At 37.9% G+C, this 71,387-nt stretch overlaps 5 protein-coding genes, 1 long non-coding RNA gene, 1 other non-coding gene and 1 pseudogene across 9 annotated transcripts; 4 read left to right on the top strand and 4 right to left on the bottom strand.

The window, feature by feature from the left end:
• Positions 1-8,708: 8,708 nt before the first annotated feature.
• LOC138883728 (uncharacterized) lies at positions 8,709-9,353 on the top strand. The gene is made up of 2 exons (XM_070164435.1): positions 8,709-8,934; positions 9,073-9,353. The coding sequence occupies exons 1-2, from the start codon at positions 8,709-8,711 to the stop codon at positions 9,351-9,353; spliced, it is 507 nt and encodes a 168-aa protein (XP_070020536.1).
• A 4,897-nt stretch (positions 9,354-14,250) lies between these two features.
• On the top strand, positions 14,251-14,357 carry LOC138884460 (small nucleolar RNA R71). The gene has a single exon (XR_011404653.1). It is a non-coding gene; the product is annotated as a small nucleolar RNA R71 (small nucleolar RNA).
• Positions 14,358-29,695: 15,338 nt separating this feature from the next.
• LOC104230865 (protein IQ-DOMAIN 3-like) lies at positions 29,696-34,485 on the top strand. 2 transcript variants are annotated; one of them, XM_009783761.2, is made up of 6 exons: positions 29,696-29,924; positions 30,727-30,804; positions 30,903-31,220; positions 31,597-31,818; positions 32,326-32,445; positions 33,368-34,485. In XM_009783761.2, exons 2-6 carry the CDS (start codon positions 30,730-30,732, stop codon positions 34,112-34,114), a joined length of 1,482 nt encoding a protein of 493 aa, XP_009782063.1. In that variant the 5' UTR covers positions 29,696-29,924; positions 30,727-30,729; the 3' UTR covers positions 34,115-34,485. The 2 variants fall into 2 exon arrangements, with proteins under 2 accessions (XP_009782063.1, XP_009782064.1); XM_009783762.2 differs by having other exon boundaries at positions 29,790-29,924; positions 30,730-30,804.
• Positions 34,486-34,684: 199 nt separating this feature from the next.
• Positions 34,685-36,412, bottom strand: LOC104230867 (uncharacterized). Its single transcript, XR_711961.1, has 2 exons — positions 35,138-36,412; positions 34,685-35,002 (listed from the first exon to the last, which is right to left on the bottom strand). It is a non-coding gene; the product is annotated as an uncharacterized lncRNA (long non-coding RNA).
• A 169-nt stretch (positions 36,413-36,581) lies between these two features.
• LOC104230868 (interactor of constitutive active ROPs 2, chloroplastic-like) lies at positions 36,582-45,037 on the top strand. 2 transcript variants are annotated; one of them, XM_009783764.2, is made up of 5 exons: positions 36,582-36,973; positions 38,210-38,294; positions 42,349-42,532; positions 43,011-44,666; positions 44,767-45,037. In XM_009783764.2, exons 2-4 carry the CDS (start codon positions 38,275-38,277, stop codon positions 44,649-44,651), a joined length of 1,845 nt encoding a protein of 614 aa, XP_009782066.1. In that variant the 5' UTR covers positions 36,582-36,973; positions 38,210-38,274; the 3' UTR covers positions 44,652-44,666; positions 44,767-45,037. The 2 variants fall into 2 exon arrangements, with proteins under 2 accessions (XP_009782066.1, XP_009782065.1); XM_009783763.2 differs by having other exon boundaries at positions 36,583-36,973; positions 43,008-44,666.
• A 1,736-nt stretch (positions 45,038-46,773) lies between these two features.
• Positions 46,774-47,894, bottom strand: LOC138883729 (uncharacterized mitochondrial protein AtMg00810-like). The gene is made up of 2 exons (XM_070164436.1): positions 47,652-47,894; positions 46,774-47,181 (listed from the first exon to the last, which is right to left on the bottom strand). Exons 1-2 carry the CDS (start codon positions 47,892-47,894, stop codon positions 46,774-46,776), a joined length of 651 nt encoding a protein of 216 aa, XP_070020537.1.
• Positions 47,895-60,434: 12,540 nt separating this feature from the next.
• LOC104230870 (subtilisin-like protease SBT3) lies at positions 60,435-63,058 on the bottom strand (annotated as a pseudogene).
• Positions 63,059-65,043: 1,985 nt separating this feature from the next.
• Positions 65,044-66,738, bottom strand: LOC104230869 (small ribosomal subunit protein uS12). Its single transcript, XM_009783766.2, has 4 exons — positions 66,635-66,738; positions 65,603-65,758; positions 65,380-65,506; positions 65,044-65,294 (listed from the first exon to the last, which is right to left on the bottom strand). The coding sequence occupies exons 1-4, from the start codon at positions 66,637-66,639 to the stop codon at positions 65,154-65,156; spliced, it is 429 nt and encodes a 142-aa protein (XP_009782068.1). The 5' UTR covers positions 66,640-66,738; the 3' UTR covers positions 65,044-65,153.
• Positions 66,739-71,387: the final 4,649 nt, after the last annotated feature.

The following is a 71,387-nucleotide window of genomic DNA, read 5'->3' on the forward strand; positions in this document are numbered from 1 at the left end:
AAGTAACAGGCGGAACATCACAAGCTCAGTTGTAGCGCGGTCCGAGTGCGGTCGCACTAGCAAAATAGAAAACTTGGCCATATGCGCGGTCACTAGCACGGCCTTAGCACGACCGTGCTCCTGGGCAAAAAACTGAGGCAGAATACTTGGCCATATGCACGGTCACTAGCGTGGCCTTAGCGCGACCGCTCCTGGGCAGAAAGCTGAGGCAGAATACTTGGCCATATGTGCGGTCTGAGCGGGGGCGCACTCCTGGGCCTCAAAAAATTTCAACTTTTTTACCTTTTCCTTCAGCATCTGATAGATTTATCACTCACCCAAGCTCACTTGCACTGGTTAGTACTTACTAAAATCAAAAATAACAATTTTAACTACTCTAAAGTCACTACTCATTAGGTTGCGTCCCAATCAGCACCTTAGTTAATGTCGTGGCACGATAGTTACAACAAGTCAATGGGTTGCCTCCCATGCAGCGCCTGATTTAACGTCGCGGCATGACGCAAATGAGCGCATTTAAGGCTCGCTCGACCTCTGAGGTTCAGTCAAATGGATCACTGACACTTCCTTGGTTTCATCCATGCCCACATATGGTTTCAATATTTTCCCATTGACTCTACATGTGTGGGAATCTTTCTCTTAGGCAATCTCTATGGCACCTGAAGGGAGTTCTTCGACCACCCGAAATGGTCCAGACCATCGTGACTTGAGTTTACCCGGAAATAGCCTTAATATTAAGTTATAAAGCAACACCATGTCTCCGGAATTGAAATTTCGTTCAACAATGTTCTTGTCGTGCAACCTCTTCATTCTCTCCTTGTATAACCTCGTGCTCTCGAAAGCAAGAAATCGAAACTCATCCAGCTCATGCAATTCTATGACTCTATTTGTTCCTGCAGCCTCAATGTCCAGATTTAGTTGTTTCATTGTCTACCAAGCTCTATGTTCTAGTTCCACGGGCAAGTGACAGGCCTTCTCGAACACCAACTTGTATGGTGACATACCAATTGGTGTTTTGAAAGCGGTTCTGTAAGCCTAGAGTGAATCATCTAGCTTTTTTACCCAATCAGTTCTTGTGGCGTTCACAGTCTTGGTCAGGACACTCTTTATTTCTCTATTCGACACTTGGACCTGTCCACTAGTTTAAGGATGATATGGGGTTGCCACCTTGTGGCACATATCGTACTTCGCTAGCAATTTCTTGAAGGCTCGATTGTAGAAGTGAGTGCCTCCGTCACTAATAATAGCTCTCGGGGTCCCGAAACGGGTGAATATATTCTTCTTCAAAAAACCCACCACCACCCTTACATCATTGGTAGGGAGTGTTGAAGCTTCCACCCATTTGGACACGTAATCTACAGCAACAAGTATGTACTTATTGCCAATGGAGCTGATGAAGGGGCCCATGAAGTCTATCCCCTACATATCGAACACTTCAACCTCTTGAATTGGGTTTATGGGCATCTCATGGCGATGGGAGATGTTCTCGATTCGCTAAACACGGTTGATGTGCATCCTTAAATACAATTGGCCAGTAGAACCTGGCTTCTAGAACTTTTGTTGTCGTCCTGACTCCTCCAAAATGTCCACTATATGCTGATACGTGAGATGCCTGCAAAATAGAAGATTGTTCTATCTCGGGGACACACCTACGGATCATATTGTCAACACAATTTCTAAATATAAAAGGTTCATCCCAGTAGTACATGCGGTAGTCACGGTAAAACCTTTTCTTTAGGAAAGGTCATAGGGAACTATACCACTTGCCAGGTAATTTGTAAAGTTTGCATACCATGGCACTTCCTCAAGGCATGTGGCGAGTAGCTACTCATCTGGAAAGGTTTCCAGAATATCCTCTGCCTCAACTGAGTTTTTAGCTCCTTCAAGTCGCGATAGATGATCAGCGACCTGGTTTTTCGTGCCCTTACGGTCACGAATCTCCAGGTCGAACTCTTGCAGTAGTAGCACCCAACGAATCAGGCACTGTTTGGACTCTTTCTTTTCAATCAAGTACCTGAGAGCAGCATAATTAGTATATACAATTACTTTAGAGCCAATTAGGTATGATCTGAACTTGTGAATGCGAACACCACAACCAGCATCTCCTTATCAGTTACAGTGTAGTTCAGTTGGGCTCCACTCAACGTTCTACTGGTATAGTAAATTGGGTGCATTATCTTGTCTTTCCGCTGTCCTAGCACTGCCCCCACTGCATAGTCACTCATGAGTTCGAATGGTTGCTCCCAGTCGGGGGCAACAATGACGGGTGTTGTGACTAGCCTCTTTTTCATCTCCTCGAATGCTACCCTACAATCATCAGAAAACATGAAAGGGTGATCTTTTTCTAACAACTTACAGAGAGGGTTGGCAATTTTTGAGAAGTCTTTGATGAATCTCCGGTAGAAACCAGCATGCCCGAGGAAGCTCCTGATTGCCTTAATTGATGTGGGGGGTGGTAGCTTTGCTATCACATCAACTTTCGCACAATCCACCTCGATTCCCTTGCTTGATACCAGGTGTCCCAAGACTATACCATCTTGTACCATGAAATGGCACTTTTCCCAATTAAGTACAAGGTTAGTCTCCATACACCTTTTCAACACTCGGGTAAGGTTTGTAAGGCATTCATCAAATGAAATTCCTACCACTGAGAAATTGTCCATGAACACCTCTATTATGTCTTCAACCATGTCGGTGAATATGACCATCATGCATCTTTGGAATGTGGCGGGTGCATTGCATTGGCCAAACATATTACATCTCGCATTTTCGTACGTTAAAATTTCATTTTCACTTAACCAACGTAGACTCGAAGAAGAGATCATCTTGACGTTAACGTACTTACACTAATTATAACAAGCGATAAATAAGTATTATGAAGGATAAAGAGGTACACGGATTAAAGAAAACGAGTTTCGCTAAAAGTGGATAATTTGGAATAAAATATGGGTCGAGCGATAATACCCGATAAATATGAACTAGTACCATGCAAGGTACCATATGACCATGGTAGTATAATATATAAGGTATATATGAAGTATTTTATAAATAAATATAATTTTAAGTAATTTGTGGTAATTTTTAAATTATGCGGGTAATTGGTTAATTACCGGGTAATGGGACATTACCCGGTTAACTAATAAGTGGATAAAAAAATAATAAAATAACTCACTCATACTCCCCATGTGGCAGTATACCACCATTCAACATATGACTATGAGTCATATGTATGTAACGTGTAAGGTTACTAAATGACTCATTAGAATGAGTCATTTTAGTAGAGAGACTTTGATTAACTTAAAGAATTGGATTCCTTTTTGGACAAAACAATGAGTCCTTTCTGATTCTTGGTAAAGATTTTAAAGACATTTAGTCTTTAAGGATAAAAACAATGTTAAAGAAAAGAGTTAGAGCCAAAAGTTTTTCACAATTTCAAAACCAAAAAAACGTTAAAGAGCGAAAATCATTTCGTTCAAATTCAATCCTTAGCCAACATTTCATTCAAAAAAAAAGTTAAAAGCAGAATAAGTTCGTCCGATATTTCAAGTCTGTTCAAGTGTGAATTTCGTCCATATTTCGCAGAAGCAGATTCGTTCAAATAATTCCAGGAACAGGTATGTTAAGGCTAAGCTCTTCTTTCATTTGTCATGATCTCGTCATTACACAAATTTGATAACAAGGCATAAAGAAAAATTCATATCCCAGAATTTACGTATATTTTGCTAGTCTCGCAAGTTGCGTATATTTTTCTAGTTTTGTAAGCTACAATATTCTCCTTACCGGACTTCATATTCAATTAAGTATTTTCTTATTCCATTCAAGAGAGCATAATATACATATATATATATACAGTATTAAATTATTTTTATTATCATCGAGCTATAATCGATGGGCAGGCCCCTATTGGGCAACCTCTGATTAGATGGTAAGTTATATACCGAGCCTGCTGTGGCCAAGCGCCTATGCGCGAGCCTAGTTGGTCAAGATACAGAGCCTAGTATGGTTGAGCGCTTATGAGCGAGCCTACTACGGTAGAGTAGATATATATGTATACCGAGCCTTATAGGGCCGGACAGCTATTTTACTTGCTATATTGAGAGAGTTGAGTCAATATCAGCAGGTAAGTATATTTCCATATTATCTTTGACTCTCAGTTACTTTCAATTATTATATTATCAGTTCAGTTTCAGATTTTAGTTATTTTATTGCCTTACATACTCTGTACATTTTTAGTACTAACGCCCTATTTCATGAGGCCTGTGTTTCATGCTCGCAAGTGCAGGTAGGCAAGCTGAAGGTCCCCCTTCTTAAGATCCCTGATCAGCGAGAGTTGGCGTGCTCCATTTGATCCGGAGCTGCTTTTGATGTTGGTACGATACGTTGTATATATATATGTATATGGGTATGATGTGGCTTAGTCCCGTCTTTGTTCAATTACGTTTCTATTAAAGGTTTGTAGACAGTATGTCTAGTTGGGTTATATGTGGCCTTGTCGGCTTTTAGTATTGGATGTATAGTTGTCTATAGCAGCCTTGCCGTATCGCCCACTGTATTCTGCATGTATACGTACATATGCCTTGATAGATGGTTTCCTTCACGTATGTCATTTTCGTAATACATCAGACGTTATTCAGGTTGATATCTTAGACGCATGCTTAGGGGTGCTTGACATGTAGGACTCAAGCACCCGTCGCGGCCCATCAGTTTGGGTCATGACAAAAGGGTATCAGAGCAGTTCTGTCCTAGGTTGTCTACAGACCGTGTCTAGTAAAGTATTGTTTATGGGTGTGTTGTGTACCACACTTATAGACATGAGGCTACAGGACATATAGGATGTTATCCTCTCTTCTTATCTTAAATCGTGCAATATGAGCATTCGTGTTCCTAAAAATGTGTTATATTTTTAGCGATGCCTCCGAAGACTACGACCGCTAGTACGGGTCAGAAGGCTATGAAGGTGTTAGAAAGAGAGATAAGTTATACTATGGATTCAAACCCATCGGAGATCATGGTTCTATTGAGGAGGATCCATCCGAGGATCCATATGAGTCATCCGTATGAGCTGTTTCGACCACTCCGGCAGTAGATGGGGTGAGAGGAGTTCCGACCTCGCCAAGGACCTTAGTTTCACAGCCCATTGATAAAGGTATAAGGGGAGTAGTGCATGGATTGGCACAGCCGGGATTCCCTTAGGCTCAAAACTATGTCAAGATATTTGAGGACGCCAGCTCTTCTGAGGTTTCGGATAGTCCACAGTCTTGGGAGTCCATCAATCAAGGTTCGTCGGTATATCTTATGGGATACGCATAGGAAGAAGATAGTAGTCAGGCCAAGAGGAGGAAGGTAACTGATAAGGACACAAAGATTCCGCTTTAAAGTGTGTCCGATCGAGGTTCTTATATAGGACGGGCAAGGACCCTCTTCTATAGACTTCCTCCAAGTATCAATTTTTGGTTGGTGAGTTCCACTTCATCTTGGAATATTACCAAGTCAGGGTTTTAAATGTGTTGGGTTGTTTTATGAGAATGTAGGGAGCCCCGTCCCGACTTGTAAATATTATGGTTATGCCTACTTAGAGATTTTGCAGACAATATCCTGTATATAGTTTTGGGTGTGATATGCTTAGGGCTTAGTCGACCCCTATGTATATAAACCTTTTTCTAAATTGGTTATGCAAGTTAAGTCTTAATATTGTTACTTATATATATATATATATATATATATATATATATATATATATATATATATATATATATATGGATGTCGCCATAATGGCCCGTGATAGACATGATAATAAACAATGATAAGGAACATGGTGTTCAGTTATGTAGGACTTGATGTTATAATAGGTATGGATTGGTTGGCCTTTTGTTATGATAACATCAAGTGTAGGTCAAGGATGGTTTAATTTCAGTCCCCAGGAGAGCCTGTTTTAGAATTAGAAGGTAATACGGCATCACTAAGAGGTAAATTTATCTCCTATCTCAAGGCAAGAAAGATAATCAGAAAGGACTATATTTATAACAGAGTTCAGGTTTGGGATATGGAAGTAGAGTTACCAACCATTCAGTCCATCCCTGTGGTGAATGACGATATTTCCCCTGATGAGCTTCCGGTCTCCCACCAAAGTGAGAAATTGAGTTTTATATTGACCTACTATCTGATACTCACCCAATATCTATTTCTCCCTATAGAATGTCCCCTGCAGAGCTAAAAGAGTTGAAAGAACAATTAAAGTACTTACTTGAAAAAGGCTTTATCAGACCTAGTACGTCATCGTGAGGAGCATCTGTTTTGTTTATGAAAAAAAAGAAAAATGGTTCCTTATGAATGTGTATTGATTATAGGTAGCTGAATAAGGTGACGATCAAAAATAAGTATCTGGTCCCAAGAATTGATGATTTATTTGATCAGATACAAGGTGCCAAGTGTTTTTCAAAGATAGGCTTGAGGTTCGGGTACCATCAGGTAAGGGTTAAGAATTAAGATATTCCAAAGACAGCATTCAGGACTAGATATGGGCGCTTTGAGTTTCGAGTTATGTCATTCGATTTGACCAATGCCCCAGCAATATTCATGGATTTGATAAACTGTATGTTCAGGTTTTTTTTAGATCTGTTCGTAATTGTATTTATCGACGATATATTGGTGTATTCTCGTTCAGAGAATGAGCATGCAGATCATCTGCGTACTGTGCTCAAAGTTCTACAATAAGGGAAGTTGTATGCAAAAGTTTCTAAATGTGAATTCTGGTTGAACTCTGTAACTTTCCTTGGGCATATAATTTTGGGTAAAGGCATCCGGGTGGATACACAAAAGATTGAGGCAGTAAAGACTTGGCCTAGACCCACAACACCGATGAAGGTTCGTAGCTTCTCAGTTTGGCAGGTTATTACATAAAACTTGTAACGAAATTTTCTTCTCTTCTAAGCATCTTTGACCAAAGTGGTATGTGGTGTCTTGCTTGATGTTCCAGAATAACATAAGGAAATCTATGGTGCAAGTAAGTTGAAGAAAGGTTGTGAATAAATATAAATAGATATATGTAGGTCGCAAGCTAAAGTATGATAGAGCGACAAGGTTCTAGGAAGACAGGAGGAAGGATAAGAAAATATGAGTAAAAAAAGGTAACAAGAATGGATGAGTCCTTGGGAATAAGTTCATAAGAGAGTTGATGGTTTCCCTAAGTTATAGAAGGCTCAGTATAGCCCGAATGAACTCAAAGGAGTCTAAGACTGGTAACATTTAGAATAGATGAAATGTTTCCCTAATAATGGCATAAGGACGCAATTGTGAGGGATAAAAGATAAAGTTTGGGCCTCCGAAGAGAGGAATTTCCTGAATTTTACAAGATTAGGATAACCATGTAAGTTAACTCAAAAGGGAACTAGGTTTCAATGGACTAACGCTTGTGAACGGAGTTTTCCAGGCCTTAGAAGACAGATTAACTTCAGCACCAATTCTAACACTTCTAGAAGAGGTCGATGGTTACGTTACCTACTGTGACGCTTCAGGCATTGGATTGGGTTGTGTGTTGATTCAGCATGGTAAGGTTGTAGCTTATAGACAACTAATAAAGCATGAGAAGAATTACCCAACCCACGATCTAGAGTTAGCCGCAGTGACTCAGCCTCCAGTATATCTTCAAGCAAAAGGAATTGAATCTTCATCAAAGGAGATAGTTGGAGCTACTTAAAGACTATGATATTGATATTTTATACCAACTGGGGAAGGGGAACATGGTAGTCGACGCCCCCGGATGTAGATTTATGGGTAGCCTATCGTATTTACAACCAGAAAAGAGGGGAATAGACCATGAGGTTCATCAACTAGCTAGTCTTGGAGTTCGGATACTGGACTCAGGTGACATTAGAATTACTTTTCAGAATACGGCAACATCCTCATTAGTAACTGAAGTAAAGGAACGCCAGTACGAGGATTCTGTGCTAGTTCAGTATAGGAATACCACCCTCCAGAAGGAGAAGACACCGTTTGGAATTACATAAGATGGGGTCCTCAGATATCAAAGACGATTGTGTGTGTCTAATGTTGCAGGGCTGCATGGCAGGTTATGGGAGAAACTCACTATTCTCATTATTCTATCTATCCAGGAGCAAGAAAGATGTATCATGATATCAGGGAAGTGTATTGGTGGGACGGAATGAAAAAGGATATAGCAGAATTTGTTGCCCAGTGTCCTAACTGTCAGCAGGTTAAAATTTAGCATCAAAACCCGGGGGATTATTGCAGGCTATGGAGATTCTGACTTGGAAATGGGAATTAATCAATATGGATTTCATCGTAGGCTTACCTCGTACCCAACGTAAGTTCAATTCGATATGGGTGATTGTTGATAGGCTTACAAAGTCAGCCCATTTTCTGCCTGTTATAACTACATATTCCTCAAAGGATTATATGAGACTTTATATTAAGGAGATAGCATGACTGCATGGCGTCCCTGTATCTATTATCTCGGATAGAGGAGCTCAATTTATAGCTAACTTCTGGAGGTCCTTCCAAAAAAAGGATTGGGGACTCAAGTAAGTCTTAGTACAATATTTCATCCCCAAACAGACGGACAGGCTGAGCATACTATTCAAACACTGGAGGATATGTTACGAGCTTGTGTGATAGACTTCAAAGGTATCTGGGATGATCATCTACCACTTATTGAGTTTGCATATAATAATAGTTACCATTCTAATATTCGGATGGCTCCATACGAAGCTCTTTATGGACGGAAGTGTAGGTCGCCTATAAGGTGTTTCGATATTGAGGAAACTATGTTAGTAGGACCAGAATTGGTACAGCAGGCAATCGAGAGAATTAAGCTTATACAGGAAAGGCTATTGGCATCTCAAAGCCGTCTGAAGGTTTATGAGGATAATCGACGACGAGGGTCGGAATTTCAGGTGGACGACTGGGTATTCCAAAAAGGTATCACCGATGAGAGTGATTCAGAAAGAAAGGAAAAATATAGCCCTCGGTACATGGGACCATAGAGGATCGTATGCAAAGTGAGCCAGGAAGTATATGAATTAGACTTGCCTTTGAACTTGGAGTCTGTACATCCAGTTTTTCATGTGGCTATGCTCCGTAAATATATCGGAGATCCTTCCAGAATTGTGTTAGTTGATGACATTCAGGTCACAAAGCAGCCATCATATGAAGAAACTCCCATTGTTATATTAGACGGACAGATTCAGAGATCGAAAACTAAAGACGTAGTTTCAGTGAAAGTACTTTGGAGGAACAACAATGTGAAAGAAATGACTTGGGAGGACAAGGAAAACATGAAGTCTAGATATCCCTACTTATTTCCTCCTCCAGAGAAGGGTCCGACTGAGACGTCATAACTTTAGGTATGTGTATGGATTCTGGTATCATTTATTGTCGTTGGTCGCATGAGGCCATTATTGTTATTGATGATTGTGATCCTATGTGGCATTGAATTATTAAGTTTCTACAGGATGAGTTGGTAGTAGCGTTGTTACAAAGGCGACCCTACCAAAGTTATATGAATCACGGGGAGTTGAACATTCGAGGACGAATGTTTCTAAGGGGGAAGGATGTTCCATCTCGCATTTTCGTACATTAAAATTTCATTTTCAGTTAACCAACGTAGACTCGGGGATGAGATCATCTTGAAGTTAATGTACTTATGCTATTTATAACAAGTGATAAATAAGTATTATGAAGGATAAAGGGGTACACAGATTAAAGAAAACGAGTTTCGTTGAAAGTGGATATTTTGGAATAAAATACGGGTCGAGCGATAATACCCGATAAATATCAACTAGTACCATGCAAGGTACCATATGACCACGGTAGTATAATATATAAAGTATATATGAAGTATTTTAAAAATAAATAGAATTTTAAGTAATTTGTGGTAATTTTTAAATTATGCGGGTAATTGGTTAATTACTGAGTAACGGAACATTACCCGGTTAACCAATAAGTGGATAAAAAATTAATAAAATAACTTATCCCTACTCCCCACGTGGCAGTATGCCACCATTCAACATATGACTCATAGTCATATGTATGTAACGTGTAAGGTTACTAAATGACTCAATAGAATGAGTCATCTTAGTAGAGAGACTTTGATTAACTTAAAGGATTGGATTCCTTTTTGGACAAAACAATGAGTCCTTTCTGATTCTTGGTAAAGATTTCAAAGACATTTAGTCTTTAAGGATAAAAACAACATTGAAGAAAAGAGTTAGAGCCAAAAGTCTTTCACCATTTCAAAACCAAAAAAACGTTAAAGAGCGGAAGTCATTTCGTTCAAATTCAATCCTTAGCCAACATTTCATTCAAAAAAAAAAAGTTAAAAGCAGAATAAGTTCGTCTTATATTTCAAATCCGTTCAAGTGTGAATTTCGTCCATATTTCGCAGAAGCAGATTCGTTCAAATAATTCCGAGAACAGGTATGTTAAGGCAAAGCTCTTCTTTCATTTGGCATGATCTCATCATTACACAAATTTGATAATAAGGCATAAAGAAAAATTCATATCCCAAAATTTACGTATATTTTGCTAGTCTCGCAAGTTGCGTATATTTTCCTAGTTTTGTAAGCTACAACATTCTCCTTACCGGGACTTCATATTCAATTAAGTATTTTCTTATTCCAGTCAAGGGAGCATATATATATATATATATATATATATATATATATATATATATATATATATATATATATATATATTTCATTACCATCGAGCTATAATCGATGGGCAAGCCCTTATTGGGCAACCTCTGATCAGATGGTAAGTTATATACCGAGCCTGTTGTGGCCGAGAGCCTATGAGCGAGCCTAGTTGGTCGAGATACAGAGCCTAGTATGGACGAGCGCTTATGCGCGAGCCTACTACGGCAGAGCAGATATATATGTATATCGAGCCTTATAGGGCCGGACAGCTATTTTACTTACGATATTGAGAGAGTTGAGTCAATATCAGCAGGTAAGTATATCTTTAGATTATCTTTGACTCTCAGTTACTTTCAATTATTATATTATCAGTTCAGTTTCAGCTTTTAGTTATTTTATTGCCTTACATACTCAGTACATTTTTAGTACTAACGCCCTATTTCACGGGGCCTGTGTTTCATGCCCGAAGGTGCAGGTAGGCAAGCTGAAGGTCCCCCTTCTTAGGATCCCTGATCAGCGAGAGTTGGCGTGCTCCATTTGATCCGGAGCTGCTTTTGATGTTGGTACGATACGTTGTATATATATATGTATATGGGTATGATGTGGCTTAGTATAAATATGTATATGGGTATGACGTGGCTCAGTCCTGTCTTTGTTCAATTATGTTTCTATTAAAGGTTTGTAGACAGTATGTCTAGTTGGGTTATATGTGGACTTGTCGGCTTTCAGTATTGGATGTATAGTTGTCTATAGCAGCCTTGTCGGCTCGCCCACTGTATTCTGCATGTATACGTACATATGCCTTGATGGCTGGTTTCCTTCACGTATGTCATTTTCGTAATACAGCAGATGTTATTCAGGTTCATATCTTAGACGCATGCTTAGGGGTGCTTGACAGGTAGGACTCAAGCACCCATCGCGGCCCATCAGTTTGGGTCGTGACAAAATGGCATCCTCCGGAAGGCATAAATCCCGTATGGACATGTGAATAAGGTCTTCTCTCTGTCCTCTGGTGCAATGGAGATTTGGTTGTACCTTGAGTACCCATCCAGAAAACAAAAGTGGGACCTCCCTGCCAATCTGTCAAGCATCTAATCAGTGAAGGGAAGTGGGAAGTAGTCTTTCCGGGTGGCCAGATTCAATTCCTGTAGTCCAAATATATTCTCCAACCCGTGATGGTTCTTGTAGAGATCAGCTCATTGTTATCATTTTTACCACCGTCATACCACCCTTCTTAGGAACACATTGCACCGGGCTAACCCAATTGTTGTCAAAGATGCGGAAAATAATTCCCGCATCTAACCACTTAATGATCTCCTTCTTCCTCACTTCCTTTATGTTGGGGTTCAGCCTTTTTTTATGTTCCCTGGAAAGTTTGCGCCCCTCTTCTAGTAGAATTTTATGCATACAATATGCCAGGTTGATCCCCTTAATATCTGCCATGGTCCACCCAATGGCAGTCTTGCACTCCGTGAGTACCTGCAAAAGCTGTTGTGCATGCACATCTAACAAACTAGATGAGATAATAATAGGTAATGTAGAGTTAGGTCCTAGGAACGCATACCTAAGATGGGCGGGCAGTGGCTTCAACTCCAGCTTTGGTGGTTCTTCTATGGATGGTTTGGCTGGAGTAGTTTCTTTTTTTTCTAAGTGCAGGGGCTCGAATTCAAGTGATCTCTCCCAAAAGCCTCTGCCCTCAAGAGCCAGCACCCATTCTGCGAATTCTTCCTCATTCACCTCATCTATATTCATAAGACATGCATCAAGATGATCCTCAATAGTCAATGTCTCATCATCCTCTTCCACGATTACATCCACGGCATCAATAAGAGAACAATTGGTTAATTCACTTGGTGGCCTCATAGATTTATACACGTTGAATGTTATCTCCTCATCGTTCAACCTCATCTTGAGCTACCCAGTTTCACAATCAATGAGGGCTCGCCCTGTGGCCAAGAATGGCCTTCCCAAAATTATGGGAATTTCTTCATTCACTCTACAATCCAGAATCACAAAATTTGCAGGGAACACAAATTTCCCTACCTGTATCAACACGTCATCCAAAATACCTGAGGGTCTTTTCACAGTTCTATCAGCCAGCTGCAACAACATAGACGTGGGTCTAGCTCTTCCAATCCCCAACCTCTTATAGATTGCTAGGGGCATAAGATTTATGCAAGCCCCCAAATCACAGAGTGCCTTGGCAAAGGCAAAGTTACCAATGGTGCAAGGAATTGTGAAACTCCCTAGATCAGACAACTTTTCAGCAACTGGTCTAGTCACTACAGCATTGCAGGTCTGAGTTAGAGTCACTGTGGCCAAGTCTTGGAAGTCGAATTTTCGGGACATCAAGTCCTTCATCATTTTTGCATAACCAGGCATCTCCTTCAAAGCATCAATCAATGGAATATTTACCTAAATTTGTTTCAACATCTCCAAGAATTTCTTGTATTGTTCCTCTTTCTGGTATTTGGCTAGACTCTGTCGGAATGGTGCTGGAGGTCCCTTCTTCCCAGTGATTTGGGTTTTCTCTTTGTCAGACACAACCTCAACTACGGGTTCCTAGGCTGTCTCACCTTCTTTCTCAGCCTCAACCTATGAGTTGCTTTCTTCTTGAGCAGGTTGTACTGTCACCTCTGTCATTTTTTCTGAATCATCTAACTCAATGGGCACTGGTATAAGTGTCTCAGCCTTTCTACTTTCTGAATCATCTAGCTCTTGCTCCAAGTGTAGGTCTCTACCATTACGTAAACTCACTGCCATCAACTGCTTTAGGCCTTGATCTTTTGGATTTACCTAAGTGTATGCATGCAATGTCCCATGAGGACGATTATTCAAAGACATCGAGATCTGGCCCATTTGCACTTTAATATTCTTTATGGCTAACTCATATGCATCTACTCTTTAACTTATTTTTGCATTTGACACAATAACCTACTGCATCATTACCTCGAGTCTGGGAAACCCATCTTCCTATCTCCCACCATGTTGCTGCTGAGGAGGATGATAACCCTACTGCTGATTTTGGTTGTTGTACCCCTGTGGTCTTTGGTAGGGCGCCACATTATTGTGAGGTCGCATGGCTCCCATATTTCCATTGTTGTGTTGTGGCTTGACTGGCATGTATGGCTGATTCTGTTGGCCCCAATTCTGACCACCCTGTCTCTGGCCCCCATAATTAGACACATAATTCATATTCTCAGGGTAATGATGATGATCACTTTCTGCATTCCACTGGCTACCAATTGTCTAACTAATGCAAGATGTGCATAAGCCCCCATTGATTGTATCTACAATGTGCACCTGCTGCTTCTGCCTTGACTCTTCCACCTTTTTGGTGAATATGCTCATTTATGTCATTAAGGTGGCCATATTTTCAGCAAGAGTGTTGGCCGGATCTAAGTCCACTGAGTGAACTACTAGAGTGATCGGTGCATTCTTGGTTATCCACCCCGAATTCTGTGCCATCTTGTCAAACAGGATCTGGATTTCTCTTCATGATTTGCTCAAGAATGCTCCACCAGATGAAGCATCAACATTAGCCTTCACGCTATCTGTTAGACCCATGTAAAACCGCTGCCCCAACATCTGGTCTGGAATACCGTGGTGCGGACATATAACCAATATCCCTTTAAATCATTTCCATGTTTCTTACAATGTTTCCATTGGTTTCTGTCTGAAGCTCAAAATTTCATCAATTTGATTAGCAGTCTTGTTGGGTAGATGAAACTTATTCACAAATTGCTTGACTAACTCCTCCCAAGTCACGATGGAATTAATAGGGAGTGAATTTAGCTAAGTCTGGGCAGCTCATGTCACTGAGAATGGAAACAACAACAACTTTATTGCTTCCTGAATTACATTGGGTTGCCTTGAATTTTGCAGATTGATAGGAAATTCTTCAAGTGTTGTTGAGGATCTTCAATGTATGACCCCAAAAATAGTCCCTTGTTTTGCAACAAGTGCAACATGTTGTTTGTGATTTGAAAAGATTCAACCTGTATCTGCGGGACTAATATCGTTGTGACCAAATTCTCTGTTGTGGGTTGCGCCCAGTCATATAGATGAGCCTCTAGAACTAGAGGTGCCACTACCTGCGCAGTTGGGTCTTCCATGTTATCCCCGTTGTTGTCTTTGATGTTTACCTGGTCTGCCATGTCTAGTTCAGGTTGTTCAGTTGATTGTTGTTGTTTGTTTTTCCAGTTGGCCTGATTCAAGGCCTTGAAAACTTTCTCGGAATATGATAATGCTTCAAACACTTCACCAGTTCTCGATGAGTTTCTAGGCATGCACATGTACAACCAAGTTAGCAAACATTAAAATTTCAATGTATGGATTGATAATAAAGAAAATTGACTACACTAAGAATTTTTGTATTTCTTTCAATTGTAATTGATAACATCATTAATTCCCTGGCAACTGTACCAAAATTTGATCACGCCCAACTATGCCTTATAAAAAGGACAAGCGGTCGTTGCAAATATAATCTGGGTATTAGCCTAGAGTCAAATCCCACGGGGAATTAACCTACCAATTACTTTTGTCAAACTCACTCAATTCTCCGTAATCAACTTCCAGATATTTTGAATAACAGCTGGTGATATTTCTACTAACTATAACTGAATAAAATTAAGTAAACTAAAAGCTAACTATGACTGAGTTGTAAACAAATAAGAGAAGGATCTAAGGTTGTGATTTCCCCTATTGATGGAATCCCTTCATGTTATGTTTCGTATAGATTTGCCTAATCGTCTCTATCGATCATGAGCACTCTTCCTACCGTAACTCTCTCCCGAGTAATTACGACAATTTACTAAACGCATTCTCCTGAGTTACGCTAGTTGGCTTTTATTACAGCTCACTTAGATCTCATCCAAGGTTTCGTTATCCCTAATCCCACCTTTAAACCATCGGTTATTGATTCCTTATATACTTTGGGAGTGGTGTTATTCATCAACTACCAAAATATGAACTCTCTCCCGAGTAATACATATTAAATAGGCACAACTAATTGAGGATCCTATCAATTAACTACAACAAGAATGTATATGAACAAATAGAGATTAAACTGGGCAAACTATATTAACACAACGAGAAGTTCATCCCTCAATAGGTTCCACCAAAACCCTAGACTAAATAATTAGCTACTTATAATCATGTTCATAATAACTATAGCAAAATTTATCATGAATGATAAAAACAAAAAGAAGAAAGGTAGAACTCGATGTTGAATTATCCTCCTTGTTTTTTGCCTCTTCTTGCCTTGAACAAAACCATAAAAACCTTGATATCCTCTTTTTGGGCGAGCTGGACCTCTTATAGGTTAAGTAGATTACCCCCAAACTTCCAAGATTACCCCTAAAATTTCTGCGCTCCAGAATGACTAGCGCGGCTGCGCTAGTGGACGCGCATATGGCATTCTATACTGTCTTGTTTCTTCTGCTCTAGCGTGGCTGCACTAAGGCCGCGCTCAGCCCACGCTAGAGTGGATCAACTATTTCTCTCTTCTTTTCTTTCTTCTTTCATATGTACTCAACTCTGAGGGGCTTTCCTTGCTTTAATTTAGCTCCGAACACTGTCCTGAGTCCTCATAAGCACGACTTGCTCCTGCAAAACATGAAATTTACAATTAGAGCCATTTTATCGTCATTTAACCTTCCTAGAATGGTGAAGCATAGTCAAGTTGGGGCATAAATAGTCGTCAAACTACATGAATCTAGCCTATTATCATTGATATTCTGGAGTCCATTCGAAATTGTCCTTCTTCTTCAGAAGTGAGAAGAAGTGATGACATTTTATCGAGGATCGAGAGATGAACCTGCTTAGAGCGGCCAATCACCCGGTTAGCCTTTGGACTTCTTTCACACTTGTCAGCTGGTCTGGGATGTCCTCGATGGCTTTTATCTTGTTGGGATTTACCTCGATCCCCCTTTGTGAAATCAAGAAACCCAAGAACTTATCGGAGCTAACCCCGAACGCACATTTTTGTGGTTGAGTTTCATGTTATGATTCCTCAAGATATCGAAGGTTTCCTAGAGGTGTTTTAAATGGTCACCTGCATTCAAAGACTTGACCAACAGGTCATCTATGTAGACTTCCATTATTTTACATATTTGTTTCTCGAACATCTTGTTTACGAGCCTCTGATCAGTGGCTCTGATGTTTTTAGCCTGAAGGGTATCACATTATAATAATGTGTGCCAAAGTTTGTTAGGAATGAAGTCTTTTCCTGATCCTCCGAGTTTATCTTAACTTGATTGTACCTAGAATAGGCATCAAGGAAACTCATTAACTCCTGCTTGACCGTTGCATCAATCATTTGATCAATGTTTGGCAGTGGGAACGAGTCTTTAGGGCATGCCTTATTCAAGTCTTTGTAATCTATGCACATTCGAAATTTGTTATTCTTTTTTGGAACTATAACTACATTAGCTAGCCAATCAGGATTTTTCACCTCCCAGATTGTACCGATGTCAAGTAATCGAGTTACCTCTTCCTTAACAAATATGTTTCTGACCTTGGTTATTGGGTGTTTCTTTTGCATCATCAGAGGGATGCTTAGGTCCAGGCTTAGCTTATGCATGACCACCTCTAGCGAGATACCTATCATATTTGAGTGCGACCATGCAAAACAATCAATGTTAGTTTTAAGGAAATCTATAAACACCGACTTGATCTTACAATTGAGTCATGTTCCCAAGTGAAATTTTCTCTCTAGGAATTCCTCAAACAAAGCTACTTGTTCGAGCTCTTCTGCCATGGACTTGGTTGCGTTTGTTTCTTTCGGTACCTGAAAGTATCTCAGTACCGATAGGATTCTGATGCCCCTTTGTCTTTATCATATTCGCTCGGCTTGGGAGTAGGCGTTGGCTCATGTAATTGCTATTTGTTGGGTTCCTTCCCCTTACTGTTGGAAATTGACATTGTGTTCATTTCTCTCGCTACCGGTTGGTCTCCTCTTATTTGCTTGATTCCCTCTAAGGTTGGGAATTTCAGTAGTTGGTGATATGTTGATGGTACGACCTTCATCTCATATAACTATGGTCTACTGATAATTATGTTGTAGCCCATGTCGTCGTCTACCACCTTAAATAAGGTGGTCTTCGTGGCCCCTTCGGCATTCACGGCAATAGGATCTCTCCTCGAGCTGACACACTTACCAAATTGAGCACGGCAAGAAGTTTTTTTGCCATAATGATACTTTCGGTTAATTTGGCTTGCTCAAGCACTCTCTATTAAATGATATTGGCTGAACTTCTTGGGTCAACCAAAACACATTTAATTTAGAAATCTAGGACATTAAGAGAAATTATCAGGGCGTCATTGTGTGGGAGAAAGAGTCTATCGGTGTCTTTCTCCATGAAGGTGATGTCGTATACGACGACTTTTTGGAGTCTTTTGCTGTGAGTTACTGATACCTTTGTTTTCTTAGCTACCGAGAAAGGTACACCATTGATCTCATCATCCCCCCCAGGCAAAATCATATTGATAGTTAGTCGAGGAGGGTCTTCCCCTATCTTTGAGGGTTTTGCATTATCTCAATTGCGGCCATAATTGTTCTGGCCGGTCACTCAAGAAATCATTGAGATGGACGTTCTTTAATAACATTGCCACCTACTCATGTAGATGTCGATTGTCCTCAGTTCTGTGACCATGAGTTCCATGATATTCACACCATAAGTTGGGATCCCTGTGGCTGGGATCGGATCTGATTGGCCTTGAGAACCGCACTTCCTTGTTGTTTCTCATTGTCGATACCATCTCTACTATGTTGATGTTGAAATTATAATCTAACAACCTAGGATATGAGGAATCCTGGGACCCCGGTACCTCTTTTTCTTGTAGTGGTCTGTAATTCTACCCATGGTCAGTTCTTCTATTGGGAGAGAACCTATCTAAGGACCAGAACCCTTTGTTGTCGCGTCCTTCGGCTCTCGCGTAAGGCAAGAATCGGCCCTTGGAAGATTGTCGGTCTGCATCAAAGTCATCCTTGAACTTATCCTGGTTCTTGTCTTGGTCCCATCCCTTAGTTTATGTCGGGAGGCCGATCTGATCATCTTCTAATCATAGCGGTTATGGGCATCCGCCCATGTGGTATCTTGGAACTCGAGTAGGCTTTCCTTCAATTTTTGAGAGGCGTTGGAGCTTTTCGGGTTCAAACCCTTAGTGAATGCCTCCACTACCCACTCATCTGGTACAACTGGTAACAACATTCTTTCTTTCTGGAATCTGATCACGAACTCTCATAGCAATTTGTACTCTCCTTGTGCGATTCTGAATGTCTGCCTTCCGGGCTTGGACCTTCCTACCCCTGCATGGGCCATAATAAAATAATTTGCGAGCATTTCAAGAGAATCTATCGAGTGCTTGGGTTGAAGTGAATACCATGCCAGTACCCCTTTCGTAAGGGTTTCCCTAAATTTCTTCAGCAGAGCTGACTCAATCTCATGCTGGGCCAAGTCGTTTCCTTTCATTGATGTTGTATAGATTGTGATATGCTCCTAAGGATTTGAAGTCCCATCGTACATTGGCATATATAGCATCTTGAATAGTTTCAAAATCAATTCCGATGCTGCGTTCGGCTTAAACGGTAACTGTGTGTACTTCTTCTAATCTGGTCCTTCAAAACTGATGGTACGCCCAGAATTTGATCCATTCAGCCGTGAAACTCATTCGCGTTATGATCCATATGCTCACTCATTTCCCTCATGAATCTCATGAGTTCGGTATTGAAGAGATCATTACCATTGTTGTCACTGGATCCATTGTTGGTCCTTCCAGCTCCATCGAAGTTGACCTCACCACTCAGGGTGTTGTTATCAACTCTTTGAGCGGTTTGATTTGCAGGACGTTAGGAGGAACTGGGCCTCTTCCATATGTGTTGCTGGAAGCGCCTGATAATGCCTACTTTAGTTCTGTCATGACCTGGTCCTGCCTTGAGAGATGACACATGTTGGCCTTTTGCTGCTCTCTAAAGATCCTTACCATTTTCACAACATGCTTGTCGTCGGTGTCATCAGGAGTCGTCTCCCGCACATGTTAGGGATATCGTTTGCCATGGACCGGAGTTGCCACATCCTCCTCATTGTAGGTGTTACTAATTGAATCTTCATGTTGACATAGATTTTCATGTGCCTCAACATTGTGTATGATGAAACAAAGAATCAAATGAGTTAGTAACAGATGCAAGAATCAACTCAATTACGCAATTGCCTAAGCCCCACGATGGGCGCTAAATTGTTTACCCATAAAATGATACAGTTGAATTTGGTACATGGTTTATAGACAAGCAAATTTATTTGCCAGATGGTTCACCAACTGTGCATGGCATTGACACTTGTCGCATTTTTGAACGAATGCCTTTGCGTCTTGTTCCATCAAGGGCCAGTAGTATCTTGCCCTAACCAGTTTTAGCACCGATGAATTTGCACCTGAGTGGTTCCTAACATTCCTTCATGTACTTCTCTCATTAGGTAGTCTGAGGCTCCTTAACATCAGACCAATAGGCCTTGGAAGAATCTTCTATATAACTATCCACCCAAGAGGCTATAACGCCGCTTTGGTTCGTAGTGCCCGAGATGACTTTGGGTATTTAGGCAACTTGCCATGCTAAAGGTAATCGATAAACTCATTCCTCCAGTCCCATACTAGCTTGGTTGTGTTTACTTCACAACAGCCGTCTACATCTAGTACTGAATGCATAAGTTGAACGGCAGTGCCGGAATCAGATCCTTTCATCAACGTAGATAACCCCAAATTGGCCAATGCATCTACTTCTACGTTCTCTTCTCTTGGTATGTGTATGATTGACTACTCTTTGAATCGTGTAAGCAAAGTTTGAACTTTAATCGCGTATTATTGCATGCACTCCTCCTTTCGATAAAAAATTCCATATACTTGGTTTACTACCAGTTGGGAATCACATTTGATTTCGACAACCTTGGAGCCAAGTCCCCAGGCCAGCTCAAGTCATGCAATCAAAGCCTCATACTCAATTTTACTGTTAGTCGACAAAACAGTTTTATGGCCTGCCTGAGGATCTCCCCCGAAGGAGTAATTAGGACCACCCCGATCTCGGACCCTTTCACATTAGAAGATCCATTTGTGAACAAGATCCAAACTCCTTGTGTTATTATTTCCAACAACATCATCGCTTCTTTTGCAGCCGAAGGCAATAACCTAGGACTGAAATCAGCCACAAAGTCATCCAAAACTTGTGATTTTATTGCAGTCTTAGGTTTATATTCAATATCAAATTTGCTAATTTCAACTGCCATTTGTCCAACCATCCTAACCACTCAGGTTTATGAAGGACATTATACAAGGGAAATATTGTTATAATGGCTATCAGGTGGCACTGAAAATAAGTCCTAAGCTTCGAGAGGCGACTACGAGAGCTAAGACCAATTTATTGAGGTGCGGATAACAATTTTCCACTCTTGACAAAAATTTTCTAACATAATAGATAAGAGATTGCGTACCTTTATCCTCTCGGACTAGAACAACACTTACCTCTACCTCAGATACCGCTGGGTATATTAGCAGATGTTCGCCTTCTCCTAGATTTGATAGTAACGGGGGGCTCGATAGGTAACATTTCAAGTATTTTAAGGCATGTTGATATTTTGAAGTCCATTCGAAATTGCTCTTCTTCTTCAAAAGTGAGAAGAAGTGATGGAATTTTTTCGAGGATATAGAGATGAACCTACTTAGAGAGGCCAATCTCCAGGTTTGCCTTTGGACTTCTTTCATGCTTGTTAGCTGGTCTGAGATGTCCTCGATAGCTTTGATCTTGTCGGATTTACCTCGATCCCTCTTTGTGAAACTAGGAAACCCAAGAACTTACCGGAGCTAACCCCAAACGTGCATTTTTCGGGGTTGAGTTCCATGTTATGCTTCCTCAAGATATCGAAGGTTTTCTTGGAGGCGTTTTAAATGGTCACCTGCATTTAAATATTTGACCAACGTGTCATCTACGTAGAATTCCAGTGTTTTACCTATTTGTTTCTCAAACATCTTGTTCATGAGCCTCTAATAAGAGGCTCCAGCATTTTTCAGCACAAAGGGCATCACATTATGACAATATGTGCCAAAGTTCGTTATGAATGAAGTATTTTCTTGATCCTTCGGGTTTGTATTAAGTGATTGTACCCGAAATAGGCATAAAGGAAACTCACTAACTCGTGCCCGACCATTATATCACTCATTTGATTAATGTTTGGCAGTGGGAGCGAGTCTTTCGGGCACGCCTTATTCAAGTCTTTGTAATCTACGCACATTCGAAATTTATTATTCTTTTTTGGAACTACAACTACACTATCTAGTAATCGAGTTACCTCTTCCTTAACAAACCTGTTTCTAACCTCGGCTATCAGGCATTTCTTTTGCCTCGCCGGAGGGATGCTTGGGTCCAGGATTAGCTTATGCATGGCCACCTCTAGTGGGAATTTTTTCATCTCCGAGTGAGATCATACAAAATTCTCAATGTTGATTTTAATAAAATAATTAACCTTGACCTGAGCTCGGGATTGAGTCATGTTCCCAAGTGAAATTTTTCTCCATGAATTCTTCAAACAAAGCTACTTGTTCGAGCACTTCTGTCACGGACTTGGTTGTGTCTATTTCTTCTGCTACCTTAAAGTATCTCGGTACCTAGTGGGATTCCATACCCCCTCGTATTTATCATTTTTGCTCAGCTCGGGAGTAAGCATCGGTTCCTGTAATTGCTATTTATTAGGTTTTTACTGCTGGAAACTGACACTACAATCATTTCTCTTGTTGCTGGTTGATCTTCTCTTATTTGCTTGATTCTCTCTAGGTTTGGGAAATTTAGCAATTGGTGATAAGTTGATGGTACAACCTTCATCTCATGTAACCATGATCTATCGAGGATTATTTTATAGCCAATATCCACCACTTCAAATAAGGTGGTCTTCATGACCCCCTCTGCGTTCGTGGGCAGCAAGATCTCCCCTCGAGTTGTCACACTTTCTAGATTGAACTCGGCGATAACCTTTGTCGCCGCAATGATGCTTACAGTTAATTTGTCTTGTTCCAACACTCTCCATTGAAATATGTTGGTTGAGTTTCCTGGGTCAACCAAAACATGTTTAATCTTAAAATTTAAAACATTAAGAGAAATTACCAGGGCGTTATTTTGCGGTATAAGAAGTCCGTCGGCGTCCTCCTTCGTGAAGGTAATAACGTCTTCAGCGACTTCCCAGAGTCTCTTCATGTGGGTTACCGATATTTTTGTCTTTTTGGTCACCGAGTAGGTTACCTCATTGATTTCACTTACTCCGAAAATCATGTTGATGGTTAGCCGATGAGGGTCTTACTCTATCTTCGAGGGTTCTGTGTTGTCACATTTGTCGCCGTAATAATTCTTGGCTCAGTCGCTCAAAAACTCCCTAAGATGGCCAAAAGCGTTGCCCCCTCCTCGAGTAGATGGTGGCAGTCCCTAGTTCCGTAGGCATAAGTCCCATGATATTCACACCATAATTTGGGGTCCCGTTGGCTGGGATCGAATCTGGTTGGCTTCAGGAATAGTGCCTCTTTGATATTTCTTATCACCGATAGCAACTCCATGACGCTAACGTTGAAATTGTACTCTGAAACTTAGGATAAGTGGAATCCCGGGACCTTGATACCTCTTTGTCTTGCAATGACCTATTGTTCTAGCCGCGGTCGGTTCTTCTATCACGGGAAAACCTATCCGCAGACCGGAACCCTTTGATGTCGTGTCCTTCGGCTCTCTCGTACGGCAAGAACAGGCCCTTAGAAGATCGCTAATCTGCATCAAAATCATCTTTGAATTTATCCTGGTTCTTGTCTCGGTCCCGACCCTTGGTTGATGTCGGAACCTGAGATCATCTGTTATCCTTATATTTGATTCATAACGGTTTTGGACATCAGCCCATGTGATTGCTTGGAACTCGAGCAGGTTTTCCTTCAACTTTCAGGAGGCGTCGGAGCTCTTCGGGTTCAAACTTTTTGTGAGTGCCTCAGCTGCCCACTTGCATGGCCGATAACAACATCCTTTCTTTTTGAAACCTGATCACGAACTCACGCTACAATCAGACTCTCATTTTGAAATTCTAAGTATGTCCGCCTTCCGGGCCTGGACCTTCCTGGACCCGGCATGGGCCTTAATGAAGAAATCTACGAGCATTTCAAAAGAATCTATTGAGTGCTCAGATAGAAGTGAATGCCATGTCAGTGCCTCTTTCGTGAGGATTTTCCCAAATTTCTTCAGTAGAACCGACTAGATCTCAGGTTGGGTCTAGTCATTTCCTTTCACTACCATTATGTAGGTTGTGATGTGATCCTAAGGATCTGAAGTCCCATCGTACTTTGGTATGTCCAACATATTGAACCATTTCAAAATCAATTCTCGTGTTGAGCTCGTTTTAAACGGCAACTGGTGTACTTCTTCGAATCTGGACCCTTCAAAACTGGTGGTGCGCCCGAAATTTGACCCATTCGGGCGTGGAATTCATTCGCGTTCTAATCCATTCGCTCGTTCATTTCCCTCATAAATTTCATGAGTTCTGTTTTGAAGGAATCGTTATCATTGTCGTTATCAGATTTGCTACTGGTTTTCCCCGCTCGGTCGTAGTCAACCTCACCCCTCGGGGTGTTATTGTTAACTCTTTGAATCGTTTGATTTGTAGGAGCGCTAAGAGGAGCTAGGCCTCTTCCGTTTGCATTATTAGAAGTGCCTGATAACGCCTGCTTTAGTTCTATCATGACCTGGTCCTGCCTTGATAGATGGCCCATGACAACCTTTTGCTACTCTCTCAAGATCCTTACCATTTAAGCGACATGCTCGTCCTCAGCGGCATCGGGAGTCATTTCCCACACATGCCAGGGATATTATCCGCCATATACTGGAGTTTCTAAGTCCCCCTCGTTGCGAGTATTACTAGTTGAATCCTCATGTTGAGGCAGATTTTCGTGCGCCTCTGTCACGACCCAGACTAATGGGCCGTGACGGGAACCTGGTGCCTTACTCAACCGAGTACCAATATAACGTATCTTTCGTATCATATTATCATAGGTAATGAACCAGAAAGGTTGTCATGAGATGACTAGAATAAAGCATGAGGAAGTACTCTATACCGACCTATACATATGACATACGGGCCTATAAGACCAAAATGATCACTCGTATACTGAACATAGGCCGACAAAGCTATACAATCTTTCATAAACATGATATATATCTACAAGCCTCTAAGAGTACATAATATCATAAAGGTCGAGACAGGGCCCCACATACCAATCAATACATGTACTAATCATACTGACCAAATAAGCAACTCTGGAACAAATGAAGCGCACAAACACCTTCCGCTGAGCTGGTAGCCTACTTGGAGGACTCTCAACCTGTCTACCGGGACCTACGGGCATGAAACGCGGCATCCCCAGGCAAAAGGGATGTCAGTACAAATAGAGTACCGAGTATGTAAGGAATGAACATCAGTAAATGAAAGTCATGAGAGAAACATGAAGTAAAAGACTCGACATGTAAGTCTGAATAGCTCTGTAAATCATTTAAAATGTCATGCATATATGTATAAATGTCATACCATGCACATATATACGTGTAAACAACATCATCAAGCCTCTGAGGGCATACCATCATATCATCTCGACCACTATGGGCAAAATCATCAATGTATACCAGCTGATCAGGTGGTGGTGCGTATATAACGCCGTAATCTTTTTCCATATCCCATATACATATATATATATATATATATATATATATATATATATATATATATATATATATATATGTGTGTGTGTGTGTGTGTGTACGTGTATATAACGTCATATGATCATTAGGTCAATGTACACGTATAAATGAACGCAATGCATGAGAAGCACGTCAATAAATCTCTCAGAACGTCATAAGACCATTATGCCTCTGATTAAATCATGAAATAAACTTTATCAACTTACATATTTTCTGAGACCCATGAACAGACGATAGATTAATAAGACATATGGAGAATCAAGAACATAGGAACCTCTAGTATTTCTATGAATATAGTCATTTATGGAAGTTGTGCATTTGCTCATTTCGTTTGTATCGTATGGATCATATCAAAAATAAAGAAGGGATAGCCTTAACATACCTGAACCGATTCTCTTGACAATCGCTCTAATATATGCCTTTTGCGAAAATACATAACGGCGGATCGAAGTAGGGAAAAATTCGTATGATATTCTTGAGAAAGATTGTACCGAGCTTTTTTCGAATTTGCAATTCACGTTGGACCTTGTCGGGGTTCATAAGAATCCCTTTAGAGAATTCCATCATCCGTTATTAAGTAAACATTGTCATTTCCCTTTAATGATGTAGGGAGGTGGTTTCTTTAATCAAATAGAGTGGGCCCCATTTTAGGATGACTAAGCTTTGGCCTAAAGGCCCCTAATATGCCACCTATTTTAATGACTAAGAGTCATTACTTGGGCTGCCACGTTAAGGAGACTAATCAAACTTATCCAAATAAACTAATTAATTAGTTAATCTCCCACTAAAATTACTAATTACTCAATTATCCACATAATTAAGAATTACCTCAAATTACTTAAAATACTACTCACTTTTAACATATTTTATATACCTTACTATCATGGTCATATGGTACGTTGTATGGCACTAGTCCATAAATACCGGGTATTATAGCTCGGACCCTATTTTATCCCAAAATGTCAAATTTCGACGAAACTCATTTTCTTCGATTCGCTTACCCTCTCACCTTCACGAATTTACTTATCACTTGTCTGAAATAGCATAATACTTATAACCTCAAAATAATCTTATTCCTGAGCTTAATCGACGAAACCTTAACGTACGAAAATGCGAGATGTAACATCTCATTTTCGAGCTTTCATCAATTTACTTATGGCATACTTTTACGTACGAAAACATAGGGTGTAACAACCTCAACATTGTGTGCGATGTTGGCATCGTTAGCTGCCTTTTTTCCGATTTTTTGCTATGAAACAAAGAATCAAACAAGTTAGTAATAGATACATGGATCAATTCAATTACGCAACTGTCTAAGCCCCACAGTGGCGCCAAACTGCTTACCCATAAAATGGTACAATTGAATTTGTTACGTGGTTTATAGACAAGCGAACTGATTTGATCCAAAAATGATAAATAAATTAGATTAAAAATAAGACTTAGCATAAAAACCAAAGAAATGGCAGATTTGGCTCCGGGAGCGATGCCACCGAGGACAAAAATAATAGCAATATAAAGCAGGAAATAAAGTTATATTATTTAGCTTGAGAATAGAATGTATCACAAGTTTTGCCCAAGATTTTGTATGCTTACGATGGTTGTTGAAGTCCCTAATTATAGCTAGCTATGCCTAGGAAACAATATTCGAGGATCAACCCTCTCTTAAATGACAATAATAGGGGCCATTGACGAATATATAACGGCATGTCATGAATGCTAAAGTTTTCTGCAACGGCTGCCTATTTAATATTAAGGAATATTCTTAATTCTTACGAACATTCTTTTTGCTTCCGTTGATCATGCTCCCTTCGGAATTTATCCGATACCAATTACAGCTGTTATCCTCGATCTTGGTTCTTACTCGATTCATCTTTCGTTTGCCTCCGATTTCACGTGTCACACAATCATTCGATTATTTAATGTAAAATTAATTTTACCCTATACAGTATGTTTGTGTGGTAGTTGATATGTCCCAACATATTTCTATTCATGACAAGCATTATTGAGTTTCGACAGCCAGGTATTACAATAGCAACAACTATGCATAATCGCAAAGGATGCTTAAATGACAACCAATTCTACCGAAACCTTTAAGAAAACAAGAAAATAACAACTAATTTTATGATTATCGTCTGTTTCCGTTTAACGACATACATGTTTTATAACCAATATGGCTAAATGAAAATAGAAATCTAAGGAGAGGTTCAACAGCACCATCAATTTGAATAATTCAGATTTTCAATCACCATCAACTATTTGCAGATACTATATAGAGTATTAAAGTATCTTTACACAACCAATCATTCATTGTTTACCTTTTTACTATATTTATACTATACATTCGCCTACTATTTTTAGATTAAGTGATTAGATTAACGACCATTTAAGTTAATTCTTTATATATTAATGGTAGTTGGCTTCTTGAGTTTTGCCTTTTGGTTAGGGAGCGCATAACTGTAGATGATGAGCACAAATTGTAATGTTTACAAAGTTCCAGCCCTTCTATGAGAAGTAGATATACTAAGATTAAGAACAACTGGAAGATTTCGTCAAATGCATGAACCTTTGTTGCAAAAATAAAGTAAAAGGTCTAACAAAGGAAAAAGGCAGGCTATCATATCATTTAAAAATATTTTGCACAATATAAAATTATACTCATTTGTTCTAATTTATTTGATGCATTTTGAATTTTGAGAGTCGAAATGAGTTTTTTTATCATGATTCTTTATATGTCTTTAAATATTTTAATTTATTAATTATTGAGGCTTATAGTACTTTTAAGGTTTAATGTGTTCCCAAATATGTAAATTTTATTTTTAAAAAAAGAAAAAATTCTATTCGCAATAAAAATTGAACAGTTTAATTCTCGAAATTCGAAATACATCAAATAAATTGGGACAACGAGAATATTAATCACCATATGTAACCCATAGCCCCAGCCTTAATTTCTGGGATTGTAATATGCTGTTGCTTGTTCCGTTATTTTTTGAACCATAAAGGGATAAAGTTAAGTAATTATTTTCAGAACTCTATTAATATTCACCAACTGAATTAGATAACTGTTTGTTTAACTTTATCTAACATGGCAGCATCCGAAATCGAATGGTAGGACGAATAAACTACTTCCACTGAAACCAATTGTAAGCATAAATATAAACAATGTGGAAGTAATCATTGGTTAGTAAAGAACAAGAAAGTCTGCATTTGGTAAAAGCAATCTTTTACATATTAATATTTAAAAAGAAAAATATTTATGAATTTACTTTTTTTTTAATTTACATGGAAAAACATTATACATCTGAAAAGACAACACTACTTCAATTTTACAGACGATTTTAAATTTTAAAATTACTTTTGTCAATAGTAATATATCATCTCCTATTGCTTCTTTTGAGCCGAAGGTCTCCTGGAAACAGCTTCTCTACCTTTCGGAGTAGGGGTAAGGTCTGCGTACATACAACCCTCCCCAGACCCCACTTGTGAGATTATACTGGGTCGTTGTTGTTGTTGTTGTTGTTGTTGTTGTCAATAGTAATATATCCTTTCTTTAAACTCAATTTCCAGACACTAACAATTAGATGTTTACACTGATAATGTAATTTTTTATATATAATAGATGTAATTTAATTTGTTATATTAGCAAATTACTTCTCTATCTTTCTAGATTACTAATTCTATATGATCAATTAGCTATATGTAATCTAGGCCGAAGCTTAAGGGTTCAATTGAATATCCTTTGTCGAAATTTTATATCGTGCAAATAAGCAAAAAAAATTCGGCATATAGGTGAACTTCTGAAGATTTTAGGGTAAATCCCAAATGTGGTTACAAAATTATTTTAGTTCATGAGTTCAAATACAAGGTATAGTATTTTATTCATATGACGGCACCAATTATGTAATTAATTTCTTACACCATCAATACATTAATCATTTATCCTACTCCTTTACACCGGAAATACTTTTGCAGAATATATTTTAGAATATTTGTGCAATACATATTAATTATGATCCAAAACCATAACAAATTAAACTGCGTGTTTTTTTCTTTTTTGGAATGTGAAAACTGGAGATACCATAAATGCTTAACGGTACAATGAAAATTGTGTCGGCTAAATATGTTTAAAGAATCTAATCATTGTTCATCAAATACAAAAAAATAGTGAGTTGTGTGGGGTAACTGATAATTTCATGTAGGGTCCACTATTCCAGCTCCTCCAAGTGGAGGGTCACACACACTCACATACTTGGCTAAACCAGCTGTTTTTCCTTCGTATTCTCTCATTCAATAGTTGGAATTGTTCTTAAACCCAACAAGATCTATTTTCTCTCTCTCATTAGTCACTACAAATGAAAAAGGGTCGCTAAATATTAGAGGGGTCCAATTTTTTTCTTATCTTTTTGTTTCTTTTACAGAGGAGAAGCCACATTGTGATTCTTGATATAGAAAAAGCTACAGTCTTTGAACAAAATTGAAGCTTTCTGAGATCTCTGGAGCTCTAATTTTGCAAGGTATTATTCATATGTTTCCCTTTTATCAAATCAAGAAAATTTTAGCTACCTGTTTGATTTTTCTTTCCTTTTGTTTTCTTCAAGTTCTTTGCTGTTTTGGTATATGGATAGTGTAATGTTGATATTTTTCTGTGAAATTTAACTCTTTAGGAAAGGGAAGCTACTAATTGAAATGTCATAGTTAAATTCCTTCCCTTTTCAGAAACTTTTGTTGGGGTATAGGTTGCATTATCTTAAATCCTAGAAAGTTTGTATTTTTGGTTTTTGAAGCTTATAGAACTATTCAAAAAGTATTGAAAAGGAGAACCAAATTATGCATTGATGAGATTCTCTTGTCAGCCTAGTATTATGTATCAAGAATCTTGCTTGCTCTTATCTCTGGTTGAGAAATTAGATTTAGATTATGTGGGCTCAGCTAACTTGGTATGTTGGTTATACATTTAAGTATTATCCATAAATCTTTCAGTTACTGTTTCATTTTTCAACTTGTATCTTGAGGTGGCCGAGGGACTCTTTAGGGTAAAATTTTGATCTTCCATATACCGCACACACGCCACCATCCCTGGACCCCACTTGTGGGACTCTGTTGTTGTTGTAACTTGTATCTTGAGGTAATCTTAGCTTCTATAAATTACATGTACATTAGTGTAAAATTTTGATCTTCCATACAATACCTCATAATATTAAGTTGGATATTTCTACTTTTGTAATATTACTTAGTTTACTGAATTTCTAAAAAAAAAAAAGTTGAATCATCCCTAATGTAGTATGTATTGTCTTCTAAATGGGGTAATTTGTGCAGAAGATGGGGAAGAAAGGAAGCTGGTTTTCTTCAGTAAAGAAGGCTCTGAGTCCGGATCCTAAGGAAAAGGCAGAGAAGGTTATCTTGAAGTAACAATATGCGTTACTTTTCTAGCATGATATAAGGATTTTTTCTTTTTATCAAAGGTGCCTGACATTTCTTGATCTCAATTTCAGAAAGCAAGTAAATCGAAGAAGAAATGGTTCGGGAAAAAGCATCCAGTACCAGATTCTTCAACTTTGGTTGTTACTACTGTTTCTCCTCCTCATCCTGTTCCTCCAGCAGAAGAGGTCAAGCTGGCTGAAGTGGAACAAGAGCAGACTAAACATGTTTATTCTGTTGCAGTTGCCACGGCAGCAGCAGCTGAAGCAGCTGTTGCAGCTGCCCAGGCTGCTGCGGAGGTTGTTCAGTTAACTACAGTTAATCAGTTTTCTGGCGAATCCAAGGAGGAAATAGCAGCAATCAGGATTCAGACTGCATTTCGAGGATATCTGGTATGCATCTGTACTCCTATGCATTCAAGTGATTTTTCCATTTCCGGGAAAGTTTCTTTCAGATATTTTATGATAAACTTGATTCTCTCAGTTTAAAAAAAATGCAATAGAAGGCCAGGGGCGGAGCCACAAGCTTGCATGGTTCCGTAGAACCCAGTAGCTTTGGCCCAAACCTTGTATTTTTCTTCAAAACTAATTTAATATATTTAAATAATTTATCCAGATCCCAATAAACTGCCCTTTCTGAAATTCAGAACCCATAAACTCAAAATTCTAACTCTACCTCTGAGAAAGCTATATTGCTGTACTTGTGAGAACATGTAATAAATGATCTGGTACTGAGATATAACTTACCGTGGGGATTTCTCATTTGCAGGCCAGAAGGGCATTGAGGGCTTTAAGAGGACTTGTGAGACTCAAAACACTAGTTGATGGACCTACTGTCAAACAGCAAACTGCAAATACTTTGAAATGTATGCAGACTCTATCACGCGCCCAGTCTCAGATTAGTTCTAGACGGAGCAGGCTGCTGGAGGAGAACCGAACTCTCCAGAGACAGCTTATGCAGAAACATGCGAAAGAACTTGAGAGTTTGAGGGTCAGTATTCTTTTTTAATTCCACCTTTCTTTATGACATATCTGAGATGAATCTGTTTTCAAAATAAACGTGACGCCATACAATTGGTATTCAGTATTTTAGCGAAGTTCCTTGGTACATGCTAAATACCGAATTTATGGGGGCGCTGACGTCAAAACTTTCTGCAAGATGGAATTTGGTGTATACATTTGACCATCCTATCATTGCACACTGTATATTTTCGATTTTGGAGATATCACCAGAAGCAACTCATCTTAGGGTGTAATTTATCGATGCCTTTTTGTGTATTTAACGGCTCAGGATATTAAATATATTATTTTGTGCTATCAGCCAAGTTGATCCTCTTTTCTTTTTACACTTTTTTCTTTGGGAATTTTGTGTGTGTGTGTGTGGGGGGGGGGGGGGGGTTTCTCGTTGTTTGTATACTGTGCATTCATATCCTTGCGGGAATGTATAGTTTTTAAATGCCTCTTGTCTTATTACACTTACCATGTGCTGTTTTGATAGAAAGGGGAGGAATGGGATGATAGTCTACAATCAAAGGAGCAAATTGAAGCAAGTTTGCTCAGCAAATATGAAGCTGCAACGAGACGAGAAAGAGCACTAGCCTATTCATATTCCCACCAGGTACTCCACTAATCATTCTTTTATATAGGACAATTAACATTCTGAAATAGGGCAGTCCACTGTGGGTTAGATGTATGTAACCTTGTACCAATATTCCAAGGTGATGTTTCTAGGAATCATATTTTTGCCTCACATTTGTACAGTCAAATATTAACAATGATGCTTACCAAAAGAAAAACCTCAAATTTTAATGATGATATTATTGCTGATATCTTGGTTTCATCTATTTTTGTTTTCTCGTATTAGCCAATACACAGTGCATTTCTTTAAATGAATATCTTTACATGCATTTCGGGCATGTACAGAGGAGAAGCCCAGATGCTTCAGTAAGGAAGTATGAGCGGCTGGTTGTGGAGGGCACGAGAAGAGGTAGAGGGTGGCCTAAGAAGTATCGGGGAGAGGTAATCAGGCAGGACATGGCGAGGCTTCAGATTTCCGAGGACATGGCACTTAATAGGAAGATGTGGAAGTCGAGGATTAGGGTTGTAGGTTAGGAGGTAGTTGAGTCTTGACTTACTTCGTACCGTTGTTAAAATAGTCTGGTAGGGTTTTTGTCTAGATAGTTAGTGGCAATGTCGTGCCTTATTATTTCGCTTTTCAGTGCCAAGACTTATTTACTAGTTATCGCTTTTGCTTTGCATCTTTCTTCTGGATTTCATGTTGTTCCTATTTTTTTTATGATTTCCGTGATGATACTGATATTGTCCTCTTTTGTCTTTTTGTCTTCTTTTTGTCCTCTTGTGCCGAGGGTCTTTCGGAAACAGCCTCTCTACCCCTTCGGGGTAGGGGTAAGGTCTGCGTACACACTACCATCCCCAGACCCCATTAGTGGGATTTCACTGGGTCGTTGTTGTTGTTGTTGACTTTTCTGGTGAACTATTGATGACATTACTGATCATTGATTATACTGTTGACATGACAGCAAACCTGGAAGAAGTCGTCAAAATCTACCAATTTGTTGTTTATGGATCCAACCAATCCTCAATGGGGTTGGAGTTGGTTAGAGCGATGGATGGGTGCTAGGCCAACGGAAACCCAAAGCATGTCGGAGAAAGAACTTAAAAGTGATCACATGTCTGTTAGAAGTGCCAGTGTGAGCATTGCTGGAGGAGAAATTACCAAGGCATTTGCCCGGCATCAGCTGAATTCTGAACTCCCTTCTTCTCCATCCAGCCAAAAGCCAAACCGTCGTTCAAGCCGCCAGTCCCCTACTACCCCTTCCAAGCCAGGCCCTACTACCCATTCCAAGCCAGGCGCTTCTCCAACAGCTAGAAAACTAAAACCAGCGAGTGCAAGAGTCAGTGCAATAAACCAAGATGATGACTCACGAAGCGTGTTTAGTGTTCAATCAGAACGGAACAGGAGGCACAGCATTGCAGGGTCATCCGTAAGAGATGATGAGGAGAGCTTGGCAAGTTCCTCCTCGGTGCCAAGTTATATGGCTTCCACTCAGTCAGCAAAAGCAAGAACGCGGTTGCAAAGCCCATTGGGCATGGAAAACGGTACAACACCAGAAAAGGGATCAGCAGGTTCTGTGAAGAAGCGACTCTCTTACTCAGCTTCACCAGCCATTACAAGGCGGCATTCAGGCCCACCAAAGATCGAGAGTATCTCCACAAGCACAAATACTTCTATTGCTGGCGTTTACGCGAATGGAGTTGTCAACTGACTCATCTTGTCACAAGTATTAAAGCTGTCCCTCGGCCCTGCAATACCAGTTAAATGCAGAGAAGATATAAGGATTTGAAACAAGGCATTATTTGATCGATTCGTGCAACTTCAACTTCTGCATAAAATCAATATGAAGTCGTTACTTTATGTGTATGCCTGCGCGTACTTGCTTTTTAATTTATCAAAAAAAAAAAAAAATTGATACATGCTTTTTAATTTTTTTTTCCTCCCACGAGTGTTGATGATTTCAGATTGTGATAGTTGTGAATTTATTTTAGAGAAACGTTTTTTTTCATTGTGATTATATGATTCCATCTTTAGTATGTACACAATATAGTGAAAAGAGAGACTGTTTCTTTATTTAGTCAATGGACATTGTTGTTTTTCTGTCCTTAAATCAATTGGTATTTGCCTTCAAGAATTCTGGAGATGTTTGCAAAGATGGCCTTAAATCTGAATGTTAATCATAATAAGTTCTCTATGCTTTCCAACAGAACTTCAATTCGAACCTGGCCAGAACAAGTATCTGCAGTTCTGAAAGCCAGTTTGCCATTCCAGAAAGCAAATATTAATTAAAGTAGAAGCTCGATTAGAAAAGAAAATAACATGATTCGGAGGTAGCAGGTGTCATGTTGAATTAGTTGTGCACAACTGGTCCTGACATCACGATTATTAAAATAAGTGAAGGGGAACCTTGGTTTAATTGGTAAAGTTGCTGCCATGTGACCAGGAGGTCACAGGTTCGAGCCATTGAAACAGCCTCTTGCAGAAATACAGGATAAGGTTGCGTACAATAAACCCTTGTGGTCTGACCCTTCCTCGGACCCCGCGCATAGGATGAGCTTAGTGCACCGGGCTGCCCTTTTGACGTAATTCGAAAAGAAAACTGCATTGGAAATTATTACATATGAATTGGATATCATGTGAACCATCAGAATGAAAACGGATGACAAATTGAAAATGGAAACATGACATAGAAACAATATGTGCTAGTGCTACTATCAGCAGTAGGATGACTTACAATTAGCCCTCATCAGTTCTTTATATCCTCTGTCTACAACAATCCAAAGCTTTAAGCAGTGACAAAAAAGGAGAAAAAAAATATAAATAATTGCTAATTAAAATTTAAATAAAAAAAAAAAAGGAGACATAAGTTAACAAGATATGGATTAGGATGCATCTGCACTTAAAAATTTCTGATTGATACAAATGTCAAAAACTAATAAACATTAAAAAAAAATTAATAAACCTAAACTTACTTAGACCTTGGTACATCTACCAAATCATGTTGATTTATCCTGGTTAAGTAATGAGTCAAGTTCCAAATATACATTACTTAACCATAATTAATTGATAAAATTTGTGCAAAGAAACATACTCCAATCATACAAATATACGAGGACGGGTAATTTTACTAGGTGATGCCAGATTAGATAGGAGTATACACAACACTGAAATGACTTGTACAAGAGCAATTTTTAGATCTTTTCCACTACATAATACAACAACAACATACCAATTACAATGTCATAAGTTGGGTCTAGGGAGAGTAGTGTGTACGCAGACCTTACCCTTTACCTGACGAAATAGAGAGGCTGTTTTCAACAGACTCTCGGTTTAAAAAAGGTAAACCTTTCTACTACATAATATGTACTATAAAAAATAAAATTATAATGCTAGATTATGTATTTACAAATGCTGTAGTTGTAACGTATACGAGAATAATTCAGTAAATAAATAAAAATTTGAAGAGATTGGCCTCATGTAAAATATTTATGCTTATTCAGCATATACAATAAAAAGTAATGTAATCATAAGAATTATAAATTAAGAAAATATTAAACACTTAATTACGACTAAGTGATAAAAATGGAGCATAAGAAATGGGAGTAAATTTCCTCAGCCGGAGTCCAATAAAATTAAGGACCCGTTTGGCCATATATTTTGCCAAAATAAATTTGGATTTTATTTGGCAAACACATATTTGGTCATAGATTTTGGTTATATTTTGGCAAAATCCTAAATCTCAAATTCAAAAACCAGCTCAATAGCTGGTTTTGGGCTAAAATATCATTATTACATTTTTCAAAAATTGCTCCAAACTTTTATATTTTATAAAAGAACCCACCATTTATTATTTTGTAACAATATTGCTTCGTCTTCTAGGTCATTTGATGGTGAATCATATAGTTCATTATAAAAATGATAATTTTGTACCAAATTTATTTATGTTAAGGAGTATGGTTTGTGATAATATAATTAATGTTATTGATAATGGTATTGTTGGATATTTGTGATAATTTTTAGAACTTATGGGTATAAATTATGTTTTATGTTTTCCAAAATAAATTTGAGAAATATATTTTGAAAATTGATGTTCAAACACATTTTTATTTTCAAACTAAATTTTATCCAAATCAGATTTTTCAAAACATATTTAGAAATATAAGGCCAAAAGCTAGCAAAAGGAAGACATGGTCAAGCGCTTGTTCCCCGAGCGTGGGCATTAATTTTTCCCATATCAGCACTTTTATTATCTTCCATTAATTATTCTTCTTTTTCTAGTTAAGTTATCCATACACTGACAAATACTACAAACAAACATAGAAGTGAAAGAAGACAGTAGTGAGCAGTGACTTGGGAAACTGCGTTAGAGAGCTTAGCTGAAGCTAGCCTACCACTCTCCTGCTAACTTTTGTGTGTGTGTGTGTGTGTACGAACACAACCCCTCAAGCTCTTCACCCCCACTCTTCTTAGGGTTCTTTCTTCTGCTTCATTTTCTTGGTCCTTGAGCCACATTTTCTTTTTCATTTTTTTCACAAGAAAGCTGGATTTTCACTTGGTTGAGATCTTCTTGGTAAGTTTAAACCTGTTCATTTATCTCAGAAGTGTCAAATAAGGTTTGTTTTTTGTTCGGTCTTCCCTCTCCTTATATGAACTTTGTAGTTGCTGAGACCACTGATTTCTCATATGGGTTGGTTTCTTTTCTGATAAAGTTTCAGTCTTTGAGGAAACGTTGTGTTTGTTTTACAATGTAGATTGACATATGTAGCTTTAGAGCTCTAGATTTGGAGGCTTTGTGTTTTGCAGCAGATGAAACTGATTTCCTCTTCTTCTTTTTTGGTCTACTTAGAAAGGGCAATGAAGAGTTTCTAATTTTTTAGGTCTATATCACTTAACATAAACATGAATGAGAGAAAAATATTACTACTATCCAGGAGCTTTAAAGAAGTGTGTGGTAGGAAGGAAAAAGCTTTCTAGGAAATGTTGATATGATGAAAGCAAAACATTTTCCCATCAAAAGGAGGAAAATGACTTTCCTCACTTACATGAGGAAGTTATTTTCCTAACAACTACTATCTTAGTTTGCCTCAGCTAAAATGAAAATTATTTATTAATCTCTAGTAGTCAATAGTTTAATCAAAAACCCCGATTTGCTGATATTATTATTAATTTTTGATAATACATGTACAAACGCCAAGAAAACATCGGAGAACATTTTTCAGGAAATTATTTTCCATGGAAAATGACTTTGGTCACACCAAACACACCCCAAATTTATTTTGTTTTTTATATATTTAATTTGCTTTGGTGCTGCATTTGTTGTCTCCTTGCAACTTGATGGACTTTCAGTTTTTCCTTCTTTTTGGGAAGCATTATCTGTTTATGTTCTTAAAAGTCACTAGTGATAACTGTGTTGAATGGACACTTTTGAAATGTTTGCTAAAATATGGTTTCAAATGTCATTTCTTCTTATGCACAATATTGTTCCAAAAATGTTATTGCTAAACAGTGTAAGCACTGGAGTAAAAGTTGAAGTAGAAGTTAAGAAAGTTGATAAATGGCTTACATAATGATAGTATTTTTTTCTCTTGGATTGCAAATTTCTTCCTCCTATTGTAAGCTTGTTGGTGGGAGTGGAGGTAGTTTATAAGGTGTTTTGTTGAAGGGATAGTGTTGTTTGTTTGGTGTTATATCCATTTTGAGTGTTAAAGTTTTCAGATTCCTCGATGAACCATTATCTATTTACATACAATAACATTTCTTTCTTCGGCAATGAATCCTCTGAAATGTATCCTTTATTGTGGGTCAGGTGAGTCTTTGAAGAAAGCAAATTTAGTTTGTCTTCTCTACATCTACCGCTGAGAGGATACCAATATGCAGACACCAAAAGGAAGGTATTTCTAATTCATTCACTCTGCTTTTCTTGATCTTCCTTCGCGAGTAACTCAAAAGAAGAATGTGAAAATAAAGTGGTTATTGGTTATGTTGTTAGATCAATTCAAGAGTATCTATCTTAATAATTTATCTACCACGAATTCTTAGTTTTAGTCCCTTTTATTTCATTCTTACATAGCCAAATTGACTTCCAAAACAGCAGATGATGACTGTCTTGAGCCATTGGTCCTTTGAGTGTTATACTGCTCTGCAACAGTAAATTAAAAATACTACAGTCTGAAGAAGCTAATATAGTTGTAAAATATATTTTTGAGATGTTCATAACTGAACTGTGCTACGAAAATTAACATGCTATTGGGTGTTCAAGAAGATCAGCTTTGCTATCTCCGGAAAAAGAAAAGTGAAGTATATTAGAGAAGATTAGATTCCTTTCTTTCATTTCCTGAACTGTCCAGCTTCTACGTTATGTCGTTATCCAGTTGTTGTATCTTATTTGTTTGTTATAGCTGTATTTAAATTTCCAATACGTAGCCTATTTCTTTGGTTAGTTAGCTGGGGCGGCTCAAGTGTAAATGGGGCGTAAAGCGAAAGTTTAATATGTGGCCTAGATATTTATAGAAATGTTATATTATATATTTTTATTTAAAATCTATTCTTCTAGCTTTTTGAGATGCAAAGTTGTTAATAATTTTGTTATAATCGATTTTTTCTAGTAATTCCTTTTAATTTTGATCTTAGATAAGATTTTATGATATAGCCAAGCCATTTAATCTTTCTTGAGACATTGTTGATCTTAGATAAGATTTTATCAATTTTAATTTTGAAAAACTTCTTTCTGCTGAAGCAACTATTAACATTATTCTATAAGCAATATAAGCATTTGGAAAAGAATCAAGTCTTTTTATTTGATTGAGTATATCGATTAGAGTATTATCTTCTACTTCTAGTATTTCTCTTAACACTTTTAACTTGGAAAATAAGTCTAAACCATCAATATCTGAGTGATTGTTGTGTTTTAAGGAACCTTCAAGGTTAAGACAATATTTCTTCAATTTCTCATCATCTAATGATCTCAAATTTTTACCATTAAATAGGAAACCAAAGATACTTTCATATACTTCAAACTGTTCAAATCTATTTTGAAGTGAAAAAATGGCTTGATCTACTATATATAAGAAGTAATCAACTCTAAAAGATTCTTCAGGAGACTTTGTGATTTCATTATCAACATTCTCACCAAACTGTTTCTTTCTATGTATTACACGTTTATTACGAAATTCAGGTTCTATATTCATCTCAAATGCAATTTCCTTAGCTGAAATCATGGCATTTGTAAATCCTTCTTCTCTATATTTTTCAAAAAAAGAAATTAGACCTCTTAGTTGATATATGGCAACATCAATAAGCATATCTTTTGATTGTAAACTTTTGCTAACTAAATTAACAACAAATAATACATCATACCAAATAGTCATGCCCAATAAAAATTTAAAATTTTCAAGCTCATAAGTTGCTGGACAACTTGCTTCACTTTTTGTTTTTGGATCCTCACTAACTTCTACTAATTTTATTAAAGCATCTCTTATTTGCGGAGACTGGAATCTTATTGCTTTAATACTTTCAATACGACTTTCTCAACGTGTTTGTGATAATGATTTAAGAGTTAGACTGGGTACACTATCTTTTAAAATTTTCCACCGCTTAGTGGAAGAAGAAAACAATGAATATATACGTTGTACTACTCCAAAAAATGATATTGCCTTCGTACAAGAGTTAGCCATGTCGCAAAGTACCAAACTTAGATTGTTACATCCACATGGTGTATAAAAAGATCTAGGATTTATATCGAGAAGTCTTTTTTGCACTCCTTGGTGTTTTCCCTTCATATTGGATCCGTTATCATATCCTTGTCCTTTTATATTATCAATATCAAGTCCAATATTTTTTATTTCATCTAGAATAACTTCAAAAATACCTTTTCCACTTGTATCATCCACTTTTAAAAACTCTAAAAAATATTTAGTAATTTTTATTGGAGTTGATGAAATATCCACACTTCGTAATATAAAAGACATTTGTTCTTGATGGCTTATATCTGGGGTGCAATCAAGTATGATTGAGAAATACTTTGTTTCTTTAATCTTTCCAATAATATTATTCTTAATTTCACTTGCCAATAAATTTATCAATTCATTTTGAATATTATGTCCGAGGTAATGATTTTGAATTTCATCATATTTAATTCGCCGAATATGTTCTTGCATGATAGGATCAAATTCTACAATCATTTCAATAAGACTTAAAAAATTTCCGTTGTTTTCTTGATAAATCTTTTCTTTTTTTCCCCTAAATGCCAAATTATTTTTACCAAGAGTTTTTATGACGGCAATAATTCTTGACAATACATTTCGCTAGTGCTCTCTATCTCTATTAATTTGGTCTTGCATATCTTTATCAATTGTTTTATTTTGCACAATCTCATTTCTAAGTCAATCCATTAACTCATATTAATAATATGTCCGTTCGTTGTTTCATGAGTTTTAAGCTTAGTACTAATATTTTTCCAATCTCTACTACCTTCACTAGCTAGTTTACTAATACTAGCACTAAAATTTGTATTAAATAGCTTGCAACAAAAACAAAATACTCTATCAAAATCTTTGGAATAAACCAACCATCTTCTTTCATGTTTTTCCCCATTTGCTAATTTTTGAAAATAATGTGTAGTAGAAAAGTGCCTCAAGAATTTATCCTTTGGAAAATCTATATCAGTAATTCTTGTTGGTTCCTTTTCTACTAATAAATCTCTCAACTTTGTATCAATATTAGTCCATTGACTAGGATTATATATATTTTTATGAATGTTATTTTTTAATTCATTTATTAGTTCTTGATATTCTTGAGAATTTTCGTCAGATTTCTCATAAACCTCTTCTTCTTCAATTTGGATTTTGTTATCATCTGACTCAACTAAGTTAGTGACTTGTTCATCTACATAACATTCTCCTATATTTTGCGATATAGTTTTTTTATTGTTAGTCAAAAATTTGTCTAAGAGCTCCTTTCTGAGATTTTATTAAATTTTCAACTTTTCTTTTCTTTTGGATTTTTGAATAACCAGATGCATATTTTCTTGTTGACATATTTATATTCTAAAAAAAATTAAACAATATGTACAAATTAGAATTAATAAAATAATAAATAACAAATAAAAATAATACTAGAAAGTTAGAATAATATTACCCGATAACTAACTAAATCAAGAAATTTGAAGACTTTGAGTCGTTGATTCCAATTCCAAAATATCCAGTTATTGACTGAATCTAGTAGAAAGAATTAAGAAGATATTAGTCAAAGAAAGGAAGAAGACGTCTCTATAATGAAAGAAAGAACAAGAATGATATGGATTGTATAGAGAAGAATTGAAACGTTGGGGTTGGGTATGGTCAATTACTTGGAAGAATAAAAAGTAAAGTTGTCCAATTAAATTAAAGTGACAACTATATTTTCTATTATTTTAAGTTTTAATTTATTAATATATTTAAAGTTTTTCTTTCTTTTTATATAAAAAGTATAAAAGTATTATATACATATATTATTGTTTTTAAAAAAACCTATAAAATTATTCCTAAAAATTGGGGGCCTAAGGCACTTGCCTTACCCCCTATGTAGTTAGAGCCGGCCCTGTTAGTTAGTTAGACTTTCTCTGTATATAAACTCATCACTGATTCAATTAAAAGAATGCAACAGTTTCCCATCTTTCAATATATGCCTCTACTCTTTAAGGTGACCCTGAGGGGAAGAATGGTAGAACAATAATTCAGAGTTCCATTTTGTCTTTTCATGTTGCAGCTGCAGATATTTGATATGTTATCGATCTTTGAAAATCTATTATTTAAACATCTACTTATAATACAATACAATAGAAATACTTTACCTCAGTTCTGTAAAGTTAATCTGCATGGCAGTTGTGAAATCATTCTCTACGTCTGCTGATAGTTCATGTCTTGTCTGCACTTGTTGTTCGCCTTCTCACATGTTTTTTGTCTGAAGGACCGTCTCTATTGAGGTGCCACAAAGGAAATCTCCAGCTACACCAAAGACAGCTCGAAAGCTCGGAACTTCAGGGCCAGATGTTGATTCTGTTTCATCTCTAAATCCAGCAAGCAGGACACCAAAAGACAAGAGTCCCAAAGTTGTTGGTCGCCGCCAGTCACCACGAAGTCCAGCAGTAGAGGTACTTGAGTAATACATTAAGCTTGACTTTCCTTGCACAATATCTGTGGTATATCAAACTTGTGCAAATAAAAATATTCCTTTATTAAGCTTTTAATTGTTGCTGTTTATCTCATTCTTTTAATTGGCAGTTAGAATATACCCTTTATGCTTATTAAAATCCGCAGAACCCTCTGCTACTGTTTCTTTCTTTGGTCAGTTTTTTCATTCTGTTATGGTGGAAATAATTGTCGTGCATTCATTAAACACAGTGCTCCTGCTATCTTGTTTTTCCCTTTAACTGCTGTCGCCTGTCTGACTTGCTGGTTCAAGGCAGTTGCACTGTTTGATGCAAACTTACTCTATTTATGCAACTTTAGAAGTTGAGAATTCACAAACTTTCTCTTGCTTATACTATTGCTGTTTTAGTAGCTATATTCCTACTTAAAAGTCCTCTAGTGTTACTAAGATGCTCATTGTTCTTTTGTAATACACAGCAGAAGCGTCTCGGCAGAGTGTCCGATTTGGAAGACCAGCTTGCTCAACTCCAAGAGGAGGTGAAGAAGGCAAAGGAACAACTCAGTTCATCAGAGTCATTGAAGAAAAAGTCTGAACAAGAGGCTGATGAATTCAAGAAGCAGATTGCGGCCATGTCAGAGAAGCTTGAGGAGTCTGAGAAGCCGCTGCTTGAGCGCTCAGATTCTGAGGAAGCTCGACTCCTGGAGCTACGCAAGATCTCACAAGATCGGGATCGAGCATGGGAATCTGAACTTGAGGCTGTACAAAAGCAGCATGAATTGGACTCTGCCGCTCTGGCTTCTGCCATGAATGAAATCCAGAAGCTTAAACTGCAGCTCGCTAGAGTAGCTGATTCTGAAGCTACTCAAGCTCACCATGCTGAATCAGCTCATGCTGAGACCCAAAGCTTAAGGGTAAAACTGAACGAAACCGTTTCATTGCTTGAGCAATTACAAATCCAGTTAAACAAAAGCAAGGAATCTGAAGCTAGTGTACTTGAAGAAGTGAGTAAAGCTCAGTTGGAGCTAGAAGTTGCAAAGCTGACAGGCGACACTCTATGCTCGGAAAGTTTGAAGGCAATGGAGGCTTGCAAATCCTTGTCATTGGAGTTGGAACAGTCAAAGGTTAAAGAGGCTGCACTGGAGGAACTTGTCAGCAATCTCCAGTCTGATCAAGTGAACAAAAGCATGAACCTGGTAGATCCTTCAGAAAGTGGAATTAATGTGGAAGCTGATGAACTCAAAACTGAGCTCAGTAATCTTAAAGATGAAGTAAATGAACTAAGAGCTGCATTGGAGGATTCCGAGAGAAGCTATCAGGAGGAATGCATCCAGAGCACCTTGCAGATAACAAGTGCTTACGAGATAGTGGAGTGTACAAAGTCTGAATCGATTCAAAGAGATACTGAATGGAATTCAAAGTTAAATGCTGCAAAAGCAGATATGGAAGAGTTAAAGGGGACACTGATGAACAAAGAAGCTGAACTACAAAAGATTTCAGATGAAAATAAGGGCCTAAATTTACAGGTTGAAGAAATACCGGCAGCTGACGGAGAAACTGAATTACAAGATGAATTGAAGAAATCAGAGTCAATCTTGGCAGATTTAAGGGCAAGTTTATTTGATAAAGAGACGGAGGTGCAGAGTACCACTGAGGAGAATGAGATGCTGAAGTCTGAAATGAAGAAGAGGGAAATGGAGAGTACCAAAGTGAATGACGAGGTTCTTGCCTTGGCAGAAGCTGCAAAAACTTCTGAAAGAGAGGCCCTGATGAAGCTGGGGTATTTGACTGAGGAAGCAGATAAAAGTAGCAGAAAAGCAGCACGGGTCATTGAGGAGTTGGATGCAGCACAGGCGGCTAACTCTGAGATGGAAGCTGAGTTGAGGAGGTTAAAAGTACAATCTGATCAGTGGAGAAAAGCTGCTGAAGCAGCTGCAGCTATGCTATCAACTAGCAATAATGGAAAATATGTTGAGAGAACAGGCTCTTTAGATTACCACACTATTGGTGGAAAGCTGCGTTCTCCATTGTCTGAAGATATGGATAATGATTACTCACCCAAGAAGAAGAATGGCAATATGTTGAAGAAGATCGGTAGTTTATTAAAAAAGGGCCACAAATAGATGCATATCGTGCAGGTTGCTTCCAAATGAACATTGTTCTATTTCTCTTATCATCATTGTCTAGTTCTTTCTAATTCTTGTTTTTGCTAATATATCTACTATTTTTCCTTCACAGGTATTTTTACTGAGCTTCAGCCTCCTGGAAAAATCTCTTAGCTGATTTTTGTAAAGCTATTCCAAAATTGATGAGGCCTCTGTGATCTCACCTGCCAATACTCATATGCTTCCTTAGGAGATAGTAGAAAGCAATGTAACTTAATTCGAAATTTTCAGTTTATTTTGCAGTTGGAGCTTTCACATATAGACTACTGTAAGTTCCAACATGTTCTACTAAGTGTAATGAATCCCAGGCAGTTGATTAATCGTAGAACTTGCTGTGTCAGTTACTTTAGATTTTTATAATTTAAAGATGGCAATATGGATGAATTCTCAATGTAGATTGGAACTAGTGTGTGCTTCATATAAGCACCTGTTTTTTGGATAGTACTTATATATTGAAGAGCATTAATAATTGTAGAAAAATTTAAAGGTGTGGTCCTTTGTTATTTTTAAAATAAGTATTTGGAGTAATTTCATAAATCTGAACACTTGCTTGAGGATACATGGGATGTTGCTAACTCTTCTACTAGATTTAGGAATCAAATTCATCACTTCCATTCTAATACAGGTTCTCAAGGCATTTACATTCTCAATCAAATAAAAACAAAGAAATCTTTATACATATTACTAGAAGTTATAATTTTATCTAATTGTACAATTAAAGACGTTTGAGTCCAAATTTCTAGCTAATTAGGCTTTGATACATTTTGAGTAACTTAACCAAAGGTCTCGAGTTTGAGTCTCTGGGTATGAAGTCGTCTTTGTTAGGGAGCACTTTACCCCTAATATGGGATTTCCTGACGCGAATTCGGATTTAATCGGGCCTCAATGTAGGTACTGAACACCAGAAAAGTAAATGGACTAAAGCACATATTCTTTCAAATGTCTAGTGCCATTATCTTTTCTTTTTTGTCAATTAATTCCCACTTTCTTTTTTCTTGTTTAAATTTTATTATTAAAAAAAAAAATTAGATCATAGAGCATGCAAATTTCTTGCGCATCTTTAAACAGAATCTTATCTATTTACTTTTAAAGATGTGAAGTAAGGAAAATAAATTGTCTTCTTGAGAAAAAAAGTAGAAACTCTATCAAGAAAAAATTAAGTTTAATAATTTTCTTTTCGATAGATCTAAAAAGGTCATTTTCTTAAATTTAAAATTGTAAAGAGGCCATGATGTACAAATAGCACGAGTTTCTCGAGGGTTTCATTTGGGCATATTCGATTATGGAGAATTAACTTAAATAGTTGTCCTCAATTAGACCTCATTTGTTTGCACTTAATGGAGATCTGAATCTTAATCATCCAGATCTCAGAAATTAAGTGCATTTATTTTTAAAGTCTGAATCTTTAATTATTAAGTTTATTTGTTTTTTTTACTTCACAACTGATAAAATTGATTGAATCTACACAATAATGCAACATGCAAGTGAATCTGAGTGAGAGATCTACAATAGAGATAGAGAGGAAATGAGATGAAGAAGGAGCTCTGTATTTTCACTTAAGAAGAGGAAGAAGAAATACACGTGAGGGTGGGCCTTTTATAACAGCCCACCTCTAATTGTCTTTAACATCTTTTCCTTTAAGAACAAAGCTTTCTAATCTTTACATCAAGCTGGTGGGTGAAATACATTAAGCACACCAAGCTTGGACAAAAGAAAATGATGATGTGCTGATCCTAGACCCTTGGTCATAAGGTCAGCCTGTTGTAGACTGGTAGAAATGAATTGTGGTGCCAATTGTCTAGCCTTGATTTTTTCTCAAAAAAAATGGCAATCTATTTCAATGTGTTCTTTCATGAAAGATGGGACTGGCTACTATTTGTAAAGCAGCCTTACTATCACAATGCAGAGGAACTGGTTGATGGATATGAACTTGAAGCTCCTTCAACAGTCTTAGAAACCATGTAATTTCTGCTCCTGCTGCTGCTAGACTCCTATATTCAGCCTCTGCAGAACTTCGACTCACAGTCTGCTGTTTCTTTGACTTCTAGGAAAGTAGAGAATCACCCAATTTGATGATGTATCATATGATTGATCTCCTAGTATTTGGGCAGGAGAACCAGTCAGAATCACAATAAGCAGATATGTTGTTGATAGGACCAGTACTTAGCAACATTCCAAGCCCTGAAGCTGATTTCCCATATCTGACCACACGCAATGCTGCATCCCAATGGGATTGTTTGGGCTGTTGCATAAATTGGCTAAGTACTTGAACTGCAAAACTAAGGTCTGGTCTAGTAATGATTATGTAGAGTAGCTTCCCAATAAGTCTTTGATAGCTTCCAATGTCTTCCGGTTCCGCATCCCCCTTGACTCCTACATGCTTGTCATAGTCGATGGTAATCAATTTCTGATTCAGTTCAATGGGAGTAGAAATTGGTTTGGTTGCTGCAAGTCTAGCTTCTAAGATCAATTGCAAAGCATACTTTCTCTAAGTAAGCAGTATCCCTTCATTTGATCTCAGAACTTCTATGCCAAGGAAATAACGAAATTCTCCTAGGTCTTTCACCTTAAACGAGCCGTGTAGAGTCTGTTTAGCCTCCTCTATCAGTTCTACATTACTGTCAGTTATAAGAAAATCATCCACATACACCAGGATTATAACAATGTGAGGACCTATTTTCTTAGTGAATAGAGAATGATCTTGAGCACTTTGAGAGTAACCACATTCCAGTAAAGCTTCAGTAAGTTTAATGTTCTATTACCTTAAGGCCTGTTTAAGGCCATATAGAGATTTGAGTAGTTTGCACATCTTATTCTCCCCTTTTTTCTGGAAACCCTGAGGTAAGTCCATGTAGACTTCCTCATAGATGTTTCCTTACAAAAATGCATTGTTCTCATCCATTTGGAACAAAGTCCAACCTCTTGATGTTGCATGCTGATTACTGTCCTCACAGTTACCATCTTAGCTACCGGAGAGAAAGTTTCATGATAATCGAAACCTTCTTGTTGACTATAACCCTTTGCCACTAATCTATCTTTGTATATCTCTATTTCCCCATTTGCTTTGTACTTGATCTTGAACACCCATTTAGATCCTATTGCTCTCTTACTTACTGGCAAGTTAATTATCTCCCAAGTAGCATTGTCCTCAAGAACCTTAATTTCCTGTGACATTGTGCTATCCAGTTCTTGTTCCTGCATGCTTCCTTGAAGGATTTAGGTTCAACCTCTGCTGCAAACACCCCTAAATAGGCCTAGTAATTGTTAGATAAATGATTGTAAGATACATAGTTGGAGATATAGTATGGCTTGGACTGTGATTTGCATATGGTAATGTAATCTTTTAGCCAAATAGAGGGTCTTGAAACTCTGTTGGATTATATGGTATGCAAATTATCATCAAGTAGTTGGCTTGTGTCTGTTTGATCCTCAACATCATCAGTCTCTGCTATTAGACTCACAGCTGGTTCAGAATCATCCACTGCTGCTTGTTCAATGGAGGCTGCTTGTTCAGAATCAGCTACTGCTGATGTGGTTTCTGAATCTACTGTTGTCACTCCCTCATTTGGAAGCTGCTCTTCAGTAGTTGAATGAAGAGCAGGTTGGTCAGGCATAAGTTCAGTTGGAACAACTGATGGTGTAGTATTTGGGAAGAGGTCTTCTTCTTCAATTTGCATTCCTTCCTTGAAAGGAAATGAATATTACATCTCTGTTGACAAATATTCTTCTGCTTTCTAGATCATACGACCTATACCCTTTTTGTGTTTCTGAATAGCCAATGAGAATAGATCTCCTTGTCCTTGGTGCAAATTTATCCCATCTAGGTAAATTACTTGCAAAACAAAGACATCCAAATACTCTTAGATGGTCTATTTTTGCTTGTTTTCCATGCAACACTTCATATGGACACTTCCCCTGTAATACTCTTGTGGGTAATTTGTTTATTAGATAGGCAGTTGTTCTTACACAATCCCCCAAAACCTTATTGGCACTGAGCTTTGGAACTTTAGTGCTCTTGCCATTTCCAATATATGCCTATGCTTTCTTTCAACTATACCATTCTGTTGATGGGTATATGGGCAACTACTTTGATGGATTATTTCTAAGGAAACCAACAGTTCATTACATTGAGAATTAAAAAACTCAGTACCATTATCTGACCTTAACACCTTGACAATCATACCAAACTGATTTTGAATTATTGTAACAAAGTTCTTTATTACAACTAATACTTCAATTTTTAACTGAATCAAACACACCCAAGTGTACCTACTATAGTTATCAACAATAGTAACAAAGTAATGCTTTCTATCATATGTAGGTACTCTGTGAGGTCCACATATATCTAAGTGAAGAAGTTGAAAAATTCCAGTAGAACTAGTACTACCAACAGGAAAATTTTGGCCTACATTGTTTAGCTAGTGGACATATTTGACAGTCCTCTTGTATATGCACATCAACTATATTCTGTAACTTTGGAATATGTTGCATTGCCTTCATTGAAGCATGTCCTAACCTTAAATGCCAAAGTTCAGTTTCTTCTCCCTTTCTTAGGAAAACTCCTGCAGCTGCCACTGCTATGTTCTCCTTAAGCAAGTAGAAACCATTATTCTCTCTACCAATCTACATCACTCTGTCACTGTAAAGATCTTGTAATATATACAGAAATCAGGGAAGAATGTGGCTGAGCAACAGAGATCCTTTGTGAGTTTAGATACTGACAACAAGTTAAGTTTAAAATCTGGCATATATAAGTCATTTTTTACTGCCTTATTGCCTATATGGAGGCCTCTCCTGTGTGAGTTATTTGAGATTTTCTTTTAGTAGGAAGTTGTACTCCATGTTTTCCTTGGTCATCTGCTCTTCTAATATTGTTTAGAATATTCTTAAAGTGTATGACATGATGTGTTGCCCCTGTATCTATTACCCAATCACACATACTTGCATCAGATAACAGAGAGACTATACCTGTAAAATTATTAGAACTTTCTGTAGTTGTTGGTTTGGACAACAACCTCACCAGCTGTTGATATTGTTCTTCTGTGAAAAACTGTCCTTCTCATTGTATCTGCACATTCATTGGTTTCCCTTCCTCACTATTTGCATTCATATTCACATTGTTAGCATATACCTTTCCTCCTGCAGGTTGATTCCTCCTCTTGCTCTTAAAGTCGGCTGAATATCTAATTATTTTGAAGCAATTCTCCTTAAAATATCTTTTATATCCACAATGTTCATAAATGACTCCAGCCTTTCTTGCTCTAAAGTCCCGGCCTTTCCCTGCTCACATGGTGAGTGGTTCTATACGTATCAACAACACCTAAAGACCTCTGACTTTCCTCTTGAGTCACTATGGCATAGGCTTCATTAACAGTCACAACAGGCCTCTTAGCTAACACACTATTTCTTATGTTGCTATTACTTTCATTTAGCCCCATAAGAAATTGCAGCAAACGTTGAGATCTTAGGTGTTCTACTGAGGGTTGAGATACTTCACAATCACACGAAGACAGTGGTACTAACACATCTAATTCATCCTACAAGTCCTTCATTTTTGAAAAATGGCTAGTAACAGAGTCAGTACCTTGCCTTAGGGTTGTGATAGCTGTCCAGAGGTGATAAATCCTCGTCAAATCTGATCGATCAAATCTCTCCTGGAAATCATTCCACATTTTTCTTGCATTAGAGGCATAGATGATACTCGATATCAATTCACTTGATACAGTGCTCCCAATACATGACAACACAATCGCATTACATTTTTCCCATTGTTCAGCCAATCTCCTCTGTACATACTCTTCACACAAGTTCCGTCCACAAACCCTAGCTTACTTTTCCCCCGGAGCGCTAATTTCATCGCTCTACTCCACAGAGCATAGTTATCTGGCCCTGTGAGTTTGAGCTGTATTAGGACAAGTCCTGGAGCATCTGAGTATTGTAGAAACAACGGATGATTGTGATCTAGAGATGCAACTTCATTTCCCGCCATGGCTGTCTGAAATTCAGCTTCGTCGGAGCTCTGATCTTCTGTATTTTGCCTGAATCTCGATGAAATCACGATCATGATACCATGATAAAATTGATTGAATTTACACAATAATGCAACATGCAAGTGAATCTGAGTGAGAGATCTACAGTGGAGATAGAGAGGAAATGAGATAAAGAAGAAGCTCTGTATTTTCACTTAAGAAGAGGAAGAAGAAATACACATGAGAGTGGGCCTTTTATAACAGCCCACCTCTAACTGTCTTAACAGCTTTTCCTTCAAGGACAACGCTTTCTAATCTTTAAACATAGGTCCCGCAGCTTAGTTCATGTACAATTAGTATGTTTCTTAATAACAACCACTTAATAAGTCCTTATAGGTGTGTATGAATAAGATCTATAACAAAGATTTAATTTCATTAATATGCTATCATCCACATTTATTATTAATTGCCACAACTGCCTACCATTATCAACTATTACCATGTCACCCACTACCACTAAACTCAATCACCACCACCACTACCACCTCCTCAATCATTGCCACCACCATTATCGACAACTACCCCCAGAATCCTCATTACCCCCACCACCATCATTCTCAACCACAAACTCATCCACCTCAACTACCACAACAAACCACCCCATCACTATCAACAACCATACCCGACACTGCCCATCATTATAAACTACCACCACATTCCTCAATCTCAACCATAACTACAACCACCACTCACCATTATTAATTATTACCACATACCGTCATCATTCTCAATCATAATAGCCATCACTACCAATTACCACTAGCGACTACTCAGAATTACCACCACCAAAACCACCACCAATCACCGCCTCTAGTCTGCATTCACAAGCATCACTGTTAGCAATCACCACCACTAACTACCATATTTTTTAAAATATATATGTTTTATTTATAGAGTATTTGATTAATTAGTATTTTATTTGAATTTTATATTTATTAATTTTCAAATAAAGATAAATTTTATATTCAGATATTAAAAAAACAGTCTTAATCATTTAGTATTCACCTTTTAATATACATCTTAATATTCAGATGTGTATTCAGATTCAAATATATTAATCTTAATGCACATCTTGATATTCAGATGTGTATTCACATTCAGAAAAAAACAAATGAGGCCTTAGTGTCTCCCAAATGGATGAGATTTTACCTTGTGTATTGCAAAAGAGCTCCTCCCCACGCACTCTCTTAAAATAAAGAGATGGCTGAGTTCAAGTTCTCATAGCATACCACCAAGGGGGGATGCTCTTCCCTTTAACTAGATTGGGTTTGAGACTTGGTTATGGAAAAAGTCCTTGAAAGGGACCCTATGCGGTGCGAATCCGGATATAGTCGGTCTGGGATATCGGACACCGGACATCGGGTAGGAAAACTAAAAAAGTCCGAGTATCTTTATATTTCTGGAAAAGTGAGAAAGTTATTTTAACAAAGACAAATACAGGCAGTCCTTGTTTCACAATACCAAAAATTTTCAACGGGAGCAATGAACAACAAGGATTGAAAAATTAACAATAGAAAACTATCCATGTAAGCCAAATAACGAGGAGCATGAGCATCAACAAGTTGGAGAAGAGCAGTTGCACAACACAAGGATGTCGTCATTGTCTCCAATATCACAGGTTCGTCATCTTATGCTCATCGAATTTCAGATTTTAATGGTGATGGTGACGTCAATGTTTGATCCCAATGATTCGATGACCTACTTGTTTAAGGTGCAATTTGAAATAACCTCGGGATAGGAGGATGCTTCTATCTATCATAGACTGTGTTCGACCAAAAAATGTTGGACTTTTTTATTGAACTAATTAAATAAGAAGATTTGAGGCAAATCCTAGCCAAAGATAATTTGTCCTAGATACGAGATAGGAGATAAGAATAAGTAGGCATAACTAAACATAAAATTTAATTATAACAATGATTGCATCTTGTCGCATAAGAAAAGGATGATGATTTTGATGATATTAAACGACAACGAAGAATACATAGATAAAAAGTGTCACCGTTCTTGAATAAGATTGACCCTCATACATTTGATATAATGCATCTAATGATGGATAATGAGGATCTAAGCTTCCTTTCTCCTTTCTCCTTGACCAGGAGCCCGAGATGAATTATCTCTCCTTCTCTCTTAAGATATGTCTACCTGTGTATCTGAGTTTTTGTCAGCCCCCCCCCCCAATTACTCTCTCCCCTCATATTTATACAAAAATACTTTTTTTATCCAATGGTCCTTAATCGGAATACTAAGTTCTTGAAATATCCTGTGGAATATTCCTCTAGAAATGTCTAAGGATTGAACTAGTCGTTCAGGCTTAATGGAGTGCTCGACCTCGACCGCAGCCGAATCACTCGTTAGTGTATTGCTTCTCATACGTGACCTCAGATCAGTTAGCTATTGGTCGTCCTTCATTAAGTGAGATTCTTCTGTTCAGATTTCAACCTATACAGTTAGTCCCTCCGCTCGTCGAGGTTGCCTTTGGGCGAGCATGGTGGGCAGACTACGCCAGTTAGCTTTTTTGAGAAATCTGAGAACATTGGGCGAAGAGTGATTCCCCTTTGTTGGCGAGGTGGAGAGATGATTCTTCAAAAGTCGTGCCAGGCCGTTACGTCAGTTTGAAATGACACTTTCTTCATGCGTCATTATGGCGCACGTTCCCCATACATTACATCGTTTCCCTCGCTTCTTCCGTTTCGAAGTTAATGAGGCGGCATTTGGGCTTTCTTGATTGGGGTGCCTGTGTCCTTATAAATAGGGATAGGCACTCCTCATTTGAATTGTTGTGTTTTTAAAGCCCTTGAAGCCCGAGTTCTTTTCTTCTTCGAATTTTCAGCTTCTGTGTTTTCTTCCATTCCTTAGTATCCTTTGCTACTATTACCTCCTTCATCTTTGTACTTCTTCTTCCCGCAATCAAAAAAATGGCCAACACTCCCTCTAATATTATGATGTTGGTTGTGGATGCATCTCACCATGAGGAAGGGGTGGCCATGGCGGAAGATGAAAACTTTCCCACTGTGGACGAGATAATCCCACGCTCCAGGAAGGTTAGATCAGACTTCAAAAGCCTGTCTGAGGATGAACCTGAACTTGTTATCTCTACTGTGGATGCGGAAGCGATCACTGCGTTTAGAACTAAGTGGCAAATCTCGATCCATGTTGAAATAGTTCCTGCTGGTATTGATGTAGTCCAAACACACCGCCCGAGGTACTGCGCATTTTATGCATACCCATTTGTCGTCGGCTACACGCTTCCTCTTTCTTTTTTATCAGAGGATTTTTGCCTCTTTTACATTGTGTGCCCGGCTCAGCTCTCTCCGTATATGTAAAAGCTTTTCCTCATACTTATCAAATACGGGGAGTTGTCCAGCCGTGGTATTTCTCTACGCCATGTACTGCCTCTTTGCCCCAAGTTTTTAAAGCGGCACGATGATTCATATGCGCCATCGGGGGACTAACGGGTTGGTGGAAAAGATGGACGATAAAACTAATCATCACTTTTGGGGAAACTTCTTCTTCGTGAAGATGGCGCACGTGGTATCGAACCCCAGCGGATTCCTCGAGGAGTGAAATTTTGCTCATAAGTGTTTCCCTTCTAAAATGACTGTTGTTTACTTTGGGGGTAATCTGATCATTCTTTTTCTTTCTTTGTAGCCCAACGGGATCCTCTTTCACTAGTTGTAGACATTCGCGACTGGGTGATTCGGGTTTTGCCCCATATTATGGGGATTCACGAGTGGTTGCATTTCCATAAGAGGTTCAAACGTAAACCTGTGGTTGGTGAGTCAACTTCGGCTTCGATTGCTAGCTCTTATACCATTATTTCTATCCTCTTATCTCTCTTTTTTGTTTACAGGTCGGAGGGCGGCAAGGAGTGTGAGGGCTCCTACGCCCATTTTCTGCCAGTTGGGTATCTCGGCCAAGCCTATTCTTGCTGTGGCTACAAATAAACCCGCTCAGACCGCTGCTGTCTTGCAAATTTCGACTCCCATAGTTTATTTTGTGGACGAGTCGTTGGAGGATGAAGAAGATGGGGCCCCTTTGAAGAGACGAAAGATAGTGGCTGAGACCGAGGGACCTTCGAGAGGTGGACTCGCGTTAGCGGTGTCCAAACTGGACGGGGTACTGGATTGGGCGTTAAGACCGTGGCTCATCCAATCTGGAGTTGGCTTTTTTGGAAGAGGAACAGAGCTCGGAGGTCGCTGCAATCATTCCTAGTGGTCCGTTGACTTCACAATAGGCCCGCCCCTCCTCTTTAGACAGCGAGAGGGCAAAGGGCATGGTTGTAGATGACTATGAGTCCAGTTCGGATATTGAACTCGAGGACATAAGAATGTTTGAAGAGGGGTTCACTCGGGTGGAAACGGGAATGGACAGTTCCTCTATCGTAATCGAGATTTCCCTAGACTTAGACTTGTTGGGGGACACAGTAAGCCCGGTGCCCTAATTTGTTGTTATTTGTTCTGCTATCGAAAATAGGGCCCTTCAGGAGATCAGCGATGCTGGCCTGTCACGGGGCGTAGCCGGAATGGCTTTGAGGCTGAGTTCTTTATTGCGTTCTTCGTTTCACGTCTTCTATTCTTGCTGACTTCTCGTGGTCCTCTTTTCTTTCCTTAAACTTTCATTTTGGAGATTGAGAGTCTCCGCCGCAAGGAGAAGGAGGCGGTCGTCTTCCAGAAGGTAGTTTCAAAATACTGTCGATATCGTGACAAGTGCGGCAAGCTAAATGCACGACTTAGGGAGGGCGGCGATCCTCAGTCCCTTAGGGAGGAGTTGGAGCAAAAGGATGAGGACCTGATGTAGTCCATGGGCAGATGCAACAAACTTGAGGAGCTGCTTAGGGCTAAAGAAGAAGAGCTCAAGGTGGGCAAGGGAGTTTCGGGTGAGTGTGCTGATCTTCAGGCGAAGGTGGTCGCAGTATTGTGAAGAGCATGAAGCGAGGAAAAGTGACAACCCCCATTTCGCTTAAAGCGAGAAGTGAAACGCTCGCTTTTTTGAAGTGAAGCAAACTTTAAAAAAATTAAAATAAATACTATGCAGTAATTAAATTAAAATAAAATAATAACTAAGAATAAAGGATATAAAAATTATAGGAATGGCAGTAATTCTCTATTAAAACTGGGCAGAGAAATAAGAACCTAAGGATTGGCATCAATTCTGAGAAAGCACCGAAGGTAAAAAAATTCGCCAGCATTTCGCTGCTATTTGGAAGTTTAAACAGTGAAAGAAGAAGAAGAAGAAGAAGAAGAAGAAGAAGAAGAAGAAGAAGAAGAAGAAGAAGAAGAAGAAGAAGAAGAAGAAGAAGAAGAAGAACATACTTGTTGTTGTTGAAGACTTGAACTTGAAGAAGAAGAAGAACCCTAGTCGATGTTATCAGATGCTCTGCCTTAAAACCCTAGTCGTTGTTGTTGCTGTTCTTTTATAAAAGACACAACTGATTTCGTTTTTAATAAAATATGTATGGGTCTGATTTAAAACACAGAAGCGGTCGCTTCCTTCGCATCGCATCGCTTGATCGCTTCTCGGTTTTTAGTAGGAAGCAGTCGCTTTTTTATACCTGAGTCGCTTCACCCATATGAAGCGTGCACCTTCTCGCTTCGCATCGCTTCTCGCTTAAAGCGAGGAAGCGGGCACTTTTTTAAACACTGGGTGGTCGCCCTACGGGCGGAGCTTGAGCAGAGTGATTCTAGGGTCACCAGTCTAAGTGTTGAGCTGGCGGAGAAGGCGACCGAATTGGAGGGAAAAGTGGCCGAGTTGGAGAGAGTCGAAGGAGCCCGGGTAGCGGCCTTGGTGAGGGTTGCGACATCAGAGGATTCTATCCGCGTTCTTGGGTCTGAGCATGCAATGGAGATGGGGACGGCTACTCTGAGGGAGATATGACTTGATGAGAGAATTGGCGAGCTTGAGGGAGAGGTCTCGACCTTGGGTGATCAAATTGTTGCTCTCGAGGCTGAGAGGGCTCAATTGTTGGTTTTGACTTCTTCTGTGTCCACCTCTGCTAACGTTCCTCGCCATTTGTACGAGATGTGGATCCATGCTGAAGCTCAGCAAGATATATATATAAGGGCTTGTTGGCATGGGGGAATGTTCCGGAAGCTGCTTTTGAAGAAGTTCGTGTGAAAGCGCGTGAGGCCCTGCTTGCTTGCGGCTATGATCCCACAACACCGGAGGCCGATGGGGTTGATGAGGCTGAGGACGGTCTTGCCTTTGATGATGACCGTTCTGATGGAGAGGGTGACGGTGGAGGTGACATCGCCGAACCTAGCGGGGAAAGAGATGATGGCGTGGATGGGGGTGATGCTGAGTGAAACCTTTGTACTTTTAACTTGTCCTTTTGTACTTAGTTTTTTTTGGTACTTAGTTGGTTGAGTGGAGTTCCCTTTTTGGCCCTTTGTAAGGCACTATCTCATTTCTTTTTCTTTTCTTTTTTTTGAATAAAGCAGCTGGTTCGTCTTTGATTGTATGTCTTTGGCTCTTTCTTTTCTTTTCGGATTTCTTGGATTTGCTCGCAATAAGTCCCTGACTTTTGGTAATCGATTCAAGCGGGGTCGAATTTGACCTGCTTATTCGGACAAGGTCGAACTTGACTTATTAACTCGAGCGAGATCGTATTTGGTATGTTAATTCGAGCGAAGTCGAGTTTTGTATTGCCAATTTGAGCGAAGTCCATTTTTACTTGTAAATTCGAGTGAGGTCGGATTTTGACTTGCCAATTTGGGCGAAGTCCATTTTGACTTGTAAATTCGAGCGAGGTCGATTATTTTTCCTGTGTTGGCATGACGTGTAAATTTGGTGGAGTTACGTAAGAATTCCGTATGTTGTTTTGCTTATTCATTTATTGGAGAAGGTTACACGTTACTGTACGATCCGTAGATACGTTCGAGGAGTCCCGGTCTATCTAGTTCTTTCATCGCTCCGCCTAGAAAGGTAGTTGATAAACTGGGTGATGAGTGTCACACTCAAGCTGGGATGGCATGTGGGCGAGATCAGATTTTAACTGGTTGTGTCGTCGCAGAGTTGCTTTGGCGAGTGCATGGATGGGTTTTACGCACTTGTGCTCTTTCTGAGTACTGGAGAGATTCGTATGTTCTTCCAGCTGGTGATTCGGTCCTAGTCTATTCAGAATTATCCCTTTATGGCGTTAAGTACCAATTTGTTGGAGAGGTGGCTTCACTCATCCGTTGCTTGCAGGATGATATGGCGTGGAGAGTGTTGTTTTGATAATGTTTGTTCTCTTGTTCGCATAGTTGGGAGAGTTTTTCTATTCGCATCACATTCAAAGAAAAATAATAAGTTAAACCCAAACTAAATTGTTTGTTACCTCGGCCTAATTGGTTGACGAGTGGAGAAGGGCGTTGTAACACGACTCATTTTGACCCATACTTGAATGCTGGCTTCAGATATGATCCTGGCCCCGTGCTTGGCTTCACCGTCAGTCGAATCTGGGCTCTTGTGGAATGACAACTTATTTTTCCCGTTGGGATCTCGAGTTCGAGTCCCAGTCTGATCCAGTCCCAGGCATACAAAAATAAGGGGAACATAAATCATACCGCAAACACACTGGCAAGGTAAGCTTGCTATTTCAAAGAATTACACTATAGCTATCATTTCTTCCTAAGAGAGAGAGAGGGCAGTGTGCATAAGTGTAGATTGGTATCTGACGTTAATATAGCAATAAGATGGTGGACGTGCTTAGTGCGTAGTGACCATAATTCTATTTTGACAACTCACGCTTACGACATACCAGACTTACCCCTTTAGCAAGACGTGTCTTTCACGTAGATATCAAAATATAATTTCGTTTTCGTGCAATGATCTTACCTCGGTTTGTCAGGCTATTTAAAGAGTTTGCCTTAGATCTAGAGGAGATTAAAATTTTGGCTAGAAAATCCCCACAGACGGCGCCAAATTGTTCGACCAAAAAGTGTTAGACTTTTTTATTGAACTAATTAAATAAGAAGATTTGAGGCAAATCGTAGCCAAAGATAATTTGTATTAGATCCGAGATAGGCGATAAGAATAAGCAGGCATAACTAAACATAAAATTTAATTATGACAATGATTGAATCCCGTCGCATAAGAAAAGGACGATGATTTTGATGATATTAAACGATAACGAAGAATACATAGATTAAAAGGGTTGCCGTCCTTGAATAAGGTTGACCTCCATACATTTGATACAATGCATCTAATGATGGATAATGAGGATCTAAGCTTCCTTTCTCCTTGACCGGGAGCCCGAGATGAATTATCTCTCCTTCTCTCTTAAGATATGTCTACTTGTATATTTGAGTTTTTGTCAGCTCCCCCCCCCTAGTTACTCCCCCCCCCCATATTTATATAAAAATATTTTCTTTATCCAATGGTCCTTAACCGGAATACTTAAGTTCTTGGAATATCCTGTGGAATAATTCTCTAGAAATGTCTAAGGGTTGAACTAGCCGTTCAAGCTGAATGGAGTGCTCGACCTCGACCGCAGCTGAATCACTCGTTAGTGTATTGCTTCTCATACATGACGTCCTCGGCTTGGTTAGCTCTTGGTCGTCCTCCCTTAAGTGAGATTCTTCTATTCAGATTTTGACCTATACAGACTGCAGATGGGAGGAAGAAGAGGACAGCACCAAAAGCTCATCCTTAGATGTTGCGAAGAATTAACCTTCATCAGCGAATAACATATGACAAATGAGAATGGAACTTCGGTGGTTGCAAATGAGCAAGGGGCTGCTGATCCATTTGTTAGAGAGGATCAAGAAGTTGTTTAGGATCAAAATTATTAATGTTTTCCAACTTTTTTTTCTGAACTGTTAAATAATCGCCTATGTTATTTTTGATGGTCAAGTTTAAATTTGAAAATCGCCTTTCCTATACTTAGCAATTTCTTATGAAAAATGTAGCCGGTATAAATGATGTGTTCAAGCGTACTCTTTGAGGTCAATGGATATATACTGAATGGATAGCTATTTCAAGATGCTGTTTGAGCATGAGTAACTCTTAATCTTACGCAATAATTTGTTGTTGTCGAGGCAAAACTAATGCATCCAGTTTCTGCACAACATGCTCTATAGAATTATCTTGTGAAATATAACCATGGAGCCGAGGGTTTCTTGGAAACAATCTGTCAACCTGCACAACATAAGGCGGGTAAGGTCTGCATACGTATTACCCTCCCTAGATCCCACATTTGGGAATATAACCATCGGAAGCGGACTGTCTGTATGTTGCTACTGATTAATGACCCCTATCCCTCTTATTCTATGTGTATTAGTTTCAGTTTTGGAAATCATTCAACTATTCTTTAAATTGAAAGGGGGAACTAGGAGAGGGAAGGGTGAGGAGTTGTAATAGTTGTAAGCATTTAGTTCAGAACTTCAACCAATGTGACTGAACAGCAGTCGGTTTTCTGTGTCTCAAACTGTGGCTCTGCTTGTAATATGTCTAGTTTTAGGCACTTTAAATTTCTAATTTCCTCGTGTAAAATTTTCTTTACATATCTTTTGTTGGCTAAGGCAAAAGGTCTACTCAATGCTCTAATGCTATAGACGCTCTTTCCTTCTCACTTTTCGGTTAAACACATCTTTATACATACAGCATTGTCATTAGTTCTTAAGTATAGGTGCAAGATAATCCTTTCTTCCATATCTTGGGGCTTATTACAGCAAGTATTAAGATTTTCAGTTATACTAGCACCGGAATTTATGCAGCCTTAGATTCTCCGGCGTTTTTGGTAACCCCAAAGATTGTTATTCAACAGTTACTTCAAACATACATGCGCTTTGCCAGCTACTTTATCATAACTCTCTTAGAGAGTTTCAAACTTAAAAATGCAACAGTTTTGTTAAATGCAGCATTTCAGGTCCAGGCTTCAATCTCTGGAGCTACTACTATAGGACTTCTTACTGTGTGATGGCCATTCTCTTCCTCCCAAGTGATTGAACCAGATTGTGCTTGATCTTCAGCAATGCCCTTGTAATGTATGGTTAGAGTGTAGTCCTGCTTCTGATTTTTCTTCTCAAACACCAAGGTCTGTGAAAAGATAGACATTGTCGAGTTTTTCGGTGCTTTCACTTTTACTTTATACGTAGCTGCACCAACTCCAACATTTGTGACTGTCCTCTTGAATTTCTGCTCCAACCAAGTGTAGTTCCCATAAGGGCTAAAGAGAGCAATAAATGAAGGGTAATTGATATGATTGGATGGATTTGAGCACTTGTGCTGAGCTGATGAGCTAGCAATTGTTTTGAATTGCTCTACTTTCAAATTCATAGAGCAGAGAAGGTTCACATAGTCTTGTGGAGTGGCATCATATATTAGGCCTGGATCAACTGCACGGTTTGGATCAACGACTCCTGCTCCCATGGCTAATGATGTAGCATCCTTGTTATCATCCGCTGTTTTGATGGGTTTTTCAGTATTATCCGAAGGATTGGCAGTGGTCATCATGGCAGAGCGAATAGCTGAAGGACTCCATTCAGGATGTACTCCTTTTAGCATCGCAGCAATTCCAGCAACGTGAGGAGTAGCCATGGAAGTTCCTGATAGAAGACGGTAATCACTATACAAATTTGTATTGACACCAACAGTTGCAGCTGAAACGTTCGATGGCCATTCTGCTAAAATTAACACTCCTGGTGCCATAATATCTGGCTTTGCAACTCGCAGGTAGCTTCTAGAGGGGCCTCTCGAGGAAAATGCAGAAACGACTGGAGCAGGCTTTACATCAATATGTGTTTCCTGGAAACTGATGCTGGCTTTAGGTTTAACACTTTTGATTGCATAATCTGTTACTTGTTTCCATTCCTTGCTGCTAATGACAACTCCAGGAATCAGAAAATAGTTGGACGTCATAAACATAGATTGCGGCTCCAAATCCTGACTCTGAGATGGCCTCTATTTGATCAGAGACTGGTAAGTCTTCTTGTGCAGTGCTATAACAAATCATGATGCTACGTTTAGCATTAGGGACTTGATATAATAAGTCAGATGAATCACAAGTAGATAAACTTCCATTGTTAACCAAATGAAAATCCTTGATCATGGTTCTCACTGGAAACAAGCTAAATCCAGTAATCTTTAAGCCATTCCCAAGAGTTAAAGTCCCTGAAAATGATCGGTCAGTACTGCATGATGCCACGGTAAAGATCCAAGGGACTCCATTGGTTAAAGTTCCCATTTCAGGGCCATCATTTCCAGCTGAAGCAGTGACTAAGACACCCTTATCATAGCACCGAAAGAAGCTATTGCAATAGAATATTTATACAAGGGAATATTAGACCATCCATACGAAATGGTCAGTATGTCAATACCATCTGCAACAGCTTGGTCCATAGCAGCAATTGAATCAAAAGTAAAGGTTCCTTCGTCAAAGCTAAACTTATACACAGCTATCCTAGCTCGTGGCGCGATACCTCTTGCTGTTCCAGGAGCATATCCAAAATATGAGGCTCCTTCAGCAAAACTACCAGCAGCAATGGAAGCAACATGAGTGCCATGACCATCAGTGTCTCTGGCTGAATTCATTGAAATATTCACACTAGGATCATTAGCCAAAATCCCCTTATTGAAATAATTAGCTCCAATGAGTTTCCTGTTGCACAATGAGGTTCCTGGCTTGCAAACTCCCTTCCACTTTTTGGGAATTTCGGACAATCCATCATCCCTGAAACTGGCAGATTCTGGCCAGATTGGTGATTCAAGTACACCAATGATAACATCTTAACCAAAACCAGATTCTGGCCATAGACCAGAAGCAGGATTGAGCTTAAGAAACTCAGAAGTACGAGTAGTGTGAGCTTCAACAGTCCTGTCTTTATAAGCTGAAAGAAAACCTGGTGATTTCTTGAGAGCTTCAAGTTCATCTTTAGACAAAACAGCACTGAAGCCATGAATTACATTGTCATAAGAATAAAGAAGCTTTGGAGTGACCATTTGGAGTAGTGGGAACATCAATCTTGATGTAATCAATAATGGAGGAACGCCAGTTTTGGTGACTAGCAAAGATCTTAGGCATAAAAGACTTGTCCAAATGGACAATGTAAGTAGACCTCTAGGCTGAGGTTCCTAGAAACAAAGACAGACTAAAAAAGAAACCAAGAAAATGGGAGAAGAGGTACTAATGTATCCATTGTTCTATATTTCTACTTGTGGTTTCCTACTATATACAGAGCCTCCTTTAAATACACATGTTAAGAAACAACCATGTTTGGCTGGTTTTGTAAAAGTAGATAATGCAATTTGATTATTTGAGAAATTGGTAAGCATGTACTTCTTGCTATAATGCATGTACTTCTTGCTATAATGCATGTACTTCTTGCTATATATCAAGGTTGTAAACGCTAAACACATCTTGTATTTGGCGATTATTATTAGAGATACTCAGCAATCAAGGAGCACTGTGGATTTCTAGCAAGTGGCACGTTAGACCCAAGTTACTATCGAGAAAATGACCCTACCATGTTGTGAATGATTGGTAAATATTCCATATTGAAATGATTTTGTAGTCAATCAATCATATTGGAAGGGTCATATTTTTCTAATTTATGCATGCCCACTCAGTCATTCCACCCCTCCCCCACCTCTCTATATATGGAAAAGGGCCAAACTGTCCCTGAATTAGCGGTCAAGGCTAAATATACTTTCCGTCCATTTATCGATTTAAAAATTCTCCCAATGTTATCTTTGCGGCTTTTTCACCTAACGGTCGACTTGAATTAAAAAAAAAAAAGTTTTATTTAAATTTCACGTGTCATTTTATTACTGGTCCAATTCAATTAAATAAGTATTTTTTTTTTTTGCTAATTTATAAGAATCACAAAGAAAGAAAATATTTTTTGATAAAATTTTGTTTGTAATCTTTTACCAACAACATAATAATACATTGTGCATATATAAATAGATCTATACACATACAGAAAAATTATAGAATTACAATATGTTAAAAACGAAAGCAACTAAACATCATAAATGAAAGCAGGCTAAGTATCATGATTCTTTCATCGGTCTTCTAATTTGAAATAAAACCAGGTTTTGTTCAATTTTCATAAAAGAATAAAGCAGTGAGAACTGGCATTCTAGGAAAAATATTGGCCACAAATTGAAATTATCCATAAGAAATTAATGTTGACCATTAGGAGCAATGAATATGCGTAATTTGATTTTTTGGTTTGCGAAGGATCGGATGTCCAATAATTAATGGTTCGTCGATGACCAATATTACCATATCAATTTCGGCTAATTTGACCATTTGGATGTTCACGAAAAAGTATTAGGTCTTAATATTAAAAGGAATAAAAAGAGGGAGGAAGTAAAATAAAAATGGTCAGGAAAATAACTTTCCTGGAGAGATTTTATGTTTTCAAGGCGGGTTAGTGTTTGGGTCAAATAAGTTAGAAAACTGGGTATTTTATGGGGGATTTTTGAACCGATAGATGGACGAAAGATATATTTAGCCCTGACCAATAGCTCAAAGACAATTTTGGCACCTTTTCATTTATTTAGTTGAATTAGACCAGTAATAAAATGACACGTATAATTTAAATAAAACCTTTTTTAATTCAAGTTGATCGTTAGGCATAAGGGTAAAAATGAGTCGAAAATATAACGTTGGGGACATTTTTGGCCCTTTTCCGCTCTATATATTAGGCGCATAGCTAGAGGGACTCCGAACCCTTCTCGTCAAAAAAACATGCCGTATATATAAATTTCGTTTTTTCCCTAAATTCCTTTCGTGAATATCTGGCCTCCTTAGCTATCTGACACTCGACTAAGCGCTCATTAGATTTAGTTCATGTAGAAACAAGACCTCGTTCATAAAATGAACCATTTACTTGTACTTTTTTCCAATTCACTATACCATTTCTTGCATATGTAAAAACTAGGAGTTGATTGTTCACACCATATTATGTCGACAAGAATCTATGGAAGTTTCTTTGACCAGATTACTTATATTTTCTACTAGGATGAAGAGAAAGTAGTGTAACTCGTTGATTGAATGAATTCTGCTCTTTTCTAGGAGGCCTTTCTCTATTGTTACTTTTGATTAAAATGCTGATAATTTTGTAACCCTTGAGTGAATATCAGACTTGGGTAAGATTGAATCATAAAAGGGTGCTATTACTTTGTATTTTGTTATACTTTGAATGTTCTTTCTATGATACAATTGCTTCACTGTACTGTTTGCTGAACTAAGATGCTCGTGTAAAGAGATACCACAGTAGCTGCCTAGGACATTAGAGGTTAATTTCTAATGTGTGGGGGTGGGGTGGGGGTGGGGTGGGGGTTGGGGTTGCAACTTGCAAGATGCTAGGGAAACACCAGGAACACAACAGGGATGAACCAAAATTCCAGTGCAATATGCCTAGATTAAAAATAGTTGTTCAAGAAAGTAGTAACTCAAGACAGCTAAAAGTACATGGCAACAGTATTTTGGCAAAATGAAAAATTAAGATCTTGGTTTCTCCTTTTTCTCCTTGAAGAGAGCCAAGAGAGAAACACCAGATACCTTCACCACCTTGAACCTGACACCAGGAATATCTCCCACGGCATGACCCTTTCGACCAAATCCAGCAATCAATACCTCATCCTGCAACTCCAAAAATAAACGGATAGGAACTAAGAAATCTGAAAAACATTTTGTGCGTGGAGATATGTGGAAGCAAAGGACTCACATTTTCTTCAATGTAGTTCAAACAACCATCATTAGGAACAAATGCAGCAATCTTCTTTCCATTTTTGATCAATTGAACCCTAGCACATTTACGAATAGCAGAGTTGGGCTGCTTAGCCTCAATACCTCTACAATTTCAAAATTAACTGGTTAGATACAAGGGCTTTTGAAACAGAATGGCTAATGGATAAGTTATCAAACTCGAGTAAAATAGAACTACTTACATCTTCTCAAGCACAATGCCTTTAGCGTGGGATGAGCCAGCAAATGGCTTCTTCCATTCATTTCCAAGATGGGACTTCTTGTAGGACTTGTCAGCCCATCTTTGTCTTCTACGGTGGGACTTCAGCTTGCGTCCAGCTCCCATACCTCGTGTCTTCCTGAAAATTTTACCCTATTAAGAGACAACTCGCGTAATGAACAGAAGCATATGCTTTCTCACTTTCACTAATATATTCTTAATTACATCAGAACACCTCAACGATTAGTCATTGTTGGGGGAATGACATATCGTAATAGAGAACAGACATTTCAATGCAAAACCAACATATCAAACTATAAGAAACAATGATCTTCCAATTGCTAATTGCCTTGGTATCTTAGAATTTGTCTCTAAAATCCAGGAAGAAGCACATCAAATTTCTTATTCCTAATCTTGCAGAACTCCTGAACACGACAAGCAATTTCCTTACAAAGCTCTTTAAGTAACAAAGAAAATAAGATCTGCTATTTTTATTTTGATAACTGTCCGAGCCAGCTTATGTGGACCTCGACTAATTCCACGGAATACCTACTGCCTCACACAGCAACAGGTGGTAACTCCACAAAAAAAGTTTGCTAATTTTTAAAAGCACCATCAATTCGTGCAATAAATCTACTGTTCCTATAACCTCCACGTCCACCGTTTTCAAATTACAACCTTCTAGCAATCAGGCACTTCAAAAATTTTACACGCTCAGTAACTCGATTAACAATTGTTACATATTGGGCATGGAAAAGCTATAAAATCTGCATTACATAGTTTATTCATATAATATATCCGATATAATTAGAAACATTCATTTTTAAGCAGACAACAATAGAACCCAGATTCCAGGATAGGCAAAAGGGGAGAGAACTATTAGGAATCGATTAAAAGAGGACCAAAACACTTAGACTTGAAATGCAGATATAAAGTTTTCACATGGAAATAATGCAATTTGAAGATGACTGTAACACATAGAAAATGATTAAAGGAGAAAAACAACAAATCATACCCCATGTTTGCTGAGTGAAAAGAAGCTCAAACTTCAGACTAGGGTTTGAGAGGTTGCAGATGAGAAGAGAAGAGAGAGCCGCTCATAAAACCCTAACCTTTATTGAAGTTGTGTTTTTGAATTATTGAATGAATTGGAGCTCTTGGATTGGGCTTCTCGAAATTGGGCTGAAGAGTTTTGGGCTTCTGTAATTATTGTTAGAGAAACTTTCAGAAACCACTATGTTTCAGTGGTTATTAGCTAGTTGTAGCTGTCATTTACTATATTAATTCTTATATTTATGTTTTCAGATTTTTTAGAATGTATTTGATGTATTTAAGCTACTATATTTATGAATACAATAGCATTTCTAGGCGTGAAACAGGGGATTACAGCTAGACAGATTTTTGTATTCGATTGTATTCACGGCGTGAAATAGGGGATTACAACTAGATAGATTATTGTATTCGACTTTATTCACGATATGTATTTGTGAATACAGTAACATAAATTGCGCAATTCATGGTCTATTCAGTTGTTTTAAACGGAAGTGAATCAATTAACATAATAGACTCCTAATATAGCTCAACAAACTCAATTATAACACACAAAATTTGTATTTCCAGTTATAAAAAAGATTCTCAACCGAAAAATATCCCAAAAATATATCAATATTCAGAGAAAAATATGCTGAATATTTTTCCCAGCTGATAAATACAACAAAAATAGAGAATTTGAATACATATATACATCTGAATACATAAATTATATTAATTAAAAAAATATATGAATACATTCATGAAATACAACGAGATAGTGAATACAATGAAATACATGGAATACAGTGAGATACATTGAAATACAATGAAAAAAAGACAATGAATACTATAAAATACAGCAAGATACATTGAAATACATTGAAATATATTAACAAAAAATTCAAATTGCTCAGCCCAAACTCCGTCGTCTTTGTTCAAAAACAACCCTAATATCGTCTCGTTGAGAGGGCTGGGATTCTGATTCGAAACGCAATTGTTCCTGTTACCATAATACTCTCACATGCGCGTCAAAAAACCTATTCTTTACAATTGAATTTGAATGGCGTTTGTGGATTGGGACGGAAAACCCCAGATTGGGCAGAACCCTAGAACGACGAAGAGAAGAGGAAGATGAAGATTTATATAGAGTTTTGTTTCTTGTGATACAATGGGCCAAATTTTTGGACAATGAAATTTGGGCTGCTGTGGTAGATCGTAGGGATATTTATTGAGAAATTTTCACAAACCCTGGGAAAGAAGTGTTGGCTCTTTCATTCTGTGTAGGGATGACTTGGTAATATAAATTCCAGATTGAGAGTCAAAACTACCCGTTTCGATCTGTATTTGGAAGAATTGTGGTTATATTCATGGAGAAAGACTGGAGTTGAGAGAGAGGGAGGGTGGAGAAAAATCTGAAAGAATGAAAGAGAAAAATAATACAAAGCGTATTTTATGGCGTAAGAGTAGGAGGTGACCATAAATAGATATTTGGCTATAAAAATCAAAAGGTAGCTATGGAATATAATTTTTTAGAAGGGTATTTATTAAAAATAAATAAGATATCAACCATTGCTATAGGAGGTAAAAATTTCTTATTATTATTATGGAAAAACACGAATGACAGGAAAAATGACAATATATAGCCGCTCTCAAAATAATAGCCGAATATATATATATGTTATATATAAAAATTATACAAATTTTATACACTTTTTTCGGCTACTTAATGCAAATAGTTTCTGGTGTAGGCTAAAAGTGATAATATCTCAAAACGATATTGTATAGTCACTCTTAAAATAATAGCCCAAAAAAATTGTAAGTTATATATGAATTTATTTATTTTTACAAAATTTCATATATTTTTATGGCTATCGAATGTAAATAGTTTCTGACGCATGCTAAAAGTAATCTTTGTCCGAAATTATTTTTGCATTTTCTTTTTAAATTTTCCTTTTATAAGATTCTCTATATTTTTGGTTTGTTGAAAGGCATACTGCTTATAGTCTTTAGGCAAGCTAATTAGCAAAAACATCAATGATTTCAAGGATAAGCAACGATCTTAAATAATCTGTCTTACTCATTGGAAAAGCTTTAGATTCGTATTAACAAGTAACAACATTCTTGTTTAGGTATAACAGTACTTATTAACAACACTAACGGTAGAGAGGCGGATCGAAGCTTTTAAGTTTATGGGTTCGTGTCGCAATTTCAAATTAATATACAATAATAATTGGATTCACAAATAGATATTTAATAAAAAAATTTAACAAAATATATGGTTTACGCAAAAGTTACTGGGTTCTCCGAAACCCATATATTATACTCTAGATCCGCCCCTGACTGTAGTAATAATAGTTTTTACACCTGCTAACTGTTACAACCAAAATACTTTTACGGCAACTAAGCACACCCCGATGATATCTGTACCGTAAAGATTCATCATGAATTGATTAGTTTTATATTGACTTTTAATTTATTGCAATCCTTCTCTTTTATACGGGCATAAGACCGACAATGTAAGCAAGCTCATATTGATAAAGTTTTCACGTACCCAACAACAACAACAACAATAATAACAACAACAATTCAGTGAAATCTCACTAGTGGGGTCTGGAAAGAGTAATGTGTACGCAGATCTTACGCCTACCCGAAGGAGTTGAGAGGCTGACCCTAGAATACCACGATGTGATGAGCCACTCAGCCAAGTATAACGACCACTCAAGGGTTAAAAATAATCAGCATTTTAGTCAAAAAGTAACACTAGAAAAAATCGTCCTACAAAAGATCCAGAATTCATTCTGTCAACAATATAATTTATTTACACTCTTTTCTCTTCGTCCTACTAAAAAGAATAACTTGTGATATGCTCAATTAGGGGTGATAAATGGGCGGGCCGAGTCAGAATGATTCGGGTCGAAAACGGATAATGCAAAAATGAATAAATTATCATACCTGATCCATATTTAATATAGATAAAAAATGAGTTAATCGATGGATATACACATTATCCATGACTTCTTGAATATGATCACTTTGGGAGAATTCCTAGTCTCCTAAACTTGAGAAACCATAATTTGAGGTTTTACAAATTTAAAGTTAAACTTATTAGTTATCCATTGGTTATACATTTTCTAAATGGATAATATGTTTCTTATCCATATTTGACCTGTTTTTAAAAAGTTCATTATCTAACCTATTTTTTAGCAGATAAATATAGATGAATGACTATTTTTTTAACCATTTTGCCATCACTATACTCAAGTAATTTTCATAAATTGCTCTCTAACATAATATGAGTAAATAATCAGCATTCAGCTCCCCTCCTTGACAATGACATATGTGAGTACAGGGAAAATTAAACGAATAGGAAAAATAACAACAATAACTCAGTATAATCTCACAAGTGAGGTCTAGCAAATTGAAAAAAATAGAAGTAAAAATTTATGTGCTTACGATAAAATTGCCACCTAATATAGAAGGGATGGAATGAACGGGTTGGTATGCAAATATTGAAAAAGTTGACCCTCCCAAAATGATTGATTGACTGCAAAAACATTCGAATACAGAACATTTACCACTCAATCACAATATGTTAGGGTCATTTTTTTGAAAGTAAGTTGAGCCTATCCTCAATAATGCTCTTTGAACGCTAAGTTTCATCGCCATATACAAAATGTGTGTTTGTCTAAACAATATAACAACCCATAGATATATACTTTTCTATTATTAGTGAAGAATCTTGAATGAATGTAACTAAATTTGAGGGTTTTCTCACTCTTATCATGTGTCTCACATTTGAAGGACAAAAGAGATAATCGATAATTAATCGACGGATTAGACACCAAAATCGTTAAAGAAAGAGAGGTGATGATTAATGTAATCTTTTACACAAGACTTATGATGAAGAAGAGAGAGGTTTGTCGTGGTGAATTGATTAATTGAAAGACTTTATTGGGATTTTGTCAGACTTAAGAGAAGATTATTGGTATTATTTATACTTGATAAGCTATAGTCAAAGATTTCTTTGCGGTCCATTTTCTTTCTTCACTTATTTGTCTTTTGTGAAAGACAAACGGTCTTTCATTACTTCTTTTCTTCTTCTTGTATTGAATTGCTCTTTGTTGGGCTTGTAAAGAGCTAGTAAAAGGGAGTGGTCTCACGCACATGAGAAATTGGTCTTGAAAGCAAAACGGACCGATTTGCCCCCCTACGCGTGAGATATACGTGATGCCTAATCTAAATCTGATTTTGCTAAAATTTATTTCTCATTTTTTGAGCTTACCAGAAAAGGTGTTCAAATACATGCTTACCAGAATGTCAAAATTCATTCTCTTTGAATTGAATTTTGTAAATCCAATTTAATTCTCCTTCTTATAACAGCTCTAGCATCTTATCTATATTAGGAGCTGTTTTGTGAAGTTTTCAAAAAAAAAAATACCTTCATCTTCTCTTCTTCTTCAATCTTCTACGCGATTATTTTGTGCAAATTTCAAACTGTCAGCTATGAGTGCACGTGTTTGAAAGTGTTGTGGAACCTTGAGGACTGACCATTCTTAACGAATTGCACATGAGTAGCTTTTGTAAGTGTTATGTGAGTGGGAAAAGATATTTTTGAGAAACAATCTCAAAGCACTTCTTCTTCATAGAACCTTTTTGAAGAAAAAATAACTCTTCAATAATGTCCATAGTGTTATAAAATAAAAGTAATGCAGTAAAATGTAAATAAGAAGAGATAG

This window comes from Nicotiana sylvestris, chromosome 12, assembly GCF_000393655.2.
Source record: "Nicotiana sylvestris chromosome 12, ASM39365v2, whole genome shotgun sequence".
NCBI classification, from domain to species: Eukaryota; Viridiplantae; Streptophyta; class Magnoliopsida; order Solanales; family Solanaceae; genus Nicotiana; species Nicotiana sylvestris.

Coding starts and splice junctions, on each gene's coding strand:
- LOC138883728 (XM_070164435.1), top strand. CDS start 8,709: ATGGCTCCATACGAAGCTCTTTATGGACGGAAGTGTAGGTCGCCTATA. Junction 8,935..9,072: donor CGACTGGGTATTCCAAAAAG/GTATCACCGATG, acceptor CTGTACATCCAG/TTTTTCATGTGGCTATGCTC.
- LOC104230869 (XM_009783766.2), bottom strand. Junction 65,507..65,602: donor GGCATTGTGCTTGAGAAGAT/GTAAGTAGTTCT, acceptor TTGAAATTGTAG/AGGTATTGAGGCTAAGCAGC. Junction 65,295..65,379: donor TGAACTACATTGAAGAAAAT/GTGAGTCCTTTG, acceptor TTGGAGTTGCAG/GATGAGGTATTGATTGCTGG.
- LOC138883729 (XM_070164436.1), bottom strand. CDS start 47,894: ATGCAGGAACAAGAACTGGATAGCACAATGTCACAGGAAATTAAGGTT. Junction 47,182..47,651: donor TCTCTCCGGTAGCTAAGATG/GTAACTGTGAGG, acceptor CTGCTTACTTAG/AGAAAGTATGCTTTGCAATT.
- LOC104230868 (XM_009783763.2), top strand. CDS start 38,275: ATGCAGACACCAAAAGGAAG. Junction 38,295..42,348: donor ATGCAGACACCAAAAGGAAG/GTATTTCTAATT, acceptor TTTTGTCTGAAG/GACCGTCTCTATTGAGGTGC. Junction 42,533..43,007: donor CACGAAGTCCAGCAGTAGAG/GTACTTGAGTAA, acceptor TGTAATACACAG/CAGAAGCGTCTCGGCAGAGT.
- LOC104230865 (XM_009783761.2), top strand. CDS start 30,730: ATGGGGAAGAAAGGAAGCTGGTTTTCTTCAGTAAAGAAGGCTCTGAGT. Junction 31,819..32,325: donor AAGAACTTGAGAGTTTGAGG/GTCAGTATTCTT, acceptor CTGTTTTGATAG/AAAGGGGAGGAATGGGATGA. Junction 32,446..33,367: donor CCTATTCATATTCCCACCAG/GTACTCCACTAA, acceptor TTGACATGACAG/CAAACCTGGAAGAAGTCGTC.